The 69,546-nt window shown below is 51.4% G+C and overlaps 3 protein-coding genes and 1 long non-coding RNA gene across 4 annotated transcripts; 2 read left to right on the forward strand and 2 right to left on the reverse strand.

The window, feature by feature from the left end:
- The first annotated feature begins 11,518 nt into the window (after positions 1–11,518).
- On the forward strand, positions 11,519–14,790 carry LOC128779588 (uncharacterized). Its single transcript, XR_008425632.1, has 3 exons — positions 11,519–11,551; positions 14,266–14,406; positions 14,673–14,790. It is a non-coding gene; the product is annotated as an uncharacterized lncRNA (long non-coding RNA).
- A 6,628-nt stretch (positions 14,791–21,418) lies between these two features.
- Positions 21,419–39,021, forward strand: SULT2A1 (sulfotransferase family 2A member 1). Its single transcript, XM_053915858.1, is given in 7 exon segments — positions 21,419–21,446; positions 21,449–21,550; positions 23,027–23,185; positions 23,188–23,234; positions 33,939–34,043; positions 34,045–34,120; positions 37,013–39,021. Coding segments are annotated over 7 exon segments (630 nt in total). The 3' UTR covers positions 37,126–39,021.
- Positions 39,022–42,210: 3,189 nt separating this feature from the next.
- Positions 42,211–43,835, reverse strand: LOC123480635 (tetrapeptide repeat homeobox protein 2). The gene is made up of 3 exons (XM_053915859.1): positions 43,727–43,835; positions 43,278–43,447; positions 42,211–42,813 (listed from the first exon to the last, which is right to left on the reverse strand). The coding sequence occupies exons 1-3, from the start codon at positions 43,833–43,835 to the stop codon at positions 42,211–42,213; spliced, it is 882 nt and encodes a 293-aa protein (XP_053771834.1).
- Positions 43,836–56,349: 12,514 nt separating this feature from the next.
- LOC139440457 (tetrapeptide repeat homeobox protein 2-like) lies at positions 56,350–57,863 on the reverse strand. Its single transcript, XM_071220082.1, has 3 exons — positions 57,755–57,863; positions 57,309–57,478; positions 56,350–56,844 (listed from the first exon to the last, which is right to left on the reverse strand). Exons 1-3 carry the CDS (start codon positions 57,861–57,863, stop codon positions 56,350–56,352), a joined length of 774 nt encoding a protein of 257 aa, XP_071076183.1.
- Positions 57,864–69,546: the final 11,683 nt, after the last annotated feature.

Raw genomic sequence — 69,546 nt, forward strand, 5'->3', positions numbered from 1 at the left:
TTCTAAAATGCGTTACCCTGATGAAGACTTGTTTTTTTAAAGCTTTTATTTATTTATTTTTAGAGAGAGGGGAAAGGAGGGAGAAAGAGAGGGAGAGAAACATCAATGTGAGAGAGAAACATTGATTGGCCACACCCTGACCGGGGCCCGAACCTGCAACTCGGGCATGTGCCCTGACCGGGAATCGAACCAGCAACCTCTCTCTTTGCGGAACGATGTCCAGCCAACTGAGCCACACCAGTCGAGGCTGTTATTATTAATCTTTCTAGCAACCCCATGAGGTAAACATTGTCGCCATTTTCAGAAATTATGAGTCAGGTGGATTAACTAATTTGGGGGCAGGGGGTGGGAATTAACTAACTTTTAAAGAGTCCATAGCTTTAAGAGTCTTATGATATAGCCCTGGCTGATGTGGCTCAGTGGATTGAGCACTGGCCTGCAAACCGTAGGGTCACCGGTTGGATTCCCAATCAGGGCACATGCCTGGGTTGCAGGCCAGGTCCCCAGTAGGGGGTGTGCAAGAGGCAACCACACATTGATGTTTCTCTCCCTCTTTTTCTCCCTCCCTTTCCCTCTCTCTAAAAAAATAAATAAAATCTTTTTTAAAAAAGACTTTTATGATGTAAAATGGTGGTAAAAGTCAAAAGCTAAACAGCATTACCACATGACCCAGACATTCTACTTTTAGGCACATGTTCAAACGAATGGAAAGCAGGGACTCGAACAAATATTTCTACATCAGTTTCCTTCTCAGCCCTATCCACAATAGACAAAGGAGGAGGGAACCCAAATATCCATCAGCAGATGAGGGGGTGAATGGAATGCGGTAGAGCCATGCAGTGCAGTATTATTCCGCCTTAAAAAAGCAATGAAGTGGAGCCCTGGCCGGGCGCTCCGTTGGGTGGAGCATTCATAGTCCCGTACAGCAAAAGGCGGCAGGTTTGCTTCCCGTCAGGGCACATACCTAGGTTGTGGGTTTGATCCCCAGGGGGAGCACATACAGGAGGAAACCAGTCTCTCTCTCTCTCTTAAAAAAAAAATCAATTAAAAAAAGCAATGAACTTGATACATTCTACCACATAGATGAACCTTGAAATCATTACACTAAGTGAAATAAGCCAGACGCAAAAGACCACACATTGTATAACTCCATTTCCATAGGGAAATTCTTAGAGACGGGCGGTGGATGAGAGGTTACCAGGGGCTGGGAGGAGGGGAGCATGGGGAGTTATTGCTTAAGGGCACAGAGTTTCTTGCCGTTCACCAGAATAACAGTCTCGTTCTTTCCCGTGGCCTTGCACAAATACTGACCTGCTGTGGGCTCTCACTGGGTACCAGTATGTGCCCTGACTAGGAATCGAACCCTCAACCTTTTGGTGCACGAGATGACATGCCAACCAACTGAGCCACCCAGCCAGGGCTGGAGGGATATGTTTTGAATTCACTTATGACAGGTGATTTCCCCGAGCTCTCTAAGCCTCAGTTTCCTCCAGTGTAAAATAAGATTAGGGATGATAGACGTCTCGTGGCTCCATGTGCAGATAAAATAATACGTGCAATTCTTATTACTTGGGCTAGTTACGTTCTATAAAGTTGCTGCGAGCACTGAGTTAGTGAATACTGAACTATTGCTCGTAGGGGCAATACAGGGCTAGGCTCCTGCCAGCAGCGTTTTAACATTTGCATCAACTTTGTACGTGTGTTTCTGATACCTGTGTAACATATATTGTTGCCCTGTCCAGAGTGGCTCCGTTGATTGGGCGTCGTCCTGAAAACCCAAAGGTCACAGGTCGGATTCCCGGTCAGAGCCCCCAGTCCGGGCAGGTGCAGGAGGCCACCAATCAATGTTTCCCTCTCACGTGGATGTTTCTCTCTCTCTTTCTCTCTTCCCTTCTTTCTGGAATCAATAAAAAGAAAAAAAATACATATATTGTTGATTCATTAACACGGAACTCACAGCAAACACATCATGTAATTGGTGCCTGAACGGAACTTCTCTAACGCGGAGATTTTCTCCGCCGGACACAGCACAGCCTTCTTGTGCCTGGGGGCATCTTCTTGTGCCGTGGGGGCATCTTGAACAGCAAAGTCACCAACAAAAAGCACCAGCCACCCCCCGCCCTCCCTCCCACACCAAATTACTCACAGGATGAAAGCTGAACATACACACTGAAGAGCTCAAAAGTTTTGTTGCTCTGCGCTGGTTTGAATTTCTGTCAGGGTGGACGGTGTGCAGTTTGTAAGATTCATAACTCACGCGCACCCTCTGCCGTCCAGGTGGGGAAGGGCAGTTAATTTCAAGGATAGCTTTGCTTTGTGTTGGGAGGAAGGGTGCGTTGGGACGTTGGGACGGGAAGGTTTGTTTTATCCTATTGTGGAATGTCCTAACGTGTCTCCCTCCTTTTTCTCTTCCCAGCCAACCTCCAAAGGAGATCTTTCTCTTCCGTTTACCCCTTTCTCCTACAGAAATGGTGCTTTCTAAGTGAACCACCTCACACACACGCACCTCTAAGTGCCCGCGACCATCCCGCCCCCCTTCTCTGACCTACGAGAACTCCTTCTCAGTATTTTCTCAGGGCGAGATGTCTCTCCTGGCGGAGATTGTCGCCATAGCTTTGCCTTTTCCAAGACGTCACAGGGTTTAAATCATACAGTACAGTCATCCCTGGGTACCCACTGGGGACTGGCCCCGGGATCCCTCACCAAAATCTGGAGACGCTCGTCTCTTACATAAAATGCTGTGGTATCGGCCTATAACCCAAGCAATCCTCCCGCGTTCTTTAAATCACCTCTAGATTACTTGTAACGCCTAGCGCAGTGGAAATACTACGTAAATGGTTGTTAGCCCGTGTAGTTTAGGGAGTAATGACAAGGGGAAAATTCTCTACATGTTGGGCATAGATGCAGCCATCACCCATCATAGGCCTAACTGCGCACTACACGTCAGCGACAATGTAACGTTTTATTTTGTTTTTATTTTTTGAGTATTTTTGATCTGCAGTTGGCTGAATCAGCGTATGTGGAACCCACAGATCGGGGGGGGGGGTGACTTAGGTAGCATTTCACACAGGGTTTCTTTCACCTTGCAATATGTATTCAACATTTCCCCACATCTTTTCATGGCTCGAGAGCTCCATCCCTTTCTGGTTTTGATTTCTAATTTAATTCCTTTGACATCAGAGAATGTGCTTTGTATGAATTGAATCTTTTTGAATGTATTGAGACTTGCTTTATGGCTAAACAGGGGTGTCCAACCTTTGGCGTCTCTGGGCCACACTGGAAGAAGAAGAGCTGTTTTGGGCCACACATTAAATACATAAACACTAATGAAAACTGATGAGCCAAAAAAAAAAAAAAAGGCTTTAAGTAAATTTATGATTTTGTGTTGGGCTGCATTCACAGCCTTCCTGGGCTGGTCTCCAGGAGGGGGCGCTCCAGAAGCAACCACATGTGGATATTTCTCTCCCTCTCTTTCTCCCTCCCTTCCCTCTCTCTAAACATAAATAACTAAAATATTTTAAAATTAATTAATTAATTAATTAAAAAGATTGTTTATCTCGTGGCACGTTTGGCTTCCCCACATGTCTCACAAACCCTCACACCACACCCACGAGGGAGGCTCGGCCTACTCACTCAACAATGGCTACTAACTGTTCCTAGTGGACAGGCAACTGTTTTCTGTTAGCAGAGATAAGAATTGAACGGGAGAGAGTGCTCGCCGCCAGAGTCTGCCATGGACCCAGGGAGGAAGATAATAAGCAAATAAAACACCCACGTTCATAGCTATGGGTTTAGACAGGGGCGTGAATGTGGGATGTCAGAGGTCAGGTCAAGGAGGGGCTTTGGCCCAGGTGTCGGGAAGGCTATCAAGGATCCTCACCAGAGCAGCCACGCTATCTCGCTCTAACTACCGAGTGGAGAGGATGGAGGGGAGGCAAAGATGAAGAGGGGGCGTGGGTTAGGCAGGTGTCATGTACCCGGGAAGGATAGTGGTCGGATGAGAGAGCATTGGCAAAAATCAGAAGCAGCTGGATTCAGGATATAGTTCCATGGTAGAGTCTGTAGGATTGGCTGGCGGACTGGACTTCGGATGGGAGAGAGGACCCAAGAGTGACTCCTGTGTGACCCATGCATGCAGGTGAATGGTGGTGTCACCTGCTGAGAAGGGCCACAGGATGAGCAGGTCTGGTGGGGAAATAAGGAGTATTTTGACACCCCGCCCCCCGGGCTTAGATGAGAAAAACGAGATTGACAGAGGTTAAGCCAGCTGCCCACAATCTCCCCGCGAAAAAAAGGTGGGCATTGAATTTAAACCCAGGTGTGGCTCAGTTTGTCGGGCATTGTTCCTCAAAGCGAAAGGCCTCAGGTTCGATTCCCAATCAGGGCACAGGCCTGCGTTGGGGGTTCGGACCCTTAACCCTAACCCCAGTCAGGGTATATACCATCGATGTTTCTCCCCCTCTTTCTCTCCCTCCCTTCCCCTCTGTGTAATAAATAAATAAATCATTATTTTAAGTTAAAAAAATTTAAACCCTTAACAAAAGGCTCATCCACTCTCTCTTTGTTAACTTCTTTGTGTGCCCATGAATTTCCACGTCTCTAGCTCTCTCCTGAAACCCTCAGCTCCGTGAGCTATAGATAAAACTCTGAGCACGTTTTCTACACGTACGTGCAGTTTAACTTTCCCAAGAATCGAGACATCTTGGCTCTTCATGCTGGCTCTCAACTCATGCCTGTGATTCAAGGTTTAAACACGCGACAAGGCTGAGATCAACAATCTCATTTTGCAGAGATGAATCAGGGTGTTATGGATTGAACTGTGTTCCCCATATATTCATATATTGGGGAACAATATATATTCATATTCATATTCAACAATATATTCAACAACATATTCATATATTCCCCAAATTCATATATTGACACCCTGACCCCCCAAAGAGACACCAGAGATAACTCTTCACTTGTGCACGGAGGAAAGCTCATGTGAGGACACTGCAAGAAGGTGGCCGACTACGAGCCATGAAGAGAGCCTTCGCCAGAAATTTTGCGGCGCCTCGGTCGTGGACTTCCAGCCTCCAGAACTGTGAGAAATCAGTGCACGTTGCTTAAGCCACACAGTCCGTGGCATTTTGTTCTGACAGCCCTAACGGATGCGTGCAAGGGTCTCGGGAAGGCACATGTATCTTATGTGCAACACTCAACTCCTACAAAAGACAAGGGCCAGTGAAGGTTGAATGCCTGGTAATGACCTTGTGCTATGCATCTAGACATTAAATCACCCCCCTGAAAGGACAGTGGGTAAGTTATGTAGCCACCCTTCCCAGCGAGTAAGTAGGAAATCCAGGATTTGGAAGTTAGTCTATTTGATATCGACGCTCATGTATTTTTCCACTGGTTCCAGAGCCAGCATCAGAAGTTGGGATTCTGAGTCCTAACCCAGGGCTGTCTATCTTTTTCATTTTTGCAGCAGGTAAAACTGAGCTCTGTTTAGTCCCCTCTCTGCTGGAATCATCGGTCACTTCTGCCTAGTGCCCTGTGATTGATGTTCTCCATGGAAAGCACTGGAGTCTACATCCAACTCTGCCACTGGGTAGGTCTATAACTTCGGTAGATTTTTCTCTTCCATTTTCCCCCAGCCCTCCCAATACTGTTGGCTAGATACCAACTTCAGTTCTGGAAACTTTATCACAGTGGGTTGAGTGCCTTGAGACTTAATGACTATTCAGTTGAACGAGAAAGGACTGATGGGTTCTCTCTGATGTCCCCGGCCACCCTGCCGGGGGGAGGGTGTTCTGGGTTCTGCTTGAAGTCTCCTGGCCATGCCTCCAGGGTGCGGGGTGGGTGAATCTCCAAAACGCCTCGCCGACTCAGCACATGCTCAGCGCCGCCTCCGCAAGTCGTGAATATTCAGGAATATAACTTCCCATTGTCTTCGGGAGAAGTTACAATTAGAATTAAGGACATTGTGTAAAATTCACCACAAAAGAGAGAGAGAAATCAAAGATGCACTATCTTTCCTACTAAATAACAAAAGCTCAAACACCAGCCACAAATTTTACTTTACTAAATAAGAGGCACAGGAAACCGGTCTCACATCCTCATCGATTTTGTTTGTATGCACCCTGGATATAGTGATTGTTGTTACTTGGATACTGTGGCGTGACGGGAAATAATTAACTGGAATTAACTCAAAAAAAAAAAAGAAAGAAAGAAAGAAAAAATATTTTCTGAGTGCTCAAACCCATGCTTGTAGCCCAGACATTTTAGAGATTTGCCTGCAGGCTTAGAAATCAGAAGCAACTTTCCCCAGTCACTGAGCTGGCAAGTGTCAGAAACCGGGGCAGTTCTGTCTTGGGGACCAGTAGGAGTGAGAGTTGAGCCTGTGACCCTGAGAAGACCGGCTTCCTCTGCTGGGTCTTTGCCTGTGAGGCCTCCGTGACCATGCGGTGAGGAGAACCAGGAGTCCTGGCATCGGACCCCCTGATTGAGTCTGCGCTGCCACACTTTCATTCAAGCCACGTAACCTGGACGGATGCTGTGGCCTCTCTGAGCCTCAGTTTCCCCAGATAGCACACGGGGGACACGATTCCACGTCTTGAAGCTGTAGGGGACTTCTCCCAGCTCTCGCAGGGGCAGCACTGACGCCGACCCACGGGATTGCTCTGGGGCCCACTAGGTTCCCCGCCTGTTTGTTGGTTCTCACTCTCCCTACCTCTTCTCTCTCCTATAAGGCGCTCTCACCTCTTCTGTTCTCCCCAGGCCCCTCTGTGCGTTCCACGCACCGGCTGACCGCAGCCACGGAGCTTGGCCTTTCTGGGCCTTACGTGTCCAGGAAGCTAACACTGGCTTTGCCTTTCTCACTGGACTTCCTTTTCCTTTTTACTTTTTTAGTCTTCCCTCAAGGATATGTTTATTGATTTTTAGAGAAAGAGGAAGGAATAGAGAAAGAAGCATCGATCGGTTGCCTCCCTTTTGCACCCCAACCAGGCAGCAAACCCACAACCTCCGTACGTGCCCCGACCGGGAATGGAACCCGCAACCTTTTGGTGTACGGGACGATGCTCCAGCCAACGGAGCCACCTGGCCAGGGCGGACTCTTGTTTTTAAAGACTAATCAAGCCCTGGCTGGTGTGGCTTCATGGACTGAGCATGAATTTTCTCTCCCTCTCTTTCTCCCTCCATTCCCCTCCACTCTAAATATTAATAAATGAAATCTTTAAAACAAATTTTAAAAATAAAAAATAATGAAGGGAGTCAATGAGATGAAGTGGACATGAAAGTACTAAGCCGGAGCGGTGGTTCTCAAACTTCGGCGAACATCGGGCTCAGCTGGAGGGCCCCTTACAACCCCAGGCCTGGCCCAGTCTCTGCCCCAGAGTTCCAGCAGCTCTGGAGCCAGGCCTCAGTATTTGCATTTCTAGCGAGTTTGCAGGTGAGAGGGGTGGAACTGGTCCAGGGGCCTCGCTCTCAGCATGCTTCTCAGAGGGTTGTCCCTAGTTTCTGTGTGCACCGGAGAGTCGGGGCACCGCATCGGACAAAGCGCTCTGGGGTAAGTCTGTGCGTGGTGGAGCAGGTAGAGTGGGAGGGGCAGGGATCAGAGAGCATAAAGTCAGAGGCAGCCTCTCCTCTGGCCACCTGTGGGTAAATGGAGGTGATGAGAAAGCTGGCCGGCTGGGTGTCCCTGGTCCTCTGTGTGCATGGGCTGAGAGCAGGTGAGAGGGCCAGGGGAGGGGAGAGGAGGGGGAAGGGGAGGGGAGGGGAGGGGGGAGGGGAAGGAGAAAAGGGAGATCTAGGAGGCAGTGGTTTGGGGCAAGACAGGCGGGAAACAGGTTCTACTCACTGTCCCTAACATCGTTTAAGTACAGCACAGGGGGCGGTGTGGAGCAGAGGGTTTGGAGAGTCATGAGTTCAAAGCCTTGCTCTTCCTCCTCTCGCTGGTTGGGTGAGTGTGAGTCGCTTTGCCTCTCTTTAAGCCTCGGCCTTCTCACCTATGGAGTGGTTGTAGCTGTGAAGACGGAGGAAGCTTCAAAGCTGTGACAACATAGATGAACCCGGGGGACATTATGGCAGTGAAGTTAACCAGCTACAGAAGGACAAATAGGGCATGACTCTAGCCCCGTGGAGTGTCTCAAATAGTCAAACTCGTAGGCAGAGAGTGGACGGCGGGTGGCCAGGGGCAGGCGGGAAGGGAAGAGGGGGCTGTGCAAGGGGCACCCGTGTCAGGCACGCAAGATGAGCAGGTTCTAGAGCCCTGCCCTGTGACTTGCGTGCCCGGAGCCAGCGATGCCGCGCTGAGCGCCCCATTTCCTAAGAGGGTAGATCTGTTAGGTGTTCTTACCACAATTTAAAGAAGAAGAGGAAGAGGAAGTTTGATAGCTATTGTGTGGGAAAGTTCTCCAAGGTCTTTCATTACAGGATCAAGATTCAAAATAAACAGTGTGGAGGCTGGGCTATGCTTTGTGTAAAATAGAAGGAGTGAATCAGACCTGGCCAGGCAGCTCAGTTGGTGGGGGCGTCATCCCAATACGCCAAGGTTGGGGGTTCAATTCCCGGTCAGGGCACGTACAAGAAGCAACCAACGAATACATCAGTAAGCGGGAAACAAATCGATGTCTCTTTCTCTTTCTCTCTCTCTCTTTCTCTCTCTCTCTCTCTCATCTCTCTCTCTCTCTCTCTCTCTCTCTCATTCTCTCTCCCTTTTTTTCTCTCTCCCCCTTTCTTTCTCTCTCTAAAATCAATTTTAAAAATACTTTCCTTGAATATTCATAAATTGCCTCTGAGGGTCTCACCGGAATGACAACACCTGTTATCTGTGTGTGTATGTGTGTGTGGGGGGGGACAGGGTGGTGGGGGTCAGGTATGGCTGGGAGGACTTTTATGATTTCCCTTTTATAACTTCTCTGAAGTTTGAGCTGTGTGAATTGCGTCCCCAGAAGGCAAATAAATTCAGCCAAGAGAAAGTGATCTCTCTCTCGGTGTCATTGGAAGGGTCGGAGTAGGAAAGGTGGGCAAACCCAGGGATGGTCACTGCCCCACACCACGCAGATTGGTGCAAGTCGGGTTTACCCCTCCCTGGAGTCAAGAAGACCACGCATCTTGGGGTGCCATGGAGCACCTCGGAGTTCTAAACAGACAGCGTTAGAACAGATTCTAGGGTTTGGGCTCTGGTTGGGAGGTTTGGGGGAATTAATTTAAGGAAGACGGGTTCGCTCAACAATGGACGTGGTCAGAAAGCGGGGGTGACCCCGGGATCTCCATGGGTCTCATGGGGAAGACAGACCAGAAGGAGAAGGCGTCCTCGCCACCCGTGAGGAAGCAGCAGTCACAAACGGGGAGGAGGCGTTTGCTAGTCTGTGACACGGCGACCTTGTTTTTGACTGTGTTTAGGCAAAACCCTGAAGTGGACTTGCTTTTTGTCTTGTTTTCTCACGGCCTGCGGAGCCGGCTTGTCCAGGTTGTGATTCTGGGGGAGAGCTTATGCCCAGCAGCTGGGGTGTCAGGTCGGCTTTTGGATGGGGGTGGGGGTGGGGGCAGGGGGAGGGCTGCCTTCTGTATTATCTGTCTCAGAGCCCAGCGGACAGGCTGTTAATCCTCAGTCAGAACTGGGGGTGGCGTCTCTTCATCCTCGTTAGCTGGAGGGGAGGAGGGAAAGAATCAAATGGTAAAAATCGCAATGTTTGGCGGGAGGTGCGATGTGGTAGCAACATAATGGGCGAGGAGAGAAGACCTGCGAGGATTTGGCCGTGTTCCGCGATATCAGTAAAGGAAATGGCAAAGGACCATTTCTGGGGGCACCCGGGTCTGAAATAAGTAGCTCATTCCTTGGAACCAGAGGTCCCCGGAGTCCAGGCTGCGCCCGTTTCTGGCCAAGCAGACAGCGTTTCAGTGGAAGTATCTCTCTGCTCTTTCATCTGTAAAACGAGGAGAAGGCTGTGGGGAATACAGAGAGTAGAGACGGAGGTTTTAAAGACTCACCGCTGTGACAGGACAAAGCAGAAACCCATCCAGAGCCGGCTAGCCTGTATAGCACGGTGTAAGTGCCCATGCGTTTACCCTAAACTGACCCTAACCGCAGGACCAGGAGGCTCGGCTTGGCGGCAGCACAGCTGAAACAGTTTCGGGGTCAGAAACAGTGCCACTCCCCCACCCCCCAACAAAGGCAGAGTTATTTTAGAGGCTCAGTTTCTGGAGCCAGAAGAACTGAACTACTTCTTTTCTTTTCTTTTTTAAAAAATGCATTGATTTTAGAGAGAGAGGAAGGTGGAGAGAGAGAGAGACAGTGAGCGTGAGAGAAATGACTTGTTCCACTTATTCATGCACTCACTGGTTGATTCTTATCTGTGCCCTGACTGGGGATCAAACCCACAACTTTGGCCTATTGGGATGAGGCTCTAACCCACTTAGCTAGGCAGGCAAAGCTAGAAAAAAAAATTTTTTTAATGTTGACATCAGCCCCCGCTGGTGTGCCTCAGTGGACTGAGTGCAGGCCTGAGAACCAAAGGGTCTCAGGTTCTATTCCCAGTCAGGGCACATGCCTGGGTTGTGGGCCAGGTCCCCAGTAGGGGGCGCACAAGAGGCAACCACACATCGATGTTTCCCTCCCACTCTTTCTCCCTTCCTTCCCTTCTCTCTAAAAATAATTAAATAAATCTTTAAAAAATGTTTAAAATTCTTATAAATGTTGACATCTTGTTAGCTACTTTCTCAAGAGCAGGGCCACTATCAGCTAACACGATGCCTAATCACCACCTAGTAGCTCCCAGTTCAAGTCTGACGCAAATTCTACATTAACGTCACATGGACGAGGAGGAAAGTGAGACACAGGCTTTCGGTCACCACACGGGTGTGTGGCAGTTCCGACGTCATGTTAATGCTGCGTTCCCATCGCAGTCTCCGAAGTCGGACTCCTAGAATGCAACCTCGCTCCCACCAGTCAGGGGTCACATCACTTCCAGTCTTTCTCAGTTGCCTGTGACCTCTCAACTGTGAACCTCTGAGGGATGGAAGGAGAAGAGAGCCCTCAATTATAATCTCTCCTCCATGGTGCGGCGGTGAAGGTCCACTGAGGACAATGACTGGGACAGAGGAATGGCTCTCGCACTGAACAAATAGGTTGTTTTCCTGAAATGTTGACATGGGCAAAAGCTAGGACGGTCCCTCTAATGTGCAGACTTGTGGCATTTCAACCATGGGTGGGGGGGCGGCGGCGGGAGTTGCCTGACATTGGGTTTATTCTGACTTACTCAGAGAAAGACCTTTGGATGGGTCGGAGCTCATACTGAGCTAATGGGCTGTGTTGTAGGTGGATGTGAGATCCGCTCCCCCCCCCCCCCCACCAACTCCTTTACCAGTTAGAAGGAATCATAAGTCATCCAAAATGTGCCAGCAAAACTTTTTCTGCAACAGGAGAACAATTGGCTGCATGAACTTCAAGGTACTTTTAATAGCCATTAGCTTAGGAATGGAGTATTTTTGGGAGTGGTCTTAATTTTACCCATTTTTTTTACTCTTTCAGAATTTATTGAACGTTCAAAACCTCCGATTCCAGGTAGGAATATATTTCTTTTATTTTTTTTAACTTAGGATCAATAATGGGGAATATCTTCTGTCTAAATCTTCCTCTCTCTTTTTTTTAAGTTTTTATTTATTTACTTTTAGAGAGGGGAAGGGAGGGAGAGAGAGAAACATCAATGTGTGGTTGCCTCTCACGCGCCCCCTACTGGGGACCTGACCTGGCCCGCAACCCAGGCTTGTGCCCTGACTAGGAATTGAACCCGCAACCATTTGGTTCTCTGACCCGCACTCGATCCACTGAACCACACAAGCCAGGGCTATTTCTTTATTTGTCAGCGTTTCAAATGTAAGCCCCCACCGATGAAACAATTTTATATTCCTGAAAGTTGCTTGCACTTTTCTGCTGTCTTACACTTTCCTTTGCTGAGGACAATGACTGGAACAGAGGAATGGCAAACGAAAGGCCCTCCCTGGCCCAGGCAGCCACATCCTGCATTTCAAGACCCATTCCAGCCAGCTCCCCACCCCCCCGACTTCCTCCCCTGCCCTTTCAGAAAAGATCTCTCTTCTCCTGTGGTACTAACATCAATATTTGCGGCTCTTGTTGTTTGGTTGGTTGTTTCTTTTAGCAGCCTTCTGTGCAGAGGTCTAACCTACGTGGCATAAAATTCATCCATTTTAAATGTACCATTTGATGATGTTTTAATAAATTCTCAGAGTGGTGTAAACATCAGCTCAGTCCAATTCTAGTACATTTTCGTCAACCCCCGGAAGATCTCTTGTCTTCATCTGCTGTCACCCCTACCCCCACGCAGCCGCTAGGTTGCTCGCTCTTTCTTTGGATTGGTCTTTTCTGGACACTGCGGATGTGTATGATCTTTGGTGTCTGTTTTTCAAGTCGAAACGTTAATCACGGAGCTCATGTGGGTTCACCATGGATTACTGTGTCTCAGCATCTGTTCCTGGAAGACGTGAGCGATATGTGTATATGGACGGCTGGTGCTCAACTTTAACCTATTCAGCTCTCATGACGCTGGGAGTTTTAAGAGAGAAGTAAAGATGTCGGAACACTTTATGGGGATAGTAGTCAAGCCAGTGAAAGGGGAACTTTGGTTACAGAATGTGTTGCGTGGCCCCGGCTGGTGTGGCTCAGTGGATTGAGTGCCAGCCTACAAACTGAAAGGTGGCGGGTTCGATTCCCAGTCAGGGCGCATGCCTGAGTCGCAGGTCAATGTTTCTCTCCCTCTCTTTCTCCTTCCCTTCCCCTCTCTCTAAAAATAAATAAAATCTTTTTAAAAAACAGAGTATCATGTAGCGAGGTCACTGAGTGCCAGAAATAGGCCTGGATCTTTAAGGAGAAATATGTTGATTGGTTCTTAAAGCTATTTCAATCAGCAATCACTTGTGTGGAGTTAGGCCATTAACGTCTGGAGCATATGGTGGGGAAATGTGGCACGTCAGCGCCCTTGCTTTTGGGGTCAGAAGGAAGCTATTTTCAGAGCAGCGGACGTGAGGATTTCTCGGTGTATAAGGATCGCATGCTGGGGACCAAAGTCGTCCCTGGGAAGAGCCTGTGACAGCACCCAAGTCAGGGGACTGATGTAAGGACACCCCTAGACGTGCCAGTGTTTGTAAGCTGTGCACAGAGTGTCCAGGAGAGTAAGCCCTGTAATCGCTTTTTCCATGAAGAAGTCATAGCTAATGAATAATGAACATCGTAACAACTGATGCTAATGAAATGATTAAATAATAATTTGACCTATTAAGTGATAACTATTTTAACAATATAGTTAAATAAGAGAAGAATAAAAGTTCTGACATAATTGTTAAAAATTATAATACCATTACTATTCAATAATTAATGTATACTGATAAGTAATAAAAGTTGCTAAATAATCATAACAATAAATGAATCTCATATCAAAATGATTCCAGGCTTAGGAAGGACCAACGAATATTTATTAAGCTTCTGTTTCTGTACCGGTTCCTACCAGTCGATACCCTGGGTTTAGCTTTGAACAGGTTGCCAGTGGTCATTTCTGACAAACCAGAAAAACTCTGAACAGGTCCTCACGCGTTCAGTAAGCGGAAGAAAAGGGAACTAGTGAGGAAGCTCAGCACGAATGGATCTAGCATGGTCTAGGTGTTCGAGGAAGTCCCGTGAAGGTTCACATGCGGGCTGAAGGGAAGAGGAGCAAAACAGGCAGCGGGGAGGTGGGTGTTGTTCCGCCAGGCAGAGAAGGTCCCGCCTGTGCGTCAAGACAAGCATTACGGCCACACACTCGGAGCCTTCCGAGGCCTGAGCAGAGAGAACACAAGGAGAGGCGCTCCCTGGTGAGGTGTTTTGGGGAACCAGATCGAGCAGGGCATCATAGCCACTTCAATGCTATTTGTTGTCCTGAGAACAACAGGTCAGTGGCAAGGTCAGGCTAGTATTTAAGAGAGAACATCCCGCCCTGGCTGGGTGGCTCGCTTGGCTGGAGCGTGTCCTGTGCACCAAAAAGTTGAGGGTTCGATTCCTGGTCAGGGCACATACCCAGGGTGTGGGTTTGATCCCCAGCCCAGATGTTTTCGGGAAGGCACGCAATCATGTTTTCTTTCTCACATCGGTGTCTCTCTCTCCTTCTCTACCCCCATCTCTTAAAGCAATGAAAAAATGTCCTTGAGTGAGGATTAAAATAAAAAAGAAGAAGAACGCCAATTCCCTTTGTAAGCTTGCCCCCGCTCGGCATGTTTGCTCTTTTCCAGAATTCGTTTACACTCCCTGCGTCTTTCCATTTACGTACCACGACGCGACCCACTACAACTGCATCTCCGCCCACAGCGACTATGCCTGGTGTTCCCTGGACGAGAAATTCCGAGGCCGGTGGCGGTACTGCACGGGGCAGGGTGAGCGCTCCGACTGGCCGCCGTGTCTGGGATGCCTCGGACCGAGAAGCAGTTGACAGTAGCGGCGGCCTACGTGATTTGGGGGACCTGATTTGGGGGACCGCGTACACCTGAGTCCGAATCCTGACTTTTCCACACGTTTTAACAGCTTCGAACATAGTTTCGGGCAGTCGAAAAGGCACGCGCTGTTAGCTTCCCGGGGGTCATCCGTGAGACTTACATTTCTCCATTCACGTTGCTCCCTCTGCTCCTCTCTTTCCCTGCAGACCCCCCCAAGTGCATCTTCCCTTTCACCTTCAGAGGAAAACACTTTCAGAGTTGCACGAAGGAGCACTATATTTTCAATCGTAGTTGGTGTTCGCTGACCAGAAATTACGATGCGGATGGAAAATGGAAACAATGCTCCCCTTACAAGTAAGCTGGCTGGGGAAGGATGGAGTTGAGTGGGGGCCGGGGTGGGAGGCGAATCTTAGAGATCTCTTCGAGTGGGGGGCCCTCTGGATCAACGGAAAGGGAAGTTGGGGTCTAGACGACCTGTTGATGGGTTGATTAGATCAAGGGCCAGCAAACGTTTCCTGTAATGAGTTCAATAGTGAGTATTTTAGGCTGCAAAGACCATAGGGGTCTCTCACATACTCAACGCTGCCCTGTGCCATCAAGGCGACCCCAGCAATTAAAAAAAAAAAAACGCACCACAAATTAACGTTACTGTGCTCCAACAGAACTTTATGTATAGAACTTTATAGCAATTTGAAATCTCATCATGTCAAATTTCAGGTGTCACAGAATAGTTCTTGTCTTTTGATTTTTGTTTTTGTCAACCGTTAAAGTATGAGAAAACCATTAGCTCCCAGACCGTACAGAAGCAGGTGGTGTGCGGGTTGGATTCAAACTCTGGGCTCTGGTTTGCCGGCCACTGGCTTGAATGATCTGCCCTTGACCCCGTGCCAATAAAGGAGTTCAGTTTCCTTTGAAAAGAAGATGTGGGAAGGGGAGAAGGCCTGGGCAAGAGACGCTGTAGAGTTCCTCCGTCTCCCTGCTTGAATTATAGGGAGGGTTTTCATGAGTACACGCAGTGTCTCGTTTGACCTCCGTGATGACCCCAGGAAGTGATTGTAGGCGTCATTATGCCCATAGAGATATGAGGAAACTGAGGCTTAAGAGGCTAGATTGTGTCCTAACCCAGTGTCACATTTTATCATCTTAAAGACACTTGGTGAAGAGACCACCTACTAACCAGTTCCATTAAGTAGCCCCGATGGTAGGCTCTGTGGTGAACTTCCCACCCCTTCTCTCTCTCCCCATCAAAATTGCCATTTTGTGGGTGTGCGACCAGACACTGGGGACTCCAGCATCGTAGCCAATCCGCCAGTGAGACGCGAAGCCCCCAGCCCGGCTCCGACTCGGTCATGGCTAAAATCAGCATTCATTTCTGCCCCACTCCCCACGGCTCTATGTAAGCATTTGTCAAAATGCATACGCCCACTCATTCGGAAGCGCCTTTGGGGTCACTGTCTGCAACATCAGTGACACCCAGATAAAGACCCTTGTGGGACATTTTCTTCTAATCTGGGCTGAGTAACTGCTTCTTCCCTCTCTGCCTTGAAACCTTTCTGGTCGGGCTTCCAGGAAAGTCTCAGCCCTATTAGGGACCCAGACACAGCAGCTGTGTTGTTCTGTACAGGCAAGCAGTTCTACTTCCTCCCGGAGCCTGACCCTGACCCTGACCCTCCAACCCACATCTGCCTTTGTTGAACCTGAACCTTCTCTGGAGCTTGGCCAATAGTCAAGCCCTGAGCTGGTCTGCACATGCGCTCCTCGGTAAGACGCCAGGAAGGGTCTGTGGCCTCCACACATGCCTTTCGATTGCCTGTTACTCACCTGAAGCCTTTGATTACCTTAGGGTATCAGTGGTGCTTAGCTACAGGCAATCAATTCATTATATAGTTGCCGTTTCCTGGGACTTCTCAACTTCCGGAAACACTGGACCAGCTTGTGGGTATCCCTTCACTGGGACACCATCCAGTTCAAGTTCAGCGAGAGTGTTAACAGTTGGACCACCTCCTGGAGCCAGGGCCTGTGTGGCCTTTGCCTGCCCCCAGGGATGGGGTCTCCTTGCCACCACAGGTTGGGAGTGACCCAGCTCCGAGTCCCCATCATGTGCCTCCTCTCCTGGACCGCTCCCAGAACCGCCACACGCTGGATTCTCAGCAGTGGACATGCCACCTCTCCCTCCCTTCTTTCTTCCCTCCTTCTTTTCTTTTTTACTGCTTTGGCCCAGAAAGTTTAAGGCAGCTGATGAAAATAACTAGGTAATAATAATAAAATGAGTAGATTAAAAATCTAGGAAATTCAGAGTAATATAGCAAGAGGTCAAGTTAGCAGTGCACACTTTGTACAGGGTGAGACTGTACAGAGCTGAGCTTCCTAGCAGCCAAGTAAATATGAATACATGTTTAGTTCCATTAAATACATTGTCCACAATGTTGAAATCCTACTTTGTAGAGAAGACTTTCAGGGGGATTAGTTGTTTGTTGATTTTAAAGAGAGAGGGAGGGATGAGAGAGAGAGACAAACACATCATTTGGTTGCCTCTCCCATGCCCCCAACAGGGGACCCAGCACACAACGCAGGCATGTGCCCTGACCGGGAATTGAACCGGTGACCTTTCAGTTTGTAGGACGACACTCATCCCACTGAGCCACACCAGCCAAGGCTGTCATATGTTTTGACCTTCATTATGGAGAGTTTTCCATGTGAATGCAGAAATCTACCTCATCTTTCCTCATGCTTTCCCCAAATTTCAAACTATGGATATACTATTCCCCTATTAAAGCATACTTCGCCCTGGCTGGTGTGGCTCAGTGGATTGAGTGCCGGCCTATGAACCAAAGGGTTACAGGTTTGATTCCCACTCAGGGCACATGCCTGGGTTGTGGGCCAGGTGCCTAGCAGGGGACATGTGAGAGGCAACCACACACTGATGTTTCTTTTCCTCTCTTTCTCCCTCCCTCCCTCCCTCCCCCTCTCTAAAAGCAAATAAATAAAATCTTTAAAGCATAATTTGATGGGTTTTAATACTTTGATACGACCATGACCAAAGGGGTACCTTCCACACTGATTTTTGAGTAACCGTGTGAGGGTGTTTTTGTCTGATTTTTGATCATCTGAGTGAAGTCACCAGGTCAGTGGATATGTACAGTTAAGTGTACGTGCATTAGATTTTAAATTATTCTAAATCATCCTCAGTCAACATATGAGACTGCCCACTTTTAACAACTTCCTTGACCCTGACAACGAAAATTTAATAAATTTGCTCCAAATAACGGACGGCATAGCTTATGTTAAAATGTTCCATTTTAAAAACCAAGCCATACAATAATCAACAATGACGTGTTGTATTTGAGAGAAATAAATACTTCCACCGTCCCCAGGCCACTGCTCCCTAACGCCCTTCTGTCCCTCCCCTGTTCCATGCACTCATGCTTGGTCCTTGGGGGTAGACCAGATCTCCCACCAAGGAGAGCGGCTCATCCTGGAGGCTGAAAGACTGGTCCTGACCCTCACGCCTGTTTTTTCTTCCACAGTCTGTAGATCAGTCTTGGCATTCCTGAAGGGTCAGAGGTTATAGGATTCCTCAGCTGCCTGTCAAAACAAAGCCTTTCCCTGACCACTCTGGCCAGTGAAGAAGTGATTGCTCTTCACGTGGGCGACGCCTTTTCTCCAAACAAGGCGCAGCCAAAGCTCCATGGTGACCGATGCAGCGCTGGACGTGGTGGGGACCCAGCAGGGCATTTGTGGGGAAGAACTTGCATTCAAATCCAGGTCCTGGTGAATCGCTTCCAGTATACGGGGTTCGGCAGAAGTCCCGCCTGCTTGAGTGTGGTTGCTAGGGTGGTAAGATGGGTATAATAATTTATAGATTCCATTTGAACATTTCACCGAAAATGTCACATGATTGTTGTTACAGAATTTCACACTTATGATTTTGTAAAAAAAGGGGGGCGTTATTTGTGCCAGACCCTGTAGATAGTCTTTGGCAAGTCAACGAAATTCTCAGAGAAACTCAAGCTTCCCCTCATACATATAATCCTTAAAATTTCTAATTAAAGTACGATGTAGCCCTGGCTGGTGTGGCTGAGTAGATTGAGCGCTGGCCTGCAAACTGAAAGGTGGTCAGGTTAATTCCCAGTCAGGGCACGTGCCTGGGTTAGGGGCCAGGTCCCCAGTAGGGGGCGGGCGAGAGGCAACCGATTGATGTATTACTTACACATGGATGTTTCCCTCTTTCTCCCTCCCTTCCCGTCTCTCTAAAAATGAACAAATAAAATCTTTTTGAAAAGAATCTATGGTGCTCTGTGTACTGATGAGAGCTGTTATGAATGTCCTTACATTCCAGAAGGTAGGGAGCAGTTTGATGCCTTGTTTGAGCTCTCAGAGGCCTGAACATTCTGTTCAGAGATGGGACTCTCTCTGCGCGGACCATTGAACGGCCCATCACGGTGCCCTGGGGGCGGACGACGGCCTCCGGCCTGGTCTCTGCTCCACTGGCTCCCTGCTCTGACGTTTGCGTGCACTCAGTCTCCCCGACAGGGGTACTCGCATATCCTGCAGGTGCTGGGGCGGGGCTGTTGGAGTAAAAATATCTGGATTTTTTTTCAGACTCAACAGTTTTGTGCTGTAAACATCAATATAAGCAGAGCCACTTTAACATGGAGCCAGAGCGGCCACCTTAGAGGAACAGGTCTTGTGCCTCAAACCTCTGGATGTTAAAACTGGGCAAAGCGACCTAGAACAGGGCCTGAAGCAAACAGTTCTTTGCAAAGGTAACAAGAAAGCAGATATTATGACTCCTGGACTGATGACTACTGGACTGAATATTTAAAACATTGTTTAGAAATAAGATCACTACACCCTGGCTGGTGTGGCTCAGTGGATTGAGTGCCAGCCTTCAAACCAAGGGGTCGCCGGTTCGATTCCCAGTCGGGGCACATGCCTGGGTTGTGGGCCAGGTCCCTAGTAGGGGGCACATGAGAGGCAACCACACATTGATGTTTCTCTCCCTCCCTTCCCCCTGTCTAAAAATAAATAAATAAAATCTTTAAAAAAATTAGCATCGCTTTTAGCTTATAGATGCCAAGAGATACCTCATTGTCTTTTGTCTCCTACTCAGAACACTTTTTTTGCCTTCTGCCTGAATCAACGCTTCCCCAGTAGCTATTCCTCTTTTTGTTCGTTTGATCTGAAATAAACACTTGTTGGCCCTCACTTGGAAAGCCCTTTTGTTTTTAGGTTAATGGTGTGTTAGTTTTGTATGTGCGGTTTGAGGATCGTATGGAATAGAAGCTCTGAATTCTGCACTGAGAACTTGCTGTTCCTGGAGGATGTCCTTCCCTCCCAGCTCCTTACACAGCCTAGACTCCGAGACCTCCACCCGGGTCGTGTGAGATTCTGAGTGGTGTCAGCTTCGGCTCTGCACGTCGGAACTGATGGGCGTTACAGGGCGAGGAAGATGCCTGTAGCTCCGGAGGGAGCCATGTGGCGTGGGATCAGAGAACACTGTGTCCGTGGCCAAGGCTGCTAGTACCAATCGACACAACCTTGGGGGCGTAAATCAACAGAAGCTTATTCTCTTACAGTGGTGGGGGCCAGAAGCCCAAATCAAGGTGCACGCATGTGTGTGCCCCCTCTGAAGGCCCGAGGGGAGGGTCTGTCCGTGTCTCTTCCAGCTTCTGGTGGCTGCAGGCATTCCGCGGCTTGTGAATGCAATCCCGGCCTCTGTCTCCACATGACTTTCTCCTCTGCATGTCTGTCTTTTCCTCTTCTGTCTCTCCCTTTTAAAAAAGGATTTTATGTATTTATTTTTAGAAGGAGGAAGGGAGAGAGAAAGAGAAGGAGAGAGACACTGCCTCTCGCATGCCCACAGCTGGGGACCTGGCCTGCAGCCCAGGCATCTGCCCCGACTGGATTCATGTGTCGTTGTCCTGATTTTGTTGAATTTTCTTCCTTAAGGATGTGGGTTCCATCCCCAGCTGGGGTGCATATGGGAAGCAACCAATGGGTGATTGTCTCTCACATCGATGTTTCTCTCTCTCTCTCTCAACAGCAGTAAAACATATCCTTGGGTGAGGACTTAAGTAAATAAATATCACCTCCTCTTGGCACTTCGCCTGTCTCCTAAGTCTTAGTGAGCTGCTCTTCCATGTGTTTTTATAGGTCCCTTCACTTTCACCTTCCTGGAAGTTAATACACTGTTAAATATCGTCTGGTTTCTTGTCTTTCTCCCTCAAAGGCCAAAAGGAGCCTAAGGAGACATAACAGACAACTTGATGTAATGTGATGTCCTGCAGGGGATCCTGGGACAGAAAACTGACATTTGGTATAAGCTAGGGAATTCTGAGTAAAGTATAGATTATGCAAATTGTCTATACTATCTTTGCAATTTTTCTGCATATCTAAAACCGTTCTGCCCTGGCTGGTGTAGCTCAGTGGACTGAGCGCCAGCCGGTGAACCAAAGGGTCGCTGGTTCAATTCCCAGACAGGGCACATGCCTGGGTTGTGGGTTGGGTCCTCAGTGGGGGGCGCTCCAGAGGCAACCACATATTGATGTTTCTCTCCCTCTCTGTCTCTCTCCCTTCCCCTCTCTAAAAATAAATAAAATCTTTAAAAAAAAAACCCTGTTCTACAAATAAATTCCATTAAAAATATTTTTAATTCGCCCACATTTCTACATCCTTGCTTGGGCTTGTTGAATTCCTGCTTCCGTCCCATGAATTCAAAGCCAGGTTACCCCATCATGATGTCTTCACACTTGCTCGATCTCATTGGCCTTGCGATCACCCCTCGTTACAATATCCGCTCCTCTTTATCATCAGGCAACTGCTCAACAAACCCGGGAGGTTAATGGTTATTTTCTCTTTACTATAAAACGTGATGTCTCGGCAGCTGCCGCAGGCTCTCACTGTGGCTACGGCTGGAACTCTGAACGCCAGTTTCAAAGAGCTCGCTGTAATGTCACACGGGTACACGTGGTTTGAAGGGACCCCTTCCCTGTTGTGGGTTACACAGGGGAGCACCCGAGAGCACTGCAGAATTCTGTGTTTAAGGATGAAGGTGTCTTAACACTGTCTTTCCCCAAATCAGGTGAGGGAGCGGATCAGACGCCGAGACAGGCCGTGGCTGCCTCCCCCATCCATTCGCAAGTGCTTTCTCTTCGTCAGCCCATGTGCAGGGCTTGGGGGGCGAAAGCTGGGCCCTAATACCAATCGCATTCAGACAAAAGGAGTTAGCGAGGCACTTACATGGTAGGAGGAGTGTTCAGAGGGGGTAATCGAAGGTGTTGGGGAACCCGGACGAGCAAATCCCAAGGCAGATCTGGGCGCTTGTGTGGAGAAGTGGAGGGCGATGACCAGCCAAGTCCCCACAGAAGAGACAGGAAAGGAAGTAATTACGTGGGATGATGGGTCTGTTCATTAGCTTGAGTGTGGTAATCATTTCACAACGTATACATACAAACACCAACTCACCGAACCGTACTCTTTAAATGTGTGCCATTTTCATTGGTCAGGTACCTCTGAATGAACCTGGGAGGAAGGGGTGAATGAAACACATCCACCAGAGCCAAAAAATAAGGAGTAGATTAAAAAAAAAAAAAAAGCATCTCAGTCGAGATGAAAACAATGAATGTGACACTGTGTAGTGCAAAGAGGGATTTTCAGTAAAGGCTCAGCATGGACAATGGGCAGGAGCTGGAAACGAGCCTGGCCAATTCGAGGGCCTGAAAGGGTGTGGATCGTGTCTCTAGGAGAAGAATGGGGAGCAGGAAAAACTGCAAGATGGGCACGGACTGAGGCTGGAGACGCTGGAAGAGGCGCAGTAGTGGAAAGTCAAGGGTGATGGATTTAGGCAAATAGCCAAAAGGTGGGAGAAACCTAAATGTCCTTTGGCAGATGAACGGATGACCGAAACGTGGTGTATACACACAATGGAATACTATTCGGCCTGAAAAAGGAGCAAAGTCCTGACATAGACTTCAACATGGGTGAACTCCGAGGACATCAGCTAAGTGAAATACACTGGTCACAGGAGGAGAAATACCACCCGATCCACTTTCATGAGCTCTGGAGAATAATCACACGCTAAAGAGCAGGAGGGTGGAGGTTGCCAAGGCCTGAGGGGAGGGGAAAATGGAGAGTTGTTGTTTAACGGGTACAGAATTTCGGTTTTGCCAAATATAAAGTTTCTGAAGATCGGTCGTGCACCAGTGTGAACATGCTTAACACCCCTGGACTGTGTGCTCAAAAATGGTTAAGGAGGCAGTTTATGTTACATTTTATCATGATATTTTTTAAAAAGTCAGATTAGCTCTGGCTGGTGTGGCTCAGTGGATTCAGCTGCGAACCGAAGGGTCGCCGGTTCGATTCCCAGTCAGGGTACATGCCTGGGTTGCAGGCCAGGTCCCCCCCAGTAGGGGATGTGCAAGAGGCAACCCCACATTGACGTTTCTCTCCCTCTCTTTCTCCCTCCCTTCCCCTCTCTAAAATAAATCAATAAAATCTTTTTTTTAAAAAAAGTCAGATTCCAAAAATGAGTGACCATCCTTTTTTCTTCTTTATCCAGGAACAAACTGATTGATTGAAATTCTCTGCCTGATTCACTCCAAGGGGGTTTCCACATAGATCCCATCTGTGCCCATTTGGGAATGCTCTCCCTGGTTGGAGACCACGCACGGCTGCAAAGTCCTAAAGGACAAGGGAGGCCCGCGCCTCATCACCTCCCACGCCCCGTCCAACTCTTCCCCAAGTCTCTCTTCAAGTCCAAGACCAAGGTCAGTGCACAATGGTTAAGATATGTTTGATTAACGCTTTTCAAATGTTAATGCGCCTGGGAATCACCTGGGGGTCTGGCTGAGGTGCAATCTCACTCAGTAGGTCTGACGGGGGTGGGGGGTGGGGGGGGCGCAGACCTCAGATTCTGCATCGGGCGACGCCACGGTCCAAACCAGAAGCAAAGCGAAATGGTAATGCCAGAGTCTTAGAAAACTATGTTTTAAACCCAAGCAGAATTTATAACGGTGTTACATACCAGATAACCCCCCTTTGTTGCTGTAAAAAATAATAATAATTAGCCTGTTTTAATTAAATAAATACCTCCTGCCTCTCAGGCAGATGAGGCAGGCATAGAGCTGGCCATTTGGGAAGCAGAAAATTCAAAAATCAAGACTGAATCCAGGGTGATTGCTTCTTCATCGTGACTGGTTTCACTCAGCACTGTGCTTTGTTTAGGGGACAAAGACAAGAAACTAGACCTAGCTGTTTGTTGAGCTTAGCAGCCCCATGAGCCTCTCCTGGGGCTGTGGATGCCCCCGGAAGGGATCTCGGAAATCTTAGCACATCTCAGATGCTGTTTAGAAGCACACTGCCCTGGAAGGTGCTAACTGGTTTGTGGGGTTTTTTAAAAAGTGTTTTGTGCTTCGATTAGATTGCCAAGCTTAGAATAATATTCTCTTCTCTTGGAAATTTCACAATATGTCACAGCACGGGGAAGATTTTTTGTCAATTTTATTTTTCAATTACAGTCGGTATTCAATATTGTATCAGTTTCGGGTGTACAGCCTAGTGCTAGACATTTGTGTAATTTATGACGTGATCCCCCAGTAAGTCTAGTACCCACCTGGCGCCATACATAGTTATCATAATACATTGACTAGACTCCCTAAGCTGTACTGCGCATCCCCAAAGAAATCCAAAACACGAATTTGAAAAGTTACGCAAATCGCTACGTTCACTGCGGCCAAGACAGGGAAGCAACCTGAGTGTCCTTCTATAGAAGATTGGATAAAGAAAATGGAGGGGTTTTTACAACCCATCGCTTCTCAAGCTTATTTATAACACACCTATTGTAGTGTTACTCGCATTCACATCATGATTCCTCCGTGCTCTTTTGAATCCCTGCGTGAGGAAACCGAGGCTTAGAGAGTTGAAGCCTAGGATCATGTCAGGAAGAAAGTTGGTGCAGAATCCAGGGTGTATCTTCAATGTTCAAATGCCGAGGTTCTTGCAGGTGTGTGTATATTTGCACTAATCTGGAGTATTAGGTTGTCGAATCTTTACGTGTGTGCACGACTGGGCAGCTCCCTTCCAGATGCTGGTTTAGGAGATTGTTGCCCCCTGACAACATTCCCTCGGCACCTTCCCAGTCAATGCTCACCCACAGAGGAGATTACTCCACTGACTTCTAACTCAACAGATTATTTTTCCGCATTCTTTTTTGTTAATCCTCACCAAAAAATATGTTCATTGATTTTTAAATGATTTTATTTATTTATTATTTTAGAGAGAGGGGAAGGGAGGAAGAAAGGGAGGGAGAGAAACATCAGTGTGTGGTTGCCTCACATGCATCCCCAACTGGGGACCTGGCCTGCAACCCAGGCATGTGCCCTGGGCTGGGAATCACACCTGCAACCCTTTGGTTTGCAGGCCGGGAGTCAACCCACTGAGCCACACCAGCTGGGGCCCATTTCTTACAATCATTCTCTTTACAACACTTGATTCTTCTCTCTCTCTCTCTCTCTCTCTCTCTCTCTCTCTCTATCTCTCTCCCTCTCTCTCTCTCTCTCTCTCTCTCTCTCTCTCTCCGTGGATTCTGCAAAGGGATAACCTGATAAAGCAATTTTGAATTTTCTATTCACAAACTCCACTCTTGGTGTGGTCTTCATGCTGACAGCTCTGTGTCTACTGAGTCCATCTGCTCCTCAGCAGAGCAGTGACTGAGGTTTGCATGTAGGAAGGAATCCCTTCATTCTCACTCCCAGAGACCCTGCTGAACCGGCCTGGGGCATAAGAATATTAAAAAGACAGAGGACAAAGTCAAAGCCCATGGCATCTGAGATGAAGCAAATGGCTAAACCTGAAGGTCCCCTGTGGGGTGCATGTCCTCTAGGGAAGAGCCTGGCAGACTTGGAGCTTGGAGGTGCCAGGTAATACGTCTGCTTGGAAGGGGCACCTGTGAGCAGACTCCAGGTGAGGTGTCCAATGCCCACCTTCCCCCTCGCCAGGATGAGAAGCAAGCACCCCTGGGTTTCAGACAGTGATTCTGTCTACTTCAAACAGCTCTCCATCCTCGGCACCACTCAAGGACCCCACTTGTCACTGCTGGAAAAAGGCTTACCTCTTCAATTTTCTCCAGTTGCCATCTTTGCATCCGAGAAACACAAGCTAGAAGCTGATCATCTGCCTGCCTGGCCCTGCAGTCCCTCGGATCTGGCTGCCTTCTTACAGTCTGGTCCAGATTCATTCCATCTGGAGAGTGGGACACCCCCTATCTCCGGGTCCCAGTCCATACCACGCTGTTCCCTAGCTATTTCTGCTGACTCGGACCTGCTGAATTCAGAGACCCTTCTGGCCCCTTCTGCCCCCTCATTCCTGGGCTCTCCGGATTTCCCTTTGGCTTCCTCCTCCCCTCTCTGATCGTCTGACCAGGCAAGGACCCTTCTACCCGCACCATTGCCCTCTCCACCCCACTCACCCAGAACGGCCTTAAGCTTGAACTTCACCCGTGCGTTCAACGTACAATGAACTCTCTTCCTATACGCCCTGAGTCTAAAAGCTTCACTTTCTCCACAGCAAAACGCACAGATTCACATCTTTACCATGGATGCCATGGAGACCACCTATAGGTCTGCAAGGACTGCCGTGGCTACCATCAGAGACGGACCTGTGTGGTGCGCAAGGTCCCCGGTAGGCGTCAGCAACTTCAACAGGGAGCCCATAGCCATGTGACTGAGGGCGCAATTTTTTAAAATTAATTAATTAATTTTGCTACAGCTAGACAAACAGAAATTCTTGCTCTGGCACTACCCTGGAAGACACAGCTATGGGGAACTTAAGACCTGAACTGAGGGAGAAGCCCAGGCATTGCTATTGGGAATGGTCGGGGCACAGCCTGGGCTTGTGAGGAGACCCAGGGTGGAGCTTCCTAGGAGTTGGTATTATCCCGCGTGCAGAAAAAGGGTGTGTGGGGGGGAGGAGGGTTGGGGAAGGAGGTGGAACGGAACTGAGAAGATGAGCAAGGGACGTACCCTGTTTCACTTAATCCACTTACTTTCTACTCGGTCAGTCCGGACTTCTGCAAACTCTATCTCCATTCTTTAGAAAATTAATCCGGTTTCCATCCACGCCTGGTCGTTGTGTATCTGCATCCAGCTGTGGGCTCTACTCTCCCTCCCCCACCCCACCCCCGCCTCTGCCTAGGGTGCAAATCCGAAACTCATCTCCTACCTCCTGCCCCCAAGAACTTCCCCAAGGACTCCCCCACCTGAGCTCCCTCTAGAGGGATAGATGGGAAATTCTTAGATTTCTTCCTGCGCCTCCTACGATGTCACGGTCAAAATGGAGTTGTGGTTCTACTGGTGTGGGTGTGTGGGTGTGTGTCCTTGCGCGTGCGTCCGTGCGCGCTCCAGCGGAACCCTACCTGGGTCTCTCTGGTAAGCGGGAGGGGCTTTCGTTGCATCCCGCCAGTCCGCCTGTCCCTCCCGCACCCCCAGCACTCCCCGCCCGCAGTGCGCCGGAGACCGGCCGCCAAATCTGATCTAATTGTCTCTGTGCTCCGACGAGGCTGGCCTGGCCTGAGGGGTTTGGAGCCTTTGCTGTGTGGGACCAGGATCCGGTCAGGGAACCGGCTGGGGGAGACGCAGGGGCCAGCACGGCCACAAGGAGGCGGCAGAGGAAGCGGGAGGTGAGGCAAAGGAGCAGAGAGAAGGGGTCAGGGGCGCTCCCCCCCTGCTGGACTGGGGGTACCCGAGGAGGAGGCAAACTCGCAGTCCCTGCAGGAAACAGTGTTTACAAGGTAACCATGCACTTTATTAATTTTCAAATCATAAATCCCCCCACAATGTCCAGGTAAGCCATTAGCACTTGAACAATTGGAGTCAGGTCCCTGCCTCAAAATAATAGTATCAACTGATAACAAAGTTGGTCAACTGAGTCCTATAAATAGGGCGTATTTGAAAATACCTTCCAAAAAGTCAGGCAATAATCCAGCGCTAGAACTGAACCCACATAAATCTGTGCCTAAGCCCATGACGATTAAAATCAAAACACTTTGTAGGGAACCTTTGTAAAATTCTAATGAAGAAACAAACGATACACTTAGATTGGGTTTTAAATTCTTTTTATGAATTTATTTACTTGCTTATACACACAGGGGAGGGAGGGAGAAGGAGCCAGAGGGATACATCCTTGTACAAGAAAACACGGGTGGGCTGCCTCCTGTACGCCCCCACGTGGCCCTCGACCCAGGCATGGGCCCTGACACTGAATCACACGGGCCACTCATCAGTTCCCAGGCAGGCTCTCAATCCACTGAGCCACACCAGCAAGAGCTGAATGTGATACTTAGACTGTAAATCTCAGCAGCGGATCTCTAACTCCCAAAGTTAGAGAAATACAAGTGGATTCACGCTGCACCAGAGTAACCCACCACCAAGCCCCGCCAGCCCTGCTTCCCGCACCCGCCTGGGCCCACGGTGCTGGAACAGACACCCTGGTCACTTCTGGTCCCACAGGGTCTGGAGGACTTCGCTGGGACAGATGCCCCGTTAGATCCAGGGACATCCTGGGGTCAGAGTCCTTCCCATCCACAGAGTCCATTCCTGGGTGCCCGGATGGAGGAGGCGAGGAAGAGGGTCCCTTCAATTGGTTTACAGGGAAAGCAGATTCATGAGATCACGGTCTTGCCAGAGATCCCCGTCGTTTGAGTCCTCAGCACAGACTGGGACCTCGGCTGGAGCTGGAACTGGAGCTGGAGATACAGCTGGAGTGGATGCGGCAGGGACCGGAATCTGGGCGTCCTGGGCAGGAGCCCCCCAGGTCTGCAGGGGGCTAGAGGCACTGGTCTCTGCTGCTGCGACACCTCCCAAGGTGTTGTGGAAACCTGAGCCCCCAGGAAGCATAGAGCCCCCGGAGGACTCGGGATCCTCGGGAAACAAAAGGTCCAAAAGGGACTCCAAGTCCTCAGTGAACCCGGGACCTGAGGTCAATACCGGGTCCTCTGCAAACCCAGGACCCGAGAGCTGTACTGGGTCCTCAGCGAACCCAGGACCTGAGGGCAGTACTGGTTCCTCTGGGAACCCAGGACCCACAGCTGCAGGTGCGGGCCCGGGGACTCCTGGGCCCTGGGACGAGGTGGGGGCTTTGGAGCCTGGCTGCCTGGTTCTGGTTCCTCTCTGCAGCCTAGTCTGTTTGGCCCGGCGGTTCTTGAACCACACCTGGGGTGAGAGGGGACAGGAGCAGGTGTAAGAGGACAGGGCCTTGGAGGACCCTCTTGTGCCCAGGGGTGAGGTGGCCCAGGTGAGGAAGGCCATGTGGCCTCACACGTCTCCCTCCAACCCCAGACCCAGCATTTGGCTCTGGGTTTCAGTGGCCACAGGAGGGGACACCCAGGGGCCAGGATGAAGTCTGCCCCAGAGCACCCCGGGTTCAGAGAGGCCCTGAGGCCCAGGCATGGGGAGACTCCAGGGCATTGCTTTGGGGATAGTTGCGTTGGCCGGTTTGCACCACACAGGGTGAGGTGGGCTTGGGGCTGGGCCCTGGGTCCACACGGGTGATCCCTTGCTATCGGGGTGACCCCGGGTGCACTGGGCTCTCTGGCCCCTCATCCGCCCCACCTGCGGCCCAGAGAGAGGGCAGGCGGCCTGTGGTCTCGACGCCCTGGGAGCGGGTCGGGTGGTACCTGCACTTGCTGTTCCTGGAGGTTCAGCCTGGCCGCCAGGGTCTCGCGCTCGTCGTAGGATGGGTAATGGTTGTTCTGGAAGAACCTCTCCAGCTCATCCCGCTGTACCACGCTGTACACCGAGCGCTGTTGTCGCCGCCGCTTTGGGGGCTTTAGGGGAAGCGAGAAGCCTGGAAGAAGAGGAAAACAGGATCAAAGGAGCCTCACAGACAGTCCCCAGGCCACCCCACCTGGGCCAGGCCCTTGACAGCAGGTGAGGATGGGAGTGGGGGCCGAGGCCAAGGTCGGGGCCGCGCTGTGGGTGCAGCCTGGCATCCAGACCAGCCGCCCAGACCCTCCATCTTCCTGACACAGCCCCTCACCCGTCTATGCCTCAGTCTCCACATCTTCAAAATGGGCACAAGAACAGCGCCCGCAGCCCGCACAAGCATGCGGGGACCCAGGCTCACGAAGCCTGGCGCTAGGGGGTTCCTGCCTCAATCGCTTCACCACCCTCCACTCGCTGCAGGGAGCCTCCCGCATGTGCAGGAGGCCGCAGGATCCAGGCCCTATTCTCATCACGCTGCTCCCAAATATCCTTCCTGCCCCAAACTCACTAGGCCCTCCCAGACAAGGGGTCCTCTTCTGCACATACAAGAGCCGGCTGGCACAGCCTCGGCCCTCCGCCTCTTCTCCCTTCCTGCCTCGGTGGGTCCAGACTCACCCTCCCAAGACCTGGGTTCTTGCATCCTGGATGCTGCTGAGTCTGCCGTGTTTGATGCTCTGTCTTCCAGGTCTGGGCTTTAAATACCCCCGAGTGGGACCTCAGGGTTCTCGGAAACCACTTTCACCCTTGGCCACGCCCCCTCAGGAGCCGCATTCCTGGACTAATCCTTTTATTGAGGACCTACTGTGTGTGGGGCCTATCTAGGGGACAGGAACCTGAGAGTCCAGATAGCCTGGGGCTGTAGCTCGGGAAGGGGGTGGAGTAAGGTAGGGTGGGGTCAGGTGGGGTGAGGAGTGGCGGGGACCTAACCATTCCTTGGCGGGGGGTAGGCATTGCTGGAAGCGTCCCCCCCGGGGTCCAGCCAGGGCCGCGGGCTCACCCTCTCCCTGGCCAGTCCTGGGCGTCCCACCTGCCCCACCACTCAGCAGCCTCCTCCCAGGTGCCCAGAGCCCACGGGCATTTCTCCACGCTGTTGTCCGGTGGTCCCCAGGCCCGGGAGACGGGCAGGGTTCAGACACACTGGCCCTGACCGTGGCGTGAATTCGTAGGGGCTGGTTTTCCTCCCCGGTGGCGGTGCGAGGGGGCCAGGTGGAGAGTGAGCCGATGTCGGCCGTGAACGAATGAACCGGGTCTGGTCTGTGTGTCTCTGTTCACCGCTTCCAGCCCCTGTGAGCGGTGCAGACCTGCGTGGAAACGTCAGGCCGGGCTCCTCTCCTGTCCAGGGTCTGCTGGGGACTCGGGTCAGGAGACAGTTCAACTCACAGCGCTCACCCCCTGGGGACTTTTATTATCATCGGTGCGAGTGGCGGCTCACTAGGGCTCAAGTACAGAGAGAGACGCGGCGGAGCGATCTGGTGGTTGGGGTCACCTCCCGCGCCCAACCGCGGCTTCCCGGCTCAGGGCGGCTTTCCTAGGTCCTCCCACGGTTCTCCCGCTTCTCGGGAGCGCGCTGGTCGCCAGACCCGAGGCGGGCCCTGATGGCAACGCGGGAAAACCGAGCAATTTCCGTGGTCTGCAACGTGTGACGAGAGGCCCCCTCTCGCTGCTGTCGAAAGGAGATTAAGTGTAACGTCGTGCTGATTCGATGGGCAAAGATGAGGAGAGGGGTCCACCCTGGGCTTGGCGGCTGAGGGGGTGGGGAGGCGCCAGTAAACCTCCCTCTGTCATATTTGGAGGGTGGGTTGTTTCTGCGAGGGACTCGGTGGTATCTGTCCGCGTCCCTCCGCCAACGACTATCAGGAAGACAGCGGAGATGAATCTGTTCTGGCCAGACCCCTAGGCGACCTCATCTTGTGGCAGGACCCTGGTGGGGCCTAGGGGTCCATTGTCAGGCTAAAGCCTGGCTCACAAGGCTCACCGTCGGCGAGCTACAAATTTCTCGGGAGATCAAATTCAAACTGAATAAACCATACAGACATGTTCATTGAGATTTCGCTCCTAATTTTGGCCTGCTACCTCACGCTCTATGCTGGCAAATTCCGCAAGCCATGGCCAGTTCTCGTCAAACAGGTTGACACGCCTATGACCCTGTAACCAGGCTGGAGGGGGGAGGGGCGGGAAAGCCCTCGGGGATTCGGGAGTGCAGCACTGTAATGGGCAGGGAAAGGTGTGGGTGGATGGACAAGTTGACAGTTCACAATCGCCAGAAAAGCAAAAACAAACCCAAACCACTATCAACTGGGGAAGGGAGAAACCAAGCCTCGTGTATTCATGCAATGGAATATTAGTCAGCCATGAAAAGGAACGAAATGCTGACTGACTCCGCAAGGCGGGCGAGCCTTCCAACAGATCACAAAAGGGCGTATAGTGTCCGGCTCTGTTCGCACAAAATCCTGGGACAACTCCCTAGAGGCGGGGGTGGGAATGGTTGCCGGAGGCTGGGAGGAGGGGAAGTGGAGAGTAACTGGTGACAGGTGTGGTTGGGTTGGGTTTCTACCTGGGGTGACTGAAACGTCTTATCGTTGCTGGTGGTGGTGGATGGGAGACTCTGCGGGTGAACTGAAAAACTCTGAATTGCCTGCTTTAAACGGGTGGCTTTTGCGGCAGGGGCATGTAGCAATACCGAGGAAAAGCGGACGTCACGCTCCTTTTCCTGTCCACTGGGCTGATCGGGGTGAGAGCAATGGGTTGCGTGCCGACCCGGCGGGGTGCGGGAGGAGGGAGTGGCCTTCGCTTCCCATCCATGGAGTGTAGGCTGGTGGGGGAATTTCTTCAGGGATGTGGGAGCCTGAGTCAGTTAAGGGGGGATGAAGGATCAGCTGTGGATAGTATCTTTGTCCCAACAGATTTATCATCAAAAGAAAAAATTGCTCTGGGAGAATTCCTGTCCACTGGGAACAGGCACAAATATACATTTTTCGACATATCAGTGAACTGCGTTCATTGAATTAATTCATGTCCGGGAGCAAGAGAAAAATTAAATCATGCTTGGCAACGCCAGACTAATGAAGGGTTAAAAGGCGTAAGAGGAGGGACTTTTAGCAACAACTGAAGATTTTCCGCGTGCTGTTTGGGCTGTGCGCCTGGCGGAGGAGGTCTGACTTCCTGTTTCCAGCGGGTTCTGGGTCCTTGGGAGACTTTTGCTCCCTAACTCCGTTGTTTAGAATGAGAAAAGCTCCAGGTGACCGCTAATGATGAGTTGTTGCCAGCGAGTAATGTCTCATTTCTGAGAAGGGACACATTTAATTAGCACATGCAAAAACAAAAACAAAAACGCATGTACGCAGACACACCTAAGGTATTTGTGCGCACTCCTGGATTCTGCGCCACCCCCATGGTTGACCCACCTCTTGCCCCCAAGATGCAAACCTCCAGGAAAAGAGCTAAGGGCAACGGAGATAAGCAATCTATCAGATGCAGAGTTTGAAATGCTGTTTATAAAGATTCTCCAGGAACTCAGTGAGGACCCCAGCAGCATAAAAAAGACCTAGTCAGAACCAAAGGATACACTAATTGAACTAAAGGACCATATACAGGGAAACAACAGTAGAGTGGATGAAGCCAAGTATCAAATCAATGATTTGGAACATAAGGAAGCAAAAATCAACCAATCAGAACAACAAGAAGAAAAAAAGAATCCAAAAAACCTGAAGACACTGTAAGCATCCCCTGGAACACCTTTAAGAGGTCCAACATTTGCCTCATAGGGGTGCCAGAAAGACAAGAGAAAGAGCAAGAAAATAGAAATCTCTCTGAAAAAACAGTGAAAGAAAGCTTCCCTAAGTTGGTGAAGGGAATAGACATATAAGTCCAGGAAGCACAGAGAGTGCCAATTATGATGGATGCAAAGAACCCACTCCAAGACATATCATAGTTACAAAACCAAAGGTTAAAGAGAAAGAGGAACTCTTAAAAGCAGCAAGAGAAAAGAAGTTAGTTACTGGAAGGTTGCCAGCTGTGAGGGGGAAGGGGCAGAATGGGGGAAGAGGTGAGGAGATTAAGAACAGATAGGCAGTTACAGAAGAGCCAGTGGGAGTGTAAAGTGCAGTAGGAAATGGAGAATCCAAAGAACTTCGATGCACGACCCAGGGACGTGAACAATGGTGGGGGGATTGCCTGAGGGAGTGGGAGGCACGGGGTAGAGAGAGGCAAGGAGGACAAGTCAGGACAACTCTAATGACATTATCAATAAAATATGAGATCTTTTAAAAAAGATCTCATAAACCTCCATTGGTATTCAAATATTCCTTATGACGAACCATGTTCCTTGATGGGACATTCAGCATTTGAAATCAACCCTTTACGTCTTTGTCAAGTCCTCCCTAAACCTCCCCTCGCTTAACCCACCTCGTACTTGTCCAGACGACGTTCTAAAAGTCTCGTAAGAAAACCTACGCCGCCCTATATTTTACTGGCAAGGTGTCCCGAATTCAGTTACACTGGGAAATTCATGTGGACTCGGCCTTTTCCATAGTTGTTCTCTTTCTGTTTCCCTTCTTCCCTTTCTCCCTCCTGGTCACGTCCAACTCCACACTTCTGTGCTCTCCCTCTCCTCCTCTCCCTCCTTCTGCTCCTCCTCCTGCCATTTCTCCTTCCCGTCTCCTTTCCTTCGCCCTTTCCCTTCCCTACCCTCTCTTTGGCATTTTCTTCTTCCAGGACACAAGAAGCACTCTACAGAACATCTGCCGATGCCTGGGCAAGACATTAGAACCAGAAGAAGTTAACTTAGTCCTCAAGAATAGCCCCTTCCTGGTCATGAAGGGAAAACAAGATATCCAGTTACTTTCTCCCGCCCAATTGGCTTTTAGATGGGAAGAAGGGATCACTTACTCGAAAAGGCCAATGAAAACGGCCCTCCTTCAGAAGGCAGCGGAGTACGCACAGGGCATTCTTGTGCTCAGAGTAGGGCACTAACAGTCGGGACCAGGGAGTGTTTGAACTTGTCAACTTTAACTGCTCATCCCCCCAGAGAATTCACGTGATTGTTTTAAAGATTGTATTATTCATTTATTTTTAGACAGAGAGGAAGGGGAGGGAGAGAAACATCAATGTGTGGTTGCCTCTCTCGTGAGCTCCCTGGAGACCCGGCCTGCAACCCATTTGCCCTGACTGGGGATCGAACCAGAAATTCTTTCCTTCTCAGGCCGGTGCTCAATCCACTGAGCTACGCCAGCCAGGGCTCTTCATATACTCTTATCAGGGGGTCTCTTTTCCAAGGACTGGTGTGACCTGCAGACATTTGGAAGGGGTTGATTAGACCTGGAGTGGTCACCTGACTTTGCAGGCCATTCAGATTCTGTCTCCTGTGATTCTGGCGTGGGGGTGTCCGCTGTACACAGTGTCCGGGTGAACTTGCCACACCTGCCGACTTGCCAGCTGGGATTGACCAGGGAGGCGAGGACAGGAGTGGGGATGGTCGTGTTGGTGCTGCCGCGTTGCTGAGTTAGCACAAAGTCCCAGCCTGCACAGGGACGTGTGTAAACAATGACTCAGCTGGACAAAGGAGAGAGGAGAGACCTTGCACGCAGCTGAGAGCCGGTGTTGCTGTCAGACACTGTGGTGAGCGATTACTCACATCCATGCCTCTGGGCTAAAGGTGAATGAAGAGTGTCCCCTGCACCGGATAGGAGGAGCCTGAAATTCCCAGAGCCCTGAAACTCAAGACCGTCCAGGATGACCCATGGAAGGAAGAATGTAAATGATTCAAGAGACCACAAATGGTGGGGGCTGCCCCTCAGGGCAGATGGGATGCGGGCCACCACCCCAGTGGGCCAGAAGGTCAGAGCAGCGGGACAAAAAGGCGAATTCCCGATCCTTAAAATCTAGAGGGAGCCCCAGCTGGTGTGGCTCGGTGGATTGAGTGCGGCCTGCAAACTGAAAGGTGGTCGGTTCGATTCCCAGTCAGGGCACACGCCTGGGTTGCAGGCCAGGTCAGGCCCCAGCTGGGGGCGTGTGAGAGGCAACTGCGGTATATCCAGTCCATCGACGTTTCTTTCCCTCTCCTCCCCCCTCCCTTCCCCTCCCTCCAAAAATACACAAACAACACCTTTAAGAGAAATCTAGAGGGTTACGGGACTTACCATGATCACTCCATAAGATATATAAATGTCTCACACCTGAAACAAATATAATATTACATGCTAACTACACTTTAATTTAAAAAATTTTTAATTTAATGGGCTATGACCTGCTAGATTGGATTGGCTTGGGACCCACGATGCCTTTCTTCTTTCTGATTTCTCCCTTTTGCAGTGGGACTGTCTACCCTGTGCCTTTCATACCATCGCATTTTGGAAGCAGACAACTTGTTGGATTTCTCAGGTTCGCCTGCCCAGAATCGTTCTCTCGGCTGATGTTTCCTCCGGGGCAGCCATACTGAATTTTCCGAGATTCTGGTACCTCAAGAGCTGCTTGTGGCTTACGACAAGTCGGGCGTGTTATGGAGGACACGTGAGCATAGGAAATCGATTCTAATAAGAATTGTTCCAGTAATGATGTTGATGAGCCCGAGAGTGGCAGCACATGCGTATAGGACAGCAATTATTTATCAGAGATTCTGCTCAATTATTTCTATGCACATAAGTGTATAATTTATATTCCTAATTTATATATAAGTATCTATCATTCTGTTGTATGTTAATTTAACTAACGTGTTAAATTAGTTACCATATTAATATAATGCCCAAGTATTCACTTATAGGACCTGCAAAATAATAATATGATCATAAATTAAGAGTACGGCTTCTGGTGTCAAATCTTTTGCTTCAAATCCACATCTCTATCGCTTTCTACCTGTGCAGCCTCTCACGGCCTCCGTCTCCTCACCTGTGTGTGCAACGGGGTAATAATAGAACATCCCCGATTCTGCCGTCACCCTGCCAACAAACATTGGAGTACACGCCGTGCGTCCGTGCCTCGGAACAGTAAGCCTTTGGCGATTCAGAAAGCAAAGTGTATGACTTCCTAAAACACACAGTGGAGATACGCGCCACCCACTGAGAAAACCGCAATGGAGCGAAGACTTGGAAGAAGCCAACGGGCACCACAGGGCTATTCCCGGACGAGCCGCACCCCAGGAAGAAGGATGGGAACTGCAAACCGTCTGAGAAGGGAGCGGTGCCTAGCAGGTTGGGGGCCAAATCAGAAGACTCAGCGTGAGGGAGTGGCGTGAGCAAGTGGACTGTCATAAGAGGCGGAGTCAGAGAAATGAGAGGGACCGAGTCGCCTTAAGCCACCTGGAAGCCGTGGCACTTTCTCCGACTGACCCCAGAAGTCCTCGGAGAACCTGAGCAGGAAGTGACTTGTTGCTCTGGAGGAATCAGATGGCCACCATGCTGAGAACGACTTAGAAAGGAGAAAGATCCTAAACGGAGAGACTCATTACAAGTCTAACACCCTCCTAGTCCAGGTGAGAAATGGTGCTGGCGTGGGCCATGGTGGTGGTGGAAAGAGAGGTGGTGAGAAATGGCCAGATTCTAGATGCGTCTGAATGAGAGCTGCATTACTGTCGGTGAGTGGTGCGTGTGCAGGGTAGGCTGGGAGAGAGGAGAATGGAGGAGATCGTTTCCAGATGGAGGGAAGTGGGAATGCACCGCACAGGTGTGGCTGCAGGCAGGAAGAGGCCCACCAGTGGCCCACTGGTCATTCTGCGACATTAACTACCGAGCAGATGCGTTGGGGACTTGAGACCTGCCCCTATTCTGATCTGAGTCTTGTTTTACATTTTTCAGGCACTGCTGGGGACTGGAAAAGTCACTTCACGGTGACCCAAGCTGAAGTCTTTGAGAAAAGATTCCAGGAGAAGACGGCAGGTCTTCCTCGAGAGCTGTTCCCATGGGAATAATGTTGAAGGACTTCTACGTCTCATAAAAATAAATATTTGTTCTCCTGCTGTGAAAGGCTGGCCAAATCTGCGGGAAACCAATTATTTCATCCCGGAGGCTTCAATGATGAAATCTCTGGACTTTGACAACTTGATTGTTAAAAATTAACAGGCCACCTCTAGTTCACTGTGTGACATCCAAGCTCTTAAAAAACATGTAATACATTTAGAAGGATACAAAATAATATAAATATTACCAAAGCTATTCCCAAAATTATTTTATAAAAATGAGAAATAAAATTACAAAAGCAGCTAAGGCTCCTTTTCTCTCCATCGCCTGTATCTCCCCAGTTGTTCATTCCTGTGACCTTGCGGTCTGTAAGTTCCAGCCTCACATGATTGGACCGGAACCGATATATAGTATCAGTGGAAGCCTTGGAAACTTACATAAATGGCGTACCGTATGGTGCTGTCACCAACCGGCATTTTTACCCCGTATTTTATACGTGCTTTGCACCATGTTGACTACGTAACTAGTTCAGTATTTACTATGGAGACGCGTTTCAGTGACCCATGCTCCCGTGGGTGAATCTGGGCTCCTTCCCCACCAGCTTTTCCCTGTTTAAAACACGGCTTTGGCCAAAACGTGGGCTGTCCCGGAAAATGTTCGAGAGACGGGTGGATAAAGGCCATGCAATGTACACACAAATGGAGGATTAAGGAGCCTCAAAGGAGGAAATTGTGCCATTTGCGGCAACATGGATGAAACTGGTGGACGGTAGGCTAAGTGCCAGGAGCCAGAGAGAAGGACACGTAGTGCACAGCTTCCCCTGGGTGAGGAATCTAAAATAGGCCAGCTGCTGGACAGAGGGGACAGTGGGGGCTGCCCAGGGCTGCGGGTACCAAGTTCCGGTTACACCAGGTGCGTAAGGTCCAGAGACCGGCTATAGAGTTGTACCCACAGGTAACGATACCGTATTGTCCATCTACGATTCGTTAAGGTGGCGGATCTCACGTTAAGTGCTTGTGCTCACAAACAGTATGTTACGGAGCGACTGGAGCAAAATTTACTTCATTCGTTAGATGGTTGATGGGCGATTGGGAAGTTTCCAATTTGGACTATAATCCCTCACGCGCCTCGGAATGTGTGTCTCCGTGTGTCCCTCGGCGGACACCCCCATTGGGCAGACGCCCAGGGCTGGGACTGTGGATTCCAAAGGCGTGCGTGCAACAGGTGGTTCCAATTCAAATTCCCGGGTGACAGGGTTCCCAATCCTTGCCAAATTAGCATCCTCTGGCTCTTTTCGTTTTAGCTTCACATTAGACTCACAGAAACAAATAGAATCTTATCTGCGTGTCTTTTCTCCCACTTGAATGTGGAGCGTCTCTCCCATCCCACCCAAGGTCCCCGGCTCCGGAGCAGTGGTGTGGCGATGCCCCCTAGTGGTCCAGAAGCATTACCACAGGTATGGGGACACCCGGTATCTCCCGGCCCTGTGGGTTCCCCTGAATGAACCACATCTTCATCTGACCCAGCTGTATCTCTCGCAATGTGTTCACGGCAACAACAATTTTGAAATTCCACTACTTCAGGGTTATTTTCTATTAGGCATTTTATTTAGCAGAATTTCCAGTACAGAGTCAAACAACGGTTTAAATTTCTTTTTACAAGCAAAATTATGGGCACATAGTGTACTCATTTACTACAAAAACAACGATGGCCATTTTTAAACATTTTATTTATTTATTTTTAGAGAGAGGGGACGTGAGGGAGAAAGAGAGGGAAAGAAACCAATGCGTGGTTGCTTCTCCAAAATCCCCTACTGGGGACCAGGCCCACAACCCAGGCATGTGCCCTGATTAGGAATCGAAGGAGCAACACTTTGGTTTGCAGGCCGGGAGTCAACCCACTGAGCCACACCAGCTGGGACCCATTTTTTAAAATCTTTCTTTTTTGGCATTTAATTTGTGTGTGTGCCTCTCTCTCCCTTTTTTAAAATTTTTTTGTGGGGTGTGTGTGTGTGTGTGTGTGTGTGTGTGTGTGTGTGAATTCTGCACAAGGATAACCAGATACAGCAATTTTGAATTTTCTATTCACAAACTCCACTCTTGGTGTGGTCTTCATGCTGACAGCTCTGTGTCTACTGAGTCCATCTGCTCCTCAGCAGAGCAGTGACTGAGGTTTGCATGTAGGAATGAATCCCTTCATTCTCACTCCCAGAGACCCTGCTGCATAAAAATGTTAAAACGGCAGGAGACAAAGTTGAGGCCCACGGCATCTGAGACGAAGCAAATGGCTAAACGTGAAGGTCCCCCTGTGGGGTGCGCGTCCTCTAGGGAAGGGCCTGGCAGACTGGAGTTGGAGGTGCCAGGTAATACGTCTGCGTGGAAGGGGCAACAGAGAGCAGATTCCAGGTGAGGTGTCCAATGCCCACCTTCCCCCTCGCCAGGATGAGAGCCAGCACCCCTGGATTTCAAACAGTGATTCTGTCTACTTCAAATAGCTCTCTATCCTCGGCGCCACTCAAAGACTCCACTTGTCACTGCTGGAAATCGGCTTGCCTCTTCAATTTTCTCCAGTTGCCATCTTTGCATCCGAGAAACACAAGCTAGAAGCTGATCATCTGCCTGCCTGGCCCTGCAGTCCCTCGGATCTGGCTGCCTTCTTACAGTCTGGTCCAGATTCATTCCACCTGGAGAGTGGGACACCCCCTATCTCCGGGTCCCAGTCCATACCACGCTGTTCCCTAGCTATTTCTGCTGACTCGGACCTGCTGAATTCAGAGACCCTTCTGGCCCCTTCTGCCCCCTCATTCCTGGGCTCTCCGGATTTCCCTTTGGCTTCCTCCTCCCCTCTCTGATCGTCTGACCAGGCAAGGACCCTTCTACCCGCACCACTGCCCTCTCCACCCCACTCACCCAGAACGGCCTTAAGCTTGAACTTCACCCGTGCGTTCAAGGTACAATGAACTCTCTTCCTATACGCCCTGAGTCTAAAAGCTTCACTTTCTCCACAGCAAAACGCACAGATTCACATCTTTACCACGGATGCCATGGAGACCACCAATAGGTCTGCAAGGACTGCCGTGAGTACCATCACAGACGGACCTGTGTGGTGCGCAGGGTCCCCGGTAGGCGTCAGCAACTTCAACAGGGAGCCCATAGCCATGTGACTGAGGGCGCAATTTTTTTAAATTAATTAATTAATTTTGCTACAGCTAGGCAAAGAGAAATTCTTGCTCTGGCACTACCCTGGAAGACACAGCTATGGGGAACTTAAGACCTGAACTGAGGGAGAAGCCCAGGCATTGCTATTGGGGATGGTCGGGGCACAGCCTGGGCTTGTGAGGAGACCTAGGGTGGAGCTTCCTAGGAGTTGGTATTATCCCGCGTGCAGAAAAAGGGTGTGTGGTGGGGAGGAGGGTTGGGGAAGGAGGTGGAAAGGAACTGAGAAGATGAGCAAGGGACGTACCCTGTGTCACTTAATCCACTCACTTTCTACTCGGTCAGTCCGGACTTGTGCAAACTCTGTCTCCATTCTTTAGAAAATGAATCCGGTTTCCATTCACGCCAGGTCCTTGCGTATCTGCAGCGCGACGTGGGCTCTGCCCTCCCTCCCCCCACCCCCACCCCCACCCCCGCCTCTGCCTAGGGTGCGAATCCGAAACTCATCTCCTACCTCCTGCCCTCAAGAACTTCCCCAAGGTCTCCCCCACCTGAGCTCCCTCTGCAGGGATAGGTGGGAAATTCTTGGATTTCTTCCTGCAGTTCCTACGATGTTAGGGTCTAAATGGAGTTTTGGTTCCAGTGGTGTGGGGGTGTGCGGGTGCGTCCTTGCGCGTGCGTCCGTTCGCGCGCTCGCGCGCAACCCTACCTGGGTCTCTCCGGGAAGCGGGAGGGGCTTTCATTGCATCCCACCAGTCCGCCTGTCCCTCCCGCACCCCCAGCACTCCCCGCCCGCAGTGCGCCCGAGACCGGCCGCCAAATCTGATCTAATTGTCTCTGTGCTCCGACGAGGCTGGCCTGGCCTGAGAGGGTTGGAGCGTTTGCTGTGTGGGACCAGGATCCGGTCAGGGAACCGGCTGGGGGAGACGCAGGGGCCAGCACGGCCACAAGAGGCCGGCAGAGGAAGCGGGAGGTGGAGACAAAGGAGCAGAGAGAAGGGGTCAGGGGCGCTCCCACCCTGCTGGACTGGGGGTACCCGAGGAGGAGGCAAACTCGCAGTCCCTGCAGGAAACAGTGTTTACAAGGTAACCATGCACTTTATTAATTTTCAAATCATAAATCCCCCCGCAATGTCCAGGTAAGCCATTAGCACTTGAACAATTGGAGTCAGGTCCCTGCCTCAAAATAATAGTATCAACTGATAACAAAGTCGGTCAACTGAGTCCTATAAATAGGGCGTATTTGAAAATACCTTCCAAAAAGTCAGGCAATAATCCAGCGCTAGAACTGAACCCACATAAATCTGTGCCTAAGCCCATGACGATTAAAATCAAAACACTTTGTAGGGAACCTTTGTAAAATTCTCATGAAGAAAGAAACGATAGACTTAGATTGGATTTTAATTTTTTTTAATTATTTCATTTACTTGGTTTTACACACAGGGTGAGGGAGGGAGAAGGAGCCAGAGGGATACATCCTTGTACAAGAGAAACACGGGTGGGCTGCCTCCTGTACGCCCCCACGTGGCCCTCGACCCAGGCATGGGCCCTGACTGCGAATCAAACGGGCCACCCATCAGTTCCCAGGCAGGCTCTCAATCCACTGAGCCACACCAGCAAGAGCTGAGTGTGATACTTAGACTGTAAATCTCAGCAGCGGACCTCTAACTCCCAAAGTTAGAGAAATACAAGTGGATTCACGCTGCACCAGAGTAACCCACCACCAAGCCCCGCCAGCCCTGCTTCCCGCACCCGCCTGGGCCCACGGTGCTGGAACAGACACCCTGGTCGCCTCTGGTCCCACGGGGTCTGGAGGACTTCGCTGGGACAGATGCCCCGTTAGACCCAGGGACATCCTGGGGTCAGAGTCCTTCCCATCCACAGAGTCCATTCCTTGGTTCCCAGATGGAGGAGGCGAGGAGGAGGGTCCCTCTAACGGGTCTCACAGGGACAGCAGATCCAGGAGATCAATGTCTGGCCAGAGATCCCCGTCGTTTGAGTCCTCAAGACTGACTGGGACCTCGGCTGGAGCTGGAACTGGAGCTGGAGATGCAGCTGGAGCGGCTGCGCCGGGGACCGGATTCTGGGCGTCCTGGGCAGGAGCCCCCCAGGCCTGCAGGGGGCTGGAGGCACTGGATTCCGCTGCTGCAATGCCTCCCAAGGGGTTGTGGAAACCTGAGCCCCCAGGAAGCATAGAGCTGCCGGAGGACTCGGGATCCTCGGGAAACAATAGGTCCCAAAGGGACTCCAAGTCCTCAGTGAACCCAGGACCCGAGGGCAATACCGGGTCCTCGGCGAACCCAGGACCCAAGGACAATACCGGGTCCTCGACGAAACCAGGACCCGAGGGCTGTACTGGGTCCTCAGTGAACCAAGGAGGCGAGGGCAGTACCAGCTCGTCTAGCAACCCAGGTCCCACTGCAGCAGGTGCGGCCCTGTGGACTCCTGGGCCCAGGGACGAGGCACGGGCTTTCGAGCCAGGCTGCCTGGTTCTGGTTCCTCCCTGCAGCCTAGTCTGTTTGGCCCGGCAGTTCTTGAACCACACCTGGGGTGAGAGGGGACGGGAGCAAGTGTAAGAGGACAGGAGCTTGCAGCACCCACTTTTGCCCAGGGGTGAGGCGGCCCAGGTGAGGAGGGCCACGTGGCCTCACACATCTCCCTCCCCCCACAACCCAGCTTTTGGCTCCTGGGTTCAGTGGCCACAGGCGGGGACACCCAGGGGCCAGGACGCGGTCTGCCCCAGAGCACCCCGGGTTCAGAGAGGCCCTGAGGCCCAGGCATGGGGAGACTCCGGGGCATCGCTTTGGGGATAATTGCGTTGGCCGGTTTGCACCACACAGGGTGAGGTGGGCTCGGGGCTGGGCCCTGGGTCCACACGGGTGATCCCTTGCTATCGGGGTGACCCCGGGCAGCACTGGGCTCTCTGGCCCCTCATCCGCCCCACCTGCGGCCCAGAGGGAGGGCAGGCGGCCTGTGGTCTCCAAGCCGTGGGATTGGGTTGGGAGGTACCTGCACTTGCTGTTCCTGGAGGTTCAGCCTGGCCGCCAGGGTCTCGCGCTCTTCGTAGGACGGGTAATGGTTGTTCTGGAAGAACCTCTCCAGCTCATCCCGCTGTACCACGCTGTACACCGAGCGCTGCCGTCGCTGCCGCTTTGGGGGCCTTAGGGGCAGCGAGAAGCCTGGAGGAAGAGGAAAATGGTGTCAAAAGAGCCTCACAGACAGTCCCCAGGTAACCCCACCTGGGCCAGGCCCTTGACAGCAGGTGAGGATGGGAGTGGGGGCCGAGGCCAAGGTCGGGGCCGCGCTGTGGGTGCAGCCTGGCATCCAGACCAGCCGCCCAGACCCTCCACCTTCCTGACCCGGCCCCTCACCCGTCTACGCCTCAGTCTCCACATCTTCAAAATGGGCACAAGAACAGCGCCCGCAGCCCGCACAAGCATGCGGGGACCCAGGCTCACGCAGCCTGGCGCCAGGTGGTTCCCGCCTCACCTGCTTCACCACCCTCCACTCGCTGCAGGGAGCCACCCGCACTTGCAGGAGGCTGCGGGTGCCAGGCCCTATTCTCATCACGCTGCTCCCAAATATCCTTCCAGCCCCAAACTCACTAGGCCCTCCCAGACAAGGGGTCCTCTTCTGCACGCCCAAGAGCCCGCTGGCACAGCCTCGGCCCTCCGCCTCTTCTCCCTTCCTGCCTCGGTGGGTCCAGACTCACCCTCCCAAGACCTGGGTTCTTGCATCCTGGATGCTGCTGAGTCTGCCGTGTTTGATGCTCTGTCTTCCAGGTCTGGGCTTTAAATACCCCCGAGTGGGACCTCAGGGTCCTCGGAAACCACCTTCACCCTTGGCCACGCCCCCTCAGGAGACGCATTCCTGGACTAATCCTTGTATTGAGGACCTACTGTGTGTGGGGCCTATCTTGGGGACTGGAACGTGAGAGGCCAGATAGCCTGGGGCTGTAGCTCGGGAAGGGGGTGGAGTAAGGTAGGGTGGGGTCACGTGGGGTGAGGAGTCCCGGGGACTTAACCATTCCTTGGTGGGGGGTAGGCATTGCTGGAAACGTCCCTCCCCGGGTCCAGCCAGTGCCGCGGGCCCACCCTCTCCCTGGCCAGTCCTGGGCGTCCCACCTGCCCCACCACCCAGCAGCCTCCTCCCAGGTGCCCAGAGCCCACGGGCATTTCTCCACGCTGTTGTCCGGTGGTCCCCAGGCCCGGGAGACGGGCAGGGTTCAGACACACTGGCCCTGACCGTGGCGTGAATTCGTAGGGGCTGGTTTTCCTCCCCGGTGGTGGTGCGAGGGGGCCAGGTGGACAGTGAGCCGATGTCGGCCGTGAACGAATGAACCGGGTCTGCTCTGTGTCCCTGGTCACTGCGTCCAGCCCTTGCGAGCGGTGCAGACCCGCGTGGAAACGTCAGGCCGGGCTCCTCTCCTGTCCAGGGTCTGCTGGGGACTCGGGTCAGGAGACAGTTCAACTCACAGCGCTCACCCCCTGGGGACTTTTATTATCACCGGTGCGAGTGGCGGCTCACTAGGGCTCAAGTACCGAGAGAGACGCGGCGGAGCGATCTGGTGGCTGGGGTCACCTCCCGCGCCCAACCGCGGCTTCCCGGCTCAGGGCGGCTTTCCTAGGTCCTCCCACGGTTCTCCCGCTTCTCGGGAGCGCGCTGGTCGCCAGACCCGAGGCGGGCCCTGATGGCAACGCGGGAAAACCGAGCAATTTCCGTGGTCTGCAACGTGTGACGAGAGGCCCCCTCTCGCTGCTGTCGAAAGGAGATTAAGTGTAACGTCGTGCTGATTCGATGGGCAAAGATGAGGAGAGGGGTCCACCCTGGGCTTGGCGGCTGAGGGGGTGGGGAGGCGCCAGTAAACCTCCCTCTGTCATATTTGGAGGGTGGGTTGTTTCTGCGAGGGACTCGGTGGTATCTGTCCGCGTCCCTCCGCCAACGACTATCAGGAAGACAGCGGAGATGAATCTGTTCTGGCTAGACCCCTAGGCGACCTCATCTTGTGGCAGGACCCTGGTGGGGCCTAGGGGTCCATTGTCAGGCTAAGCCTGGCTCACAAGGCTCACCGTCGGCGAGCTACAAATTTCTCGGGAGATCAAATTCAAACTGAATAAAACATACAGACATGTTCATTGAGATTTCGCTCCTAATTTTGGCCTGCTACCTCACGCTCTATGCTGGCAAATGCCGCAAGCCATGGCCAGTGCTCGTCAAACAGGTTGACACGCCTATGACCCTGTAAGCAGGCTGGGGCGGGGGGAGGGGCGGGAAAGCCCTCGGGGATTCGGGAGTGCAGCCCTGTAATCGGCCAGGAAAGGTGTGGGTGGATGGACAAGTTGACAGTTCACAATCGCCAGAAAAGCAAAGACAAACCCAAACCACTATCAACTGGGGAAGGGAGAAACCAAGCCTCGTGTATTCGTGCAACGGAATATTATTCAGCCACGAAAAGGAACGAAATGCTGACCGATGCCGCAACGCGGGGGAGCCTTCCAACAGGCCACAAAAGGGCGTATAGTGTCGGCCTCATTTAGCAAAAAATCCCGGGACAACTCCCTAGTGGCGGGGGCGGCTGGGGGGGGAGGGGTAGTCGGGAGTAACTGGAGACAGGTGTGGTTGGGTTGGGTTTCTACCTGGGGTGATGGAAATGTCCTCCGGTTGCTGGTGGTGGTGGTGGATGGGAGACTCTGCGGGTGAACTGAAAAACTCTGAATTGCCTGCTTTAAACGGGTGGCTTTTGCGGCAGGGGCATGTAGCAATACCGAGGAAAAGCAGACGTCACGCTCGTTTTCTTGTCCACTGGGCTGATCCGGGCGAAAGCAATGGGTTGCCTGCAGACCCGGTGGGGTGCGGGAGGAGGGAGTGGCCTTCGCTTCCCATCCATGGAGTGTAGGCTGGTGGAGGAATTTTTTCAGGGATGTGGGAGCCTGCGTCGGTAAGGTGGGTTGAGGGATCAGCCCTGGATAGTATCTTTGCCCCAACAGATTTATCGTCAAAAGAAAAAATTGCTCTTGGAGAATTCCTGTCCACTGGGAACAGGCACAAATATACATTTTTCGACATATCAGTGAACTGCGTTCATTGAATTAATTCATGTCCGGGAGCAAGAGAAAAATTAAATCATGCTTGGCAACGCCAGACTAATGAACGGTTAAAAGGCGTGAGAGGAGGGACTTTTAGCAACAACTGAAGATTTTCCGCGTGCTGTTTGGGCTGTGCGCCTGGCGGAGGAGGTCTGACTTCCTGTTTCCAGCGGGTTCTGGGTCCTTGGGAGACTTTTGCTCCCTAACTCCGTTGTTTAGAATGAGAAAAGCTCCAGGTGACGACTAATGATGAGTTGTTGCCAGCGAGTAATGTCTCATTTCTGAGAAGGGACACATTTAATTAGCACATGCAAAAACAAAAAGAAAAGCAAAAACGCATGTATGCAGACACACCTAAGGTATTTGTGCGCACTCCTGGATTCTGCCCCACCCCCATGGTTGACCCACCTCTTGCCCCCAAGATGCAAACCTCCAGGAAAAGAGCTAAGGGCAACGGAGATAAGCAATCTATCAGATGCAGAGTTTGAAACGCTGTTTATAAAGATTCTCCAGGAACTCAGTGAGGACCCCAGCAGCATAAAAAAGACCTAGTCAGAACCCAAGGATACACTAATTGAACTAAAGGACCATTTACAGGGAAACAACAGTAGAGTGGATGAAGCCAAGTATCAAATCAATGATTTGGAACATAAGGAAGAAAAAAAATCAACCAATCAGAACAACAAGAAGAAAAAAAGAATCCAAAAAAAAAAAAAAAAAATGAGGACAGTGTAAGCAGCCCCTGGGACACCTTTAAGAGGTCCAACATTTGCCTCATAGGAGTGCCAGAAAAGGAAGAGAAAGGGCAAGAAATTAGAAATCTCTCTGAAAAAAACAGTGAAAGAAAGCTTCCCTAAGTTGGTGAAGGGAATAGACATACAAGTCCAGGAAGCACAGAGAGTGCCAATTATGATGGATGCAAAGAGGCCCACTCCAAGACACATCATAGTTACAAAACCAAAGGTTAAAGAGAAAGAGGAACTCTTAAAAGCAGCAAGAGAAAAGAAGTTAGTTACTGGAAGGTTGCCAGCTGTGAGGGGGAAGGGGCAGAATGGGGGAAGAGGTGAGGAGATTAAGAACAGATAGGCAGTTACAGAAGAGCCAGTGGGAGTGTAAAGTGCAGTAGGAAATGGAGAAGCCAAAGAACTTCGATGCACGACCCAGGGACGTGAACAATGGTGGGGGGATTGCCTGAGGGAGTGGGAGGCACTGGGTAGAGGGAGGCAAGGAGGACAAGTCAGGACAACTTTAATGACATTATCAATAAAATATACTTTTAAAAAAGATCTCATAAACCTCCATTGGTATTCAAATGTTCCTTATGACGAACCATGTTCCTTGATGGGACATTCAGCATTTGAAATCAACCCTTTACGTCTTTGTCAAGTCCTCCCTAAACCTCCCCTCGCTTAACCCACCTCGTACTTGTCCAGACGACGTTCTAAAAGTCTCGTAAGAAAACCTACGCCGCCCTATATTTTACTGGCAAGGTGTCCCGAATTCAGTTACACTGGGAAATTCATGTGGACTCGGCCTTTTCCATAGTTGTTCTCTTTCTGTTTCCCTTCTTCCCTTTCTCCCTCCTGGTCACGTCCAACTCCACACTTCTGTGCTCTCCCTCTCCTCCTCTCCCTCCTTCTGCTCCTCCTCCTGCCATTTCTCCTTCCCGTCTCCTTTCCTTCGCCCTTTCCCTTCCCTACCCTCTCTTTGGCATTTTCTTCTTCCAGGACACAAGAAGCACTCTACAGAACATCTGCCGATGCCTGGGCAAGACATTAGAACCAGAAGAAGTTAACTTAGTCCTCAAGAATAGCCCCTTCCTGGTCATGAAGGAAAAACAAGATATCCAGTTACTTTCTCCCGCCCAATTGGCTTTTAGATGGGAAGAAGGGATCACTTACTCGAAAAGGCCAATGAAAACGGCCCTCCTTCAGAAGGCAGCGGAGTACGCACAGGGCATTCTTGTGCTCAGAGTAGGGCACTAACAGTCGGGACCAGGGAGTGTTTGAACTTGTCAACTTTAACTGCTCATCCCCCCAGAGAATTCACGTGATTGTTTTAAAGATTGTATTATTCATTTATTTTTAGACAGAGAGGAAGGGGAGGGAGAGAAACATCAATGTGTGGTTGCCTCTCTCGTGAGCTCCCTGGAGACCCGGCCTGCAACCCATTTGCCCTGACTGGGGATCGAACCAGAAATTCTTTCCTTCTCAGGCCGGTGCTCAATCCACTGAGCTACGCCAGCCAGGGCTCTTCATATACTCTTATCAGGGGGTCTCTTTTCCAAGGACTGGTGTGACCTGCAGACATTTGGAGGGGGTTGATTAGACCTGGAGTGGTCACCTGACTTTGCAGGCCATTCAGATTCTGTCTCCTGTGATTCTGGCGTGGGGGTGTCCGCTGTACACAGTGTCCGGGTGAACTTGCCACACCTGCCGACTTGCCAGCTGGGATTGACCAGGGAGGCGAGGACAGGAGTGGGGATGGTCGTGTTGGTGCTGCCGCGTTGCTGAGTTAGCACAAAGTCCCAGCCTGCACAGGGAAGTGTGTAAACAATGACTCAGCTGGACAAAGGAGAGAGGAGAGACCTTGCACGCAGCTGAGAGCCGGTGTTGCTGTCAGACACTGTGGTGAGCGATTACTCACATCCATGCCTCTGGGCTAAAGGTGAATGAAGAGTGTCCCCTGCACCGGATAGGAGGAGCCTGAAATTCCCAGAGCCCTGAAATTCAAGACCGTCCAGGATGACCCATGGAAGGAAGAATGTAAATGATTCAAGAGACCACAAATGGTGGGGGCTGCCCCTCAGGGCAGATGGGATGCGGGCCACCACCCCAGTGGGCCAGAAGGTCAGAGCAGCGGGACAAAAAGGCGAATTCCCGATCCTTAAAATCTAGAGGGAGCCCCAGCTGGTGTGGCTCGGTGGATTGAGTGCGGCCTGCAAACTGAAAGGTGGTCGGTTCGATTCCCAGTCAGGGCACACGCCTGGGTTGCAGGCCAGGTCAGGCCCCAGCTGGGGGCGTGTGAGAGGCAACTGCGGTATATCCAGTCCATCGACGTTTCTTTCCCTCTCCTCCCCCCTCCCTTCCCCTCCCTCCAAAAATAAACAACCACACCTTTAAGAGAAATCTAGAGGGTTACGGGACTTACCATGATCACTCCATAAGATATATAAATGTCTCACACCTGAAACAAATATAATATTACATGCTAACTACACTTTAATTTAAAAAAATTTTAATTTAATGGACGATGACCTGCTAGATTGGATTGGCTTGGGACCCACGATGCCTTTCTTCTTTCTGATTTCTCCCTTTTGCAGTGGGACTGTCTACCCTGTGCCTTTCATACCATCGCATTTTGGAAGCAGACAACTTGTTGGATTTCTCAGGTTCGCCTGCCCAGAATCGTTCTCTCGGCTGATGTTTCCTCCGGGGCAGCCATACTGAATTTTCCGAGATTCTGGTACCTCAAGAGCTGCTTGTGGCTTACGACAAGTCGGGCGTGTTATGGAGGACACGTGAGCATAGGAAATCGATTCTAATAAGAATTGTTCCAGTAATGATGTTGATGAGCCCGAGAGTGACAGCACATGTGTATAGGACAGCAATTATTTACTAGACATTCTGCTCAATTATTTCTATGCACATAAGTGTATAATTTATATTCCTAATTTATATATAAGTATATATTATTCTGTTGTATGTTAATTTAACTAACGTGTTAAATTAGTTACCATATTAATATAATGCCCAAGTATTCATTTATAGGACCTGCAAAATAATAATATGATCATAAATTAAGAGTACGGCTTCTGGTGTCAAAATCTTTTGCTTCAAATCCACATCTCTATCGCTTTCTACCTGTGCAGCCTCTCACGGCCTCCGTCTCCTCACCTGTGCAACGGGGTAATAATAGAACATCCCCGATTCTGCCGTCACCCTGCCAACAAACATTGGAGTACACGCCATGCGTCCGTGCCTCGGAACAGTAAGCCTTTGGCGATTCAGAAAGCAAAGTGTATGACTTCCTAAAACACACAGTGGAGATACGCGCCACCCACTGAGGAAACCGCAATGGAGCGAAGACTTGGAAGAAGCCAACGGGCACCACAGGACTATTCCCGGACGAGCCGCATCCCAGGAAGAAGGATGGGAACTGCAAACCGTCTGAGAAGGGAGCGGTGCCTAGCAGGTTGGGGGCCAAATCAGAAGACTCAGCGTGAGGGAGTGGCGTGAGCAAGTGGACTGTCATAAGAGGCGGAGTGAGAGAAATGAGAGGGACCGAGTCACCTTAAGCCACCTGGAAGCCGTGGCACTTTCTCCGACTGACCCCAGAAGTCCTCGGAGAACCTGAGCAGGAAGTGACTTGTTGCTCTGGAGGAATCAGATGGCCACCATGCTGAGAACGACTTAGAAAGGAGAAAGATCCTAAACGGAGAGACTCATTACAAGTCTAACACCCTCCTAGTCCAGGTGAGAAATGGTGCTGGCGTGGGCCATGGTGGTGGTGGAAAGAGAGGTGGTGAGAAATGGCCAGATTCTAGATGCGTCTGAATGAGAGCTGCATTACTGTCGGTGAGTGGTGCGTGTGCAGGGTAGGCTGGGAGAGAGGAGAATGGAGGAGATCGTTTCCAGATGGAGGGAAGTGGGAATGCACCGCACAGGTGTGGCTGCAGGCAGGAAGAGGCCCACCAGTGGCCCACTGCTCATTCTGCGACATTAGCTACCGAGCAGATGCGTTGGGGACTTGAGACCTGCCCCTATTCTGATCTGAGTCTTGTTTTACATTTTTCAGGCACTGCTGGGGACTGGAAAAGTCACTTCACGGTGACCCAAGCTGAAGTCTTTGAGAAAAGATTCCAGGAGAAGACGGCAGGTCTTCCTCGAGAGCTGTTCCCATGGGAATAATGTTGAAGGACTTCTACGTCTCATAAAAATAAATATTTGTTCTCCTGCTGTGAACGGCTGGCCAAATCTGCGGGAAACCAATTATTTCATCCCGGACGCTTCAATGATGAAATCTCTGGACTTTGACAACTTGATTGTTAAAAATTAACAGGCAACCTCTAGTTCACTGTGTGACATCCAAGCTCTTAAAAAACATGTAATACATTTAGAAGGATACAAAATAATATAAATATTACCAAAGCTATTCCCAAAATTATTTTATAAAAATGAGAAATAAAATTACAAAAGCAGCTAAGGCTCCTTTTCTCTCCATCGCCTGTATCTCCCCAGTTGTTCATTCCTGTGACCTTGCGGTCTGTAAGTTCCAGCCTCACATGATTGGACCGGAACCGATATATAGTATCAGTGGAAGCCTTGGAAACTTACATAAATGGCGTACCGTATGGTGCTGTCACCAACCGGCATTTTTACCCCGTATTTTATACGTGCTTTGCACCATGTTGACTACGTAACTAGTTCAGTATTTACTATGGAGACGCGTTTCAGTGACCCATGCTCCCGTGGGTGAATCTGGGCTCCTTCCCCACCAGCTTTTCCCTGTTTAAAACACGGCTTTGGCCAAAACGTGGGCTGTCCCGGAAAATGTTCGAGAGACGGGTGGATAAAGGCCATGCAATGTACACACAAATGGAGGATTAAGGAGCCTCAAAGGAGGAAATTGTGCCATTTGCGGCAACATGGATGAAACTGGTGGACGGTAGGCTAAGTGCCAGGAGCCAGAGAGAAGGACACGTAGTGCACAGCTTCCCCTGGGTGAGGAATCTAAAATAGGCCAGCTGCTGGACAGAGGGGACAGTGGGGGCTGCCCAGGGCTGCGGGTACCAAGTTCCGGTTACACCAGGTGCGTAAGGTCCAGAGACCGGCTATAGAGTTGTACCCACAGGTAACGATACCGTATTGTCCATCTACGATTCGTTAAGGTGGCGGATCTCACGTTAAGTGCTTGTGCTCACAAACAGTATGTTACGGAGCGACTGGAGCAAAATTTACTTCATTCGTTAGATGGTTGATGGGCGATTGGGAAGTTTCCAATTTGGACTATAATCCCTCACGCGCCTCGGAATGTGTGTCTCCGTGTGTCCCTCGGCGGACACCCCCATTGGGCAGACGCCCAGGGCTGGGACTGTGGATTCCAAAGGCGTGCGTGCAACAGGTGGTTCCAATTCAAATTCCCGGGTGACAGGGTTCCCAATCCTTGCCAAATTAGCATCCTCTGGCTCTTTTCGTTTTAGCTTCACATTAGACTCACAGAAACAAATAGAATCTTATCTGCGTGTCTTTTCTCCCACTTGAATGTGGAGCGTCTCTCCCATCCCACCCAAGGTCCCCGGCTCCGGAGCAGTGGTGTGGCGATGCCCCCTAGTGGTCCAGAAGCATTACCACAGGTATGGGGACACCCGGTATCTCCCGGCCCTGTGGGTTCCCCTGAATGAACCACATCTTCATCTGACCCAGCTGTATCTCTCGCAATGTGTTCACGGCAACAACAATTTTGAAATTCCACTACTTCAGGGTTATTTTCTATTAGGCATTTTATTTAGCAGAATTTCCAGTACAGAGTCAAACAACGGTTTAAATTTCTTTTTACAAGCAAAATTATGGGCACATAGTGTACTCATTTACTACAAAAACAACGATGGCCATTTTTAAACATTTTATTTATTTATTTTTAGAGAGAGGGGACGTGAGGGAGAAAGAGAGGGAAAGAAACCAATGCGTGGTTGCTTCTCCAAAATCCCCTACTGGGGACCAGGCCCACAACCCAGGCATGTGCCCTGATTAGGAATCGAAGGAGCAACACTTTGGTTTGCAGGCCGGGAGTCAACCCACTGAGCCACACCAGCTGGGACCCATTTTTAAAAATCTTTCTTTTTTGGCATTTAATTTGTGTGTGTGCCTCTCTCTCCCTTTTTTTAAATTTTTTTGTGGGGTGTGTGTGTGTGTGTGTGTGTGTGTGTGTGTGAATTCTGCACAAGGATAACCAGATACAGCAATTTTGAATTTTCTATTCACAAACTCCACTCTTGGTGTGGTCTTCATGCTGACAGCTCTGTGTCTACTGAGTCCATCTGCTCCTCAGCAGAGCAGTGACTGAGGTTTGCATGTAGGAATGAATCCCTTCATTCTCACTCCCAGAGACCCTGCTGAACCGGCCTGGGGCATAAAAATGTTAAAACGGCAGGAGACAAAGTTGAGGCCCACGGCATCAGAGACGAAGCAAATGGCTAAACGTGAAGGTCCCCCTGTGGGGTGCGCCTCCTCTAGGGAAGGGCCTGGCAGACTGGAGTTGGAGGTGCCAGGTAATACGTCTGCTTGGAAGGGGCACCTGTGAGCAGACTCCAGATGAGGTGTCCAATGCACACCTTCCCCCTCACCAGGATGAGAGCCAGCACCCCTGGATTTCAAACAGTGATTCTGTCTACTTCAAATAGCTCTCTATCCTCGGCGCCACTCAAAGACTCCACTTGTCACTGCTGGAAATCGGCTTGCCTCTTCAATTTTCTCCAGTTGCCATCTTTGCATCCGAGAAACACAAGCTAGAAGCTGATCATCTGCCTGCCTGGCCCTGCAGTCCCTCGGATCTGGCTGCCTTCTTACAGTCTGGTCCAGATTCATTCCACCTGGAGAGTGGGACACCCCCTATCTCCGGGTCCCAGTCCATACCACGCTGTTCCCTAGCTATTTCTGCTGACTCGGACCTGCTGAATTCAGAGACCCTTCTGGCCCCTTCTGCCCCCTCATTCCTGGGCTCTCCGGATTTCCCTTTGGCTTCCTCCTCCCCTCTCTGATCGTCTGACCAGGCAAGGACCCTTCTACCCGCACCACTGCCCTCTCCACCCCACTCACCCAGAACGGCCTTAAGCTTGGACTTCACCCATGCGTTCAAGGTACAATGAACTCTCTTCCTATACGCCCTGAGTCTAAAAGCTTCACTTTCTCCACAGCAAAACGCACAGATTCACATCTTTACCACGGATGCCATGGAGACCACCAATAGGTCTGCAAGGACTGCCGTGGGTACCATCACAGACGGACCTGTGTGGTGCGCAGGGTCCCCGGTAGGCGCCAGCAAGTTCAACGGGGAGCCCATAGCCATGTGACTGAGGGAGCAATTTTTTTAAATTATTTAATTAATTTTGCTACAGCTAGGCAAAGAGAAATTCTTGCTTTGGCACTACCCTGGAAGACACAGCTATGGGGAACTTAAGACCTGAACTGAGGGAGATGCCCAGGTATTGCTATTGGGGATGGTCGGGGCACAGCCTGGGCTTGTGAGGAGAGCTGGGGTGGAGCTTCCTAGGAGTTGGTAGAATGCCGGGCCCAGAAAAAGGGTGTGGGAGGGCAAGGGGGGGTGGGGAAGAAGGTGGAACGGAACTGAGAAGATGAGCAGGGAACGTACCCTGTTTCACTTAATCCAATCACTTTCTACTGGGTCAGCCCGGACTTCTGCAAACTCTATCTCCATTCTTTAGAAAATTAATCCGGTTTCCATCCACGCCTGGTCGTTGCCTATCTGCATCCAGCTGTGGGCTCTACCCTCCCTCCCCCACCCCCACCCCCGCCTCTGCCTAGGGTGCAAATCCGAAACTCATCTCCTACCTCCTGCCCCCAAGAACTTCCCCAAGGACTCCCCCACCTGAGCTCCCTCTGCAGGGATAGATGGGAAATTCTTAGATTTCTTCCTGCGCCTCCTACGATGTCACGGTCTAAATGGAGTTGTGGTTCTACTGGTGTGGGTGTGTGGGTGTGTGTCCTTGCGCGTGCGTCCGTGCGCGCGCTCGCCCGCAACCCTACCTGGGTCTCTCCGGTAAGCGGGAGGGGCTTTCGTTGCATCCCGCCAGTCCGCCTACCCGTCCCGCACCCCCAGCACTCCCCGCCCGCAGTGCGCCCGAGACCGGCCGCCAAAATCTGATCTAATTGTCTCTGTGCTCCGACGAGGCTGGCCTGGCCTGAGAGGGTTGGAGCCTTTGCTGTGTGGGACCAGGACCGGGTCAGGGAACCGGCTGGGGGAGACGCAGGGGCCAGCACGGCCACAAGGAGGCGGCAGAGGAAGCGGGAGGTGGAGACAAAGGAGCAGAGAGAAGGGGTCAGGGGCGCTCCCCCCCTGCTGGACTGGGGGTACCCGAGGAGGAGGCAAACTCGCAGTCCCTGCAGGAAACAGTGTTTACAAGGTAACCATGCACTTTATTAATTTTCAAATCATAAATCCCCCCACAATGTCCAGATAAGCCATTAGCACTTGAACAATTGGAGTCAGGTCCCTGCCTCAAAATAATAGTATCAACTGATAACAAAGTCGGTCAACTGAGTCCTATAAATAGGGCGTATTTGAAAATACCTTCCAAAAAGTCAGGCAATAATCCAGCGCTAGAACTGAACCCACATAAATCTGTGCCTAAGCCCATGACGATTAAAATCAAAACACTTTGTAGGGAACCTTTGTAAAATTCTAATGAAGAAAGAAACGATACACTTAGATTGGGTTTTAAATTCTTTTTATGATTTTATTTACTTGCTTATACACACAGGGGAGGGAGGGAGAAGGAGCCAGAGGGATACATCCTTGTACAAGAAAACACGGGTGGGCTGCCTCCTGTACGTCCCCACGTGGCTCTCGACCCAGGCATGGGCCCTGACACTGAATCACACGGGCCACTCATCAGTTCCCAGGCAGGCTCTCAATCCACTGAGCCACACCAGCAAGAGCTGAATGTGATACTTAGACTGTAAATCTCAGCAGCGGATCTCTAACTCCCAAAGTTAGAGAAATAGAAGTGGATTCACGCTGCACCAGAGTAACCCACCACCAAGCCCCGCGAGCCCTGCTTCCCGCACCCGCCTGGGCCCACGGTGCTGGAACAGACACCCTGGTCACTTCTGGTCCCACGGGGTCTGGAGGACTTCGCTGGGACAGATGCCCCGTCAGATCCAGGGACATCCTGGGGTAGGAGTCCTTCCCTTCCACAGAGTCCATTCCTGGGTTCCCGGACGGAGGAGGCGAGGAAGAGGGTCCCTTCAATTCGTTTACAGGGAAAGCAGATTCATGAGATCAAGGTCTTGCCAGAGATCCCCGTCGTTTGAGTCCTCAGCACTGACTGGGACCTCGGCTGGAGCTGGAACTGGAGCTGGAGATGCAGCTGGAGTGGATGCGGCGGGGACCGGAATCTGGGCGTCCTGGGCAGGAGCCCCCCAGGTCTGCAGGGGGCTAGAGGCACTGGTCTCTGCTGCTGCGACACCTCCCAAGGTGTTGTGGAAACCTGAGCCCCCAGGAAGCATAGAGCCCCCGGAGGACTCGGGATCCTCGGGAAACAAAAGGTCCCAAAGGGACTCCAAGTCCTCAGTGAACCCAGGACCTGAGGGCAGTGCCGGTTCCTCTGGGAACCCAGGACCCACAGCTGCAGGTGCTGGCCCGGGGACTCCTGGGCCCTGGGACGAGGTGGGGGCTTTCGAGCCTGGCTGCCTGGTTCTGGTTCCTCCCTGCAGCCTAGTCTGTTTGGCCCGGCGGTTCTTGAACCACACCTGGGGTGAGAGGGGACAGGAGCAGGTGTAAGAGGACAGGACCTTGGAGGACCCACTTGTGCCCAGGGGTGAGGCGGCCCAGGTGAGGAGGGCCATGTGGCCTCACACGTCTCCCTCCAACCCCAGACCCAGCATTTGGCTCTGGGTTTCAGTGGCCACAGGCGGGGACACCCAGGGGCCAGGACGCGGTCTGCCCCAGAGCACCCCGGGTTCAGAGAGGCCCTGAGGCCCAGGCATGGGGAGACTCCGGGGCATCGCTTTGGGATAATTGCATTGGCCGGTTTGCACCACACAGGGTGAGGTGGGCTCGGGGCTGGGCCCTGGGTCCACACGGGTGATCCCTTGCTATCGGGGTGACCCCGGGCAGCACTGGGCTCTCTGGCCCCTCGTCCGCCCCACCTGCGGCCCAGAGGGAGGGCAGGCGGCCTGTGGTCTCCAAGCCCTGGGATTGGGTCGGGAGGTACCTGCACTTGCTGTTCCTGGAGGTTCAGCCTGGCCGCCAGGGTCTCGCGCTCTTCGTAGGACGGGTAATGGTTGTTCTGGAAGAACCTCTCCAGCTCATCCCGCTGTACCACGCTGTACACCGAGCGCTGCTGTCGCCGCCGCTTTGGGGGCTTTAGGGGCAGCGAGAAGCCTGGAAGAAGAGGAAAACGGGGTCAAAGGAGCCTCACAGACAGTCCCCAGGCCACCCCACCTGGGCCAGCCCTCAACTGCAGGTGAGGATGGGAGTGGGGGCCGAGGCCAAGGTCGGGGCCGCGCTGTGGTGCAGCCTGGCATCCAGACCAGCCGCCCAGACCCTCCACCTTCCTGCCCCTGCCCTCACCCATCTACACCTCAGTCTCCACATCTTCAAAATGGGAGCAAGAACAGCGCTCGCAGCCCGCACAAGCATGCGGGGACCCAGGCTCACGCAGCCTGGCGCCAGGGGGTTCCTGCCTCAATCGCTTCACCACCCTCCACTCGCTGCAGGGAGCCTCCCGCACGTGCAGGAGGCCGCAGGATCCAGGCCCTATTCTCATCACGCTGCTCCCAAATATCCTTCCAGCCCCAAACTCACTAGGCCCTCCCAGACAAGGGGTCCTCTTCTGCACGCCCAAGAGCCCGCTGGCACAGCCTCGGCCCTCCGCCTCTTCTCCCTTCCTGCCTCGGTGGACCCAGACTCACCCTCCGAAGACCTGGGTTTTTGCATCCTGGATGCTGCTGAGTCTGCCGTGTTTGATGCTCTGTCTTCCAGGTCTGGGCTTTAAATACCCCCGAGTGGGACCTCAGGGTCCTCGGAAACCACCTTCACCCTTGGCCACGCCCCCTCAGGAGACGCATTCCTGGACTAATCCTTTTATTGAGGACCTACTGTGTGTGGGGCCTATCTTGGGGACTGGAACGTGAGAGGCCAGATAGCCTGGGGCTGTAGCTCCGGAACCGGGTGGAGTAAGGTAGGGTGGGGTCAGGTGGGGTGAGGAGTGGCGGGGACCTAACCATTCCCTGGTGGGGGGTAGGCATTGCTGGAAACGTCCCCCCCGGGGTCCAGCCAGGGCCGCGGGCTCACCCTCTCCCTGGCCAGTCCTGGGCGTCCCACCTGCCCCACCACCCAGCAGCCTCCTCCCAGGTGCCCAGAGCCCACGGGCATTTCTCCACGCTGGTGTCCGGTCGTCCCCAGGCCCGGGTTCAGACACACTGGCCCTGACCGTGGCGTGAATTCGTAGGGGCTGGTTTTCCTCCCCGGTGGCGGTGCGAGGGGGCCAGGTGGACAGTGAGCCGATGTCGGCCGTGAACGAATGAACCGGGTCTGGTCTGTGTGTCTCTGTTCACCGCTTCCAGCCCCTGCGAGCGGTGCAGACCTGCGTGGAAACGTCAGGCCGGGCTCCTCGCCTGTCCAGGGTCTGCTGGGGACTCGGGTCAGGAGACAGTTCAACTCACAGCGCTCACCCCCTGGGGACTTTTATTATCATCGGTGCGAGTGGCGGCTCACTAGGGCTCAAGTACAGAGAGAGACGCGGCGGAGCGATCTGGTGGCTGGGGTCACCTCCCGCGCCCAACCGCGGCTTCCCGGCTCAGGGCGGCCTTCCTAGGTCCTCCCACGGTTCTCCCGCTTCTCGGGAGCGCGCTGGTCGCCAGACCCGAGGCGGGCCCTGATGGCAACGCGGGAAAACCGAGCAATTTCCGTGGTCTGCAACGTGTGACGAGAGGCCCCCTCTCGCTGCTGTCGAAAGGAGATTAAGTGTAACGTTGTGCTGATTCGATGGGCAAAGATGAGGAGAGGGGTCCACCCTGGGCTTGGCGGCTGAGGGGGTGGGGAGGCGCCAGTAAACCTCCCTCTGTCATATTTGGAGGGTGGGTTGTTTCTGCGAGGGACCTGGTGGTATCTGTCCGCGTCCGTCCGCCAACGACTATCAGGAAGACAGCGGAGATGAATCTGCTCTGGCCAGACCCCTAGGCGACCTCATCTTGTGGCAGGACCCTGGTGGGGCCTAGGGGTCCTTTGTCAGGCTAAGCCTGGCTCACAAGGCTCACCGTCGGCGAGCTACAGATCTCCCGGGTGATCAAATTCAAACTGAATAAAACATACAGACATGTTCATTGAGATTTCGCTCCTAATTTTGGCCCGCTACCTCACGCTCTATGCTGGCAAATTCCGCAAGCCATGGCCAGTTCTCGTCAAACAGGTTGACACGCCTATGACCCTGTAACCAGGCTGGAGGGGGGAGGGGCGGGAAAGCCCTCGGGGATTCCGGAGTGCAGCCCTGTAATCGGCCAGGAAAGGTGTGGGTGGATGGACAAGTTGACAGTTCACAATCGCCAGAAAAGCAAAGACAAACCCAAACCACTATCAACTGGGGAAGGGAGAAACCAAGCCTCATGTATTCGTGCAACGGAATATTAGTCAGCCATGAAAAGGAACGAAATGCTGACCCATTCCGCAAGGCGGGCGAGCCTTCCAACAGGCCACAAAAGGGCGTATAGTGTCCGGCTCTGTTCGCACAAAATCCCGGGACAACTCCCTAGAGGCGGGGGTGGGAATGGTTGCCGGAGGCTGGGGGGAGGGGAAGTGGAGAGTAACTGGTGACAGGTGTGGTTGGGTTGGGTTTCTACCTGGGGTGACTGAAACGTCTTATCGTTGCTGGTGGTGGTGGATGGGAGACTCTGCGGGTGAACTGAAAAACTCTGAATTGCGTGCTTTAAACGGGTGGCTTTTGCGGCAGGGGCATGTAGCAATACCGAGGAAAAGCGGACGTCACGCTCCTTTTCCTGTCCACTGGGCTGATCGGGGTGAGAGCAATGGGTTGCGTGCCGACCCGGCGGGGTGCGGGAGGAGGGAGTGGCCTTCGCTTCCCATCCATGGAGTGTAGGCTGGTGGAGGAATTTGTTCAGGGATGTGGGAGCCTGAGTCAGTTAAGGGGGGATGAAGGATCAGCTGTGGATAGTATCTTTGTCCCAACAGATTTATCATCAAAAGAAAAAATTGCTCTGGGAGAATTCCTGTCCACTGGGAACAGGCACAAATATACATTTTTCGACATATCAGTGAACTGCGTTCATTGAATTAATTCATGTCCGGGAGCAAGAGAAAAATTAAATCATGCTTGGCAACGCCAGACTAATGAAGGGTTAAAAGGCGTAAGAGGAGGGACTTTTAGCAACAACTGAAGATTTTCCGCGTGCTGTTTGGGCTGTGCGCCTGGCGGAGGAGGTCTGACTTCCTGTTTCCAGCGGGTTCTGGGTCCTTGGGAGACTTTTGCTCCCTAACTCCGTTGTTTAGAATGAGAAAAGCTCCAGGTGACCGCTAATGATGAGTTGTTGCCAGCGAGTAATGTCTCATTTCTGAGAAGGGACACATTTAATTAGCACATGCAAAAACAAAAACAAAAACGCATGTACGCAGACACACCTAAGGTATTTGTGCGCACTCCTGGATTCTGCGCCACCCCCATGGTTGACCCACCTCTTGCCCCCAAGATGCAAACCTCCAGGAAAAGAGCTAAGGGCAACGGAGATAAGCAATCTATCAGATGCAGAGTTTGAAATGCTGTTTATAAAGATTCTCCAGGAACTCAGTGAGGACCCCAGCAGCATAAAAAAGACCTAGTCAGAACCAAAGGATACACTAATTGAACTAAAGGACCATATACAGGGAAACAACAGTAGAGTGGATGAAGCCAAGTATCAAATCAATGATTTGGAACATAAGGAAGCAAAAATCAACCAATCAGAACAACAAGAAGAAAAAAAGAATCCAAAAAACCTGAAGACACTGTAAGCATCCCCTGGAACACCTTTAAGAGGTCCAACATTTGCCTCATAGGGGTGCCAGAAAGACAAGAGAAAGAGCAAGAAAATAGAAATCTCTCTGAAAAAACAGTGAAAGAAAGCTTCCCTAAGTTGGTGAAGGGAATAGACATATAAGTCCAGGAAGCACAGAGAGTGCCAATTATGATGGATGCAAAGAACCCACTCCAAGACATATCATAGTTACAAAACCAAAGGTTAAAGAGAAAGAGGAACTCTTAAAAGCAGCAAGAGAAAAGAAGTTAGTTACTGGAAGGTTGCCAGCTGTGAGGGGGAAGGGGCAGAATGGGGGAAGAGGTGAGGAGATTAAGAACAGATAGGCAGTTACAGAAGAGCCAGTGGGAGTGTAAAGTGCAGTAGGAAATGGAGAATCCAAAGAACTTCGATGCACGACCCACGGACGTGAACAATGGTGGGGGGATTGCCTGAGGGAGTGGGAGGCACGGGGTAGAGAGAGGCAAGGAGGACAAGTCAGGACAACTCTAATGACATTATCAATAAAATATGAGATCTTTTAAAAAAGATCTCATAAACCTCCATTGGTATTCAAATATTCCTTATGACGAACCATGTTCCTTGATGGGACATTCAGCATTTGAAATCAACCCTTTACGTCTTTGTCAAGTCCTCCCTAAACCTCCCCTCGCTTAACCCACCTCGTACTTGTCCAGACGACGTTCTAAAAGTCTCGTAAGAAAACCTACGCCGCCCTATATTTTACTGGCAAGGTGTCCCGAATTCAGTTACACTGGGAAATTCATGTGGACTCGGCCTTTTCCATAGTTGTTCTCTTTCTGTTTCCCTTCTTCCCTTTCTCCCTCCTGGTCACGTCCAACTCCACACTTCTGTGCTCTCCCTCTCCTCCTCTCCCTCCTTCTGCTCCTCCTCCTGCCATTTCTCCTTCCCGTCTCCTTTCCTTCGCCCTTTCCCTTCCCTACCCTCTCTTTGGCATTTTCTTCTTCCAGGACACAAGAAGCACTCTACAGAACATCTGCCGATGCCTGGGCAAGACATTAGAACCAGAAGAAGTTAACTTAGTCCTCAAGAATAGCCCCTTCCTGGTCATGAAGGGAAAACAAGATATCCAGTTACTTTCTCCCGCCCAATTGGCTTTTAGATGGGAAGAAGGGATCACTTACTCGAAAAGGCCAATGAAAACGGCCCTCCTTCAGAAGGCAGCGGAGTACGCACAGGGCATTCTTGTGCTCAGAGTAGGGCACTAACAGTCGGGACCAGGGAGTGTTTGAACTTGTCAACTTTAACTGCTCATCCCCCCAGAGAATTCACGTGATTGTTTTAAAGATTGTATTATTCATTTATTTTTAGACAGAGAGGAAGGGGAGGGAGAGAAACATCAATGTGTGGTTGCCTCTCTCGTGAGCTCCCTGGAGACCCGGCCTGCAACCCATTTGCCCTGACTGGGGATCGAACCAGAAATTCTTTCCTTCTCAGGCCGGTGCTCAATCCACTGAGCTACGCCAGCCAGGGCTCTTCATATACTCTTATCAGGGGGTCTCTTTTCCAAGGACTGGTGTGACCTGCAGACATTTGGAAGGGGTTGATTAGACCTGGAGTGGTCACCTGACTTTGCAGGCCATTCAGATTCTGTCTCCTGTGATTCTGGCGTGGGGGTGTCCGCTGTACACAGTGTCCGGGTGAACTTGCCACACCTGCCGACTTGCCAGCTGGGATTGACCAGGGAGGCGAGGACAGGAGTGGGGATGGTCGTGTTGGTGCTGCCGCGTTGCTGAGTTAGCACAAAGTCCCAGCCTGCACAGGGACGTGTGTAAACAATGACTCAGCTGGACAAAGGAGAGAGGAGAGACCTTGCACGCAGCTGAGAGCCGGTGTTGCTGTCAGACACTGTGGTGAGCGATTACTCACATCCATGCCTCTGGGCTAAAGGTGAATGAAGAGTGTCCCCTGCACCGGATAGGAGGAGCCTGAAATTCCCAGAGCCCTGAAATTCAAGACCGTCCAGGATGACCCATGGAAGGAAGAATGTAAATGATTCAAGAGACCACAAATGGTGGGGGCTGCCCCTCAGGGCAGATGGGATGCGGGCCACCACCCCAGTGGGCCAGAAGGTCAGAGCAGCGGGACAAAAAGGCGAATTCCCGATCCTTAAAATCTAGAGGGAGCCCCAGCTGGTGTGGCTCGGTGGATTGAGTGCGGCCTGCAAACTGAAAGGTGGTCGGTTCGATTCCCAGTCAGGGCACACGCCTGGGTTGCAGGCCAGGTCAGGCCCCAGCTGGGGGCGTGTGAGAGGCAACTGCGGTATATCCAGTCCATCGACGTTTCTTTCCCTCTCCTCCCCCCTCCCTTCCCCTCCCTCCAAAAATACACAAACAACACCTTTAAGAGAAATCTAGAGGGTTACGGGACTTACCATGATCACTCCATAAGATATATAAATGTCTCACACCTGAAACAAATATAATATTACATGCTAACTACACTTTAATTTAAAAAATTTTTAATTTAATGGGCTATGACCTGCTAGATTGGATTGGCTTGGGACCCACGATGCCTTTCTTCTTTCTGATTTCTCCCTTTTGCAGTGGGACTGTCTACCCTGTGCCTTTCATACCATCGCATTTTGGAAGCAGACAACTTGTTGGATTTCTCAGGTTCGCCTGCCCAGAATCGTTCTCTCGGCTGATGTTTCCTCCGGGGCAGCCATACTGAATTTTCCGAGATTCTGGTACCTCAAGAGCTGCTTGTGGCTTACGACAAGTCGGGCGTGTTATGGAGGACACGTGAGCATAGGAAATCGATTCTAATAAGAATTGTTCCAGTAATGATGTTGATGAGCCCGAGAGTGGCAGCACATGCGTATAGGACAGCAATTATTTATCAGAGATTCTGCTCAATTATTTCTATGCACATAAGTGTATAATTTATATTCCTAATTTATATATAAGTATCTATCATTCTGTTGTATGTTAATTTAACTAACGTGTTAAATTAGTTACCATATTAATATAATGCCCAAGTATTCACTTATAGGACCTGCAAAATAATAATATGATCATAAATTAAGAGTACGGCTTCTGGTGTCAAATCTTTTGCTTCAAATCCACATCTCTATCGCTTTCTACCTGTGCAGCCTCTCACGGCCTCCGTCTCCTCACCTGTGTGTGCAACGGGGTAATAATAGAACATCCCCGATTCTGCCGTCACCCTGCCAACAAACATTGGAGTACACGCCGTGCGTCCGTGCCTCGGAACAGTAAGCCTTTGGCGATTCAGAAAGCAAAGTGTATGACTTCCTAAAACACACAGTGGAGATACGCGCCACCCACTGAGAAAACCGCAATGGAGCGAAGACTTGGAAGAAGCCAACGGGCACCACAGGGCTATTCCCGGACGAGCCGCACCCCAGGAAGAAGGATGGGAACTGCAAACCGTCTGAGAAGGGAGCGGTGCCTAGCAGGTTGGGGGCCAAATCAGAAGACTCAGCGTGAGGGAGTGGCGTGAGCAAGTGGACTGTCATAAGAGGCGGAGTCAGAGAAATGAGAGGGACCGAGTCGCCTTAAGCCACCTGGAAGCCGTGGCACTTTCTCCGACTGACCCCAGAAGTCCTCGGAGAACCTGAGCAGGAAGTGACTTGTTGCTCTGGAGGAATCAGATGGCCACCATGCTGAGAACGACTTAGAAAGGAGAAAGATCCTAAACGGAGAGACTCATTACAAGTCTAACACCCTCCTAGTCCAGGTGAGAAATGGTGCTGGCGTGGGCCATGGTGGTGGTGGAAAGAGAGGTGGTGAGAAATGGCCAGATTCTAGATGCGTCTGAATGAGAGCTGCATTACTGTCGGTGAGTGGTGCGTGTGCAGGGTAGGCTGGGAGAGAGGAGAATGGAGGAGATCGTTTCCAGATGGAGGGAAGTGGGAATGCACCGCACAGGTGTGGCTGCAGGCAGGAAGAGGCCCACCAGTGGCCCACTGGTCATTCTGCGACATTAACTACCGAGCAGATGCGTTGGGGACTTGAGACCTGCCCCTATTCTGATCTGAGTCTTGTTTTACATTTTTCAGGCACTGCTGGGGACTGGAAAAGTCACTTCACGGTGACCCAAGCTGAAGTCTTTGAGAAAAGATTCCAGGAGAAGACGGCAGGTCTTCCTCGAGAGCTGTTCCCATGGGAATAATGTTGAAGGACTTCTACGTCTCATAAAAATAAATATTTGTTCTCCTGCTGTGAAAGGCTGGCCAAATCTGCGGGAAACCAATTATTTCATCCCGGAGGCTTCAATGATGAAATCTCTGGACTTTGACAACTTGATTGTTAAAAATTAACAGGCCACCTCTAGTTCACTGTGTGACATCCAAGCTCTTAAAAAACATGTAATACATTTAGAAGGATACAAAATAATATAAATATTACCAAAGCTATTCCCAAAATTATTTTATAAAAATGAGAAATAAAATTACAAAAGCAGCTAAGGCTCCTTTTCTCTCCATCGCCTGTATCTCCCCAGTTGTTCATTCCTGTGACCTTGCGGTCTGTAAGTTCCAGCCTCACATGATTGGACCGGAACCGATATATAGTATCAGTGGAAGCCTTGGAAACTTACATAAATGGCGTACCGTATGGTGCTGTCACCAACCGGCATTTTTACCCCGTATTTTATACGTGCTTTGCACCATGTTGACTACGTAACTAGTTCAGTATTTACTATGGAGACGCGTTTCAGTGACCCATGCTCCCGTGGGTGAATCTGGGCTCCTTCCCCACCAGCTTTTCCCTGTTTAAAACACGGCTTTGGCCAAAACGTGGGCTGTCCCGGAAAATGTTCGAGAGACGGGTGGATAAAGGCCATGCAATGTACACACAAATGGAGGATTAAGGAGCCTCAAAGGAGGAAATTGTGCCATTTGCGGCAACATGGATGAAACTGGTGGACGGTAGGCTAAGTGCCAGGAGCCAGAGAGAAGGACACGTAGTGCACAGCTTCCCCTGGGTGAGGAATCTAAAATAGGCCAGCTGCTGGACAGAGGGGACAGTGGGGGCTGCCCAGGGCTGCGGGTACCAAGTTCCGGTTACACCAGGTGCGTAAGGTCCAGAGACCGGCTATAGAGTTGTACCCACAGGTAACGATACCGTATTGTCCATCTACGATTCGTTAAGGTGGCGGATCTCACGTTAAGTGCTTGTGCTCACAAACAGTATGTTACGGAGCGACTGGAGCAAAATTTACTTCATTCGTTAGATGGTTGATGGGCGATTGGGAAGTTTCCAATTTGGACTATAATCCCTCACGCGCCTCGGAATGTGTGTCTCCGTGTGTCCCTCGGCGGACACCCCCATTGGGCAGACGCCCAGGGCTGGGACTGTGGATTCCAAAGGCGTGCGTGCAACAGGTGGTTCCAATTCAAATTCCCGGGTGACAGGGTTCCCAATCCTTGCCAAATTAGCATCCTCTGGCTCTTTTCGTTTTAGCTTCACATTAGACTCACAGAAACAAATAGAATCTTATCTGCGTGTCTTTTCTCCCACTTGAATGTGGAGCGTCTCTCCCATCCCACCCAAGGTCCCCGGCTCCGGAGCAGTGGTGTGGCGATGCCCCCTAGTGGTCCAGAAGCATTACCACAGGTATGGGGACACCCGGTATCTCCCGGCCCTGTGGGTTCCCCTGAATGAACCACATCTTCATCTGACCCAGCTGTATCTCTCGCAATGTGTTCACGGCAACAACAATTTTGAAATTCCACTACTTCAGGGTTATTTTCTATTAGGCATTTTATTTAGCAGAATTTCCAGTACAGAGTCAAACAACGGTTTAAATTTCTTTTTACAAGCAAAATTATGGGCACATAGTGTACTCATTTACTACAAAAACAACGATGGCCATTTTTAAACATTTTATTTATTTATTTTTAGAGAGAGGGGACGTGAGGGAGAAAGAGAGGGAAAGAAACCAATGCGTGGTTGCTTCTCCAAAATCCCCTACTGGGGACCAGGCCCACAACCCAGGCATGTGCCCTGATTAGGAATCGAAGGAGCAACACTTTGGTTTGCAGGCCGGGAGTCAACCCACTGAGCCACACCAGCTGGGACCCATTTTTAAAAATCTTTCTTTTTTGGCATTTAATTTGTGTGTGTGCCTCTCTCTCCCTTTTTTTAAATTTTTTTGTGGGGTGTGTGTGTGTGTGTGTGTGTGTGTGTGTGTGAATTCTGCACAAGGATAACCAGATACAGCAATTTTGAATTTTCTATTCACAAACTCCACTCTTGGTGTGGTCTTCATGCTGACAGCTCTGTGTCTACTGAGTCCATCTGCTCCTCAGCAGAGCAGTGACTGAGGTTTGCATGTAGGAATGAATCCCTTCATTCTCACTCCCAGAGACCCTGCTGAACCGGCCTGGGGCATAAAAATGTTAAAACGGCAGGAGACAAAGTTGAGGCCCACGGCATCAGAGACGAAGCAAATGGCTAAACGTGAAGGTCCCCCTGTGGGGTGCGCCTCCTCTAGGGAAGGGCCTGGCAGACTGGAGTTGGAGGTGCCAGGTAATACGTCTGCTTGGAAGGGGCACCTGTGAGCAGACTCCAGATGAGGTGTCCAATGCACACCTTCCCCCTCACCAGGATGAGAGCCAGCACCCCTGGATTTCAAACAGTGATTCTGTCTACTTCAAATAGCTCTCTATCCTCGGCGCCACTCAAAGACTCCACTTGTCACTGCTGGAAATCGGCTTGCCTCTTCAATTTTCTCCAGTTGCCATCTTTGCATCCGAGAAACACAAGCTAGAAGCTGATCATCTGCCTGCCTGGCCCTGCAGTCCCTCGGATCTGGCTGCCTTCTTACAGTCTGGTCCAGATTCATTCCACCTGGAGAGTGGGACACCCCCTATCTCCGGGTCCCAGTCCATACCACGCTGTTCCCTAGCTATTTCTGCTGACTCGGACCTGCTGAATTCAGAGACCCTTCTGGCCCCTTCTGCCCCCTCATTCCTGGGCTCTCCGGATTTCCCTTTGGCTTCCTCCTCCCCTCTCTGATCGTCTGACCAGGCAAGGACCCTTCTACCCGCACCACTGCCCTCTCCACCCCACTCACCCAGAACGGCCTTAAGCTTGGACTTCACCCATGCGTTCAAGGTACAATGAACTCTCTTCCTATACGCCCTGAGTCTAAAAGCTTCACTTTCTCCACAGCAAAACGCACAGATTCACATCTTTACCACGGATGCCATGGAGACCACCAATAGGTCTGCAAGGACTGCCGTGGGTACCATCACAGACGGACCTGTGTGGTGCGCAGGGTCCCCGGTAGGCGCCAGCAAGTTCAACGGGGAGCCCATAGCCATGTGACTGAGGGAGCAATTTTTTTAAATTATTTAATTAATTTTGCTACAGCTAGGCAAAGAGAAATTCTTGCTTTGGCACTACCCTGGAAGACACAGCTATGGGGAACTTAAGACCTGAACTGAGGGAGATGCCCAGGTATTGCTATTGGGGATGGTCGGGGCACAGCCTGGGCTTGTGAGGAGAGCTGGGGTGGAGCTTCCTAGGAGTTGGTAGAATGCCGGGCCCAGAAAAAGGGTGTGGGAGGGCAAGGGGGGGTGGGGAAGAAGGTGGAACGGAACTGAGAAGATGAGCAGGGAACGTACCCTGTTTCACTTAATCCAATCACTTTCTACTGGGTCAGCCCGGACTTCTGCAAACTCTATCTCCATTCTTTAGAAAATTAATCCGGTTTCCATCCACGCCTGGTCGTTGCCTATCTGCATCCAGCTGTGGGCTCTACCCTCCCTCCCCCACCCCCACCCCCGCCTCTGCCTAGGGTGCAAATCCGAAACTCATCTCCTACCTCCTGCCCCCAAGAACTTCCCCAAGGACTCCCCCACCTGAGCTCCCTCTGCAGGGATAGATGGGAAATTCTTAGATTTCTTCCTGCGCCTCCTACGATGTCACGGTCTAAATGGAGTTGTGGTTCTACTGGTGTGGGTGTGTGGGTGTGTGTCCTTGCGCGTGCGTCCGTGCGCGCGCTCGCCCGCAACCCTACCTGGGTCTCTCCGGTAAGCGGGAGGGGCTTTCGTTGCATCCCGCCAGTCCGCCTACCCGTCCCGCACCCCCAGCACTCCCCGCCCGCAGTGCGCCCGAGACCGGCCGCCAAAATCTGATCTAATTGTCTCTGTGCTCCGACGAGGCTGGCCTGGCCTGAGAGGGTTGGAGCCTTTGCTGTGTGGGACCAGGACCGGGTCAGGGAACCGGCTGGGGGAGACGCAGGGGCCAGCACGGCCACAAGGAGGCGGCAGAGGAAGCGGGAGGTGGAGACAAAGGAGCAGAGAGAAGGGGTCAGGGGCGCTCCCCCCCTGCTGGACTGGGGGTACCCGAGGAGGAGGCAAACTCGCAGTCCCTGCAGGAAACAGTGTTTACAAGGTAACCATGCACTTTATTAATTTTCAAATCATAA

The sequence above is a fragment of the Desmodus rotundus genome, chromosome 12 (genome assembly GCF_022682495.2).
Source record: "Desmodus rotundus isolate HL8 chromosome 12, HLdesRot8A.1, whole genome shotgun sequence".
Lineage (NCBI taxonomy): Eukaryota > Metazoa > Chordata > Mammalia > Chiroptera > Phyllostomidae > Desmodus > Desmodus rotundus.

Bases quoted from the DNA above. Each gene is read 5' to 3' on its own strand.
- LOC123480635 (XM_053915859.1), bottom strand. From the start codon at position 43,835: ATGAGAATAGGGCCTGGCACCCGCAGCCTCCTGCAAGTGCGGGTGGCT. The intron at 43,448-43,726 runs GTGAGCCTGGGT...CTCTTCCTCCAG, and splicing joins ACCACCTGGCGCCAGGCTGC to GCTTCTCGCTGCCCCTAAGG. The intron at 42,814-43,277 runs GTACCTCCCAAC...CTCTCACCCCAG, and splicing joins TCCAGGAACAGCAAGTGCAG to GTGTGGTTCAAGAACTGCCG.
- LOC139440457 (XM_071220082.1), bottom strand. From the start codon at position 57,863: ATGAGAATAGGGCCTGGATCCTGCGGCCTCCTGCACGTGCGGGAGGCT. The intron at 57,479-57,754 runs GTGAGCCTGGGT...CTCTTCTTCCAG, and splicing joins ACCCCCTGGCGCCAGGCTGC to GCTTCTCGCTGCCCCTAAAG. The intron at 56,845-57,308 runs GTACCTCCCGAC...CTCTCACCCCAG, and splicing joins TCCAGGAACAGCAAGTGCAG to GTGTGGTTCAAGAACCGCCG.